This window comes from Suncus etruscus, chromosome X (assembly GCF_024139225.1).
Source record: "Suncus etruscus isolate mSunEtr1 chromosome X, mSunEtr1.pri.cur, whole genome shotgun sequence".
Taxonomy (NCBI): domain Eukaryota; kingdom Metazoa; phylum Chordata; class Mammalia; order Eulipotyphla; family Soricidae; genus Suncus; species Suncus etruscus.
Window position 1 is genome coordinate 22,552,334 of NC_064868.1, and position 72,089 is coordinate 22,624,422.

At 39.6% G+C, this 72,089-nt stretch overlaps 2 protein-coding genes and 1 non-coding gene across 3 annotated transcripts; all 3 read left to right on the top strand.

Annotated features, from left to right (window-relative positions):
• The first annotated feature begins 4,343 nt into the window (after positions 1 to 4,343).
• LOC125998771 (melanoma-associated antigen B18-like) lies at positions 4,344 to 6,008 on the top strand. The gene has a single exon (XM_049766838.1). The coding sequence runs from the start codon at positions 4,344 to 4,346 to the stop codon at positions 6,006 to 6,008; it is 1,665 nt and encodes a 554-aa protein (XP_049622795.1).
• A 16,686-nt stretch (positions 6,009 to 22,694) lies between these two features.
• On the top strand, positions 22,695 to 23,729 carry LOC125998772 (melanoma-associated antigen B4-like). The gene has a single exon (XM_049766839.1). It carries the CDS (start codon positions 22,695 to 22,697, stop codon positions 23,727 to 23,729), a length of 1,035 nt encoding a protein of 344 aa, XP_049622796.1.
• A 21,749-nt stretch (positions 23,730 to 45,478) lies between these two features.
• Positions 45,479 to 45,608, top strand: LOC125999711 (small nucleolar RNA SNORA22). Its single transcript, XR_007492190.1, has one exon. It is a non-coding gene; the product is annotated as a small nucleolar RNA SNORA22 (small nucleolar RNA).
• The last annotated feature ends 26,481 nt before the right edge of the window (positions 45,609 to 72,089 follow it).

Consider the following 72,089-nt stretch of genomic DNA (forward strand, 5'->3'; position numbering starts at 1 on the left):
TATGTGTGACAAGCAGTTTTAAATTACTGGCAATGATTTACATCTGTGTCCAATTTTCTCCTTCTGAGAGAAAGAAGCACCTGTGAATATGATAGTCTATTGCTCCATAGAATAAGTACTGGTATAAGGCATAGATGATCATAGAAAAGGAGATTCTGGGGCCAGAGTGATAGCGCAGCATATGGCATTTGCTTAGCATGTGGCTGACCCAGGACAGTCCTGTGTTTGGTCCCTGAAATCCAACCTGGTTTCCAGAACCTGCCAGGAGTGATTTCTGAGCACAGAGCCAGGAGTAATCCCTGAGTGCCACCGGGTGTTGCCCAACCCCCCTCCCCCCCAAAAAAAGAGAAAAAAAAGAAAGGAGATTCTCTTTGTTAGACATAATCTGATGAAGCAAGCCTTTGAAAGGACAAAACTTCTGGGTAAAAAGGATTCAGAGTGCTTTGGATTCTATCTAATGGAGATCCTCTATTAATGACTTGAAAATGGAGAGGACCATGTAGCTAGAAATGACACTCAGCTTCTAGGAGATAAAGGAGACTTCCTGTCTGACAGCCAGGTAGGATTATTAGTCTTGTTGAAAGAATCAGTTTGGCAAGCATTTGAAATCCTTAAAATGAATCTTTACCTTGAAAACCTTCTTTCATGAGAGCAACCCAGTCAACAAGACACTAGAAAGTTAGAACTTAGGAAGAAAACATAAATGAGTTGCACCTAGACTACTGAAATGAGATAATAAATGTTATTTTAACTCACTGAGTTTATAATACTTCATTATACATTAGAGACTAAGTGATAATACAGAAGTTAAGGCATTTACCTTACATCACAGCCTATCATTGTTAGATCCCTAGCACCACATATGATCCTCTGAACACTGCCAAAACTAAGCAATAGCACAGAGAGAGCAATAGGCCCCGAGAACTGCTGAATATGCCACAAACTACCACAACAACATACACTCTAAAATGTAGATTAAGACAACTTCTAGGACTTTGTTAGTTTCAATCCAACAGAGGCTACAAAGATAGCTCAAGGGCCAGAGTCACAATCCTTAAATGTACAAGGACCCAAGTTTGATCCTTGGCATGACATGATTCCTTGATTACTACCAGGTATAGCCCTGAAGAATCCTGAGAATCCTCAGGTATGGCTCTACTGGCCCTTAAATACTACTAGGCCTAAATAGCACCTCATCACCAGAACGTATAGCATTCATTGATCTCGTTAGATTGACTATTCCAGAGTCTGAGTTCCCTGAACACTGCTTAGGAGGCCTAAAAAGATTTTATCCCAGCCCAATAATATTTACAAATGTTTAGTATTTTTAAACCTTATAAATTATTTTCTCATATACATGTATATATATATATATATACACACATACATATGTGTGGTTTGTGTTTTCCTAGACCCAGAAATATTTTAGGACTTCTCCCATCCTTCTACTTGGGAGACATTATGGTGTGGGAAATCAAACCTAGGCCTTATTGCATGCATGATCTATGCTCCATCCCTTTGAGTCATAACTCTACCCTATTGATAATAATTCTCCATATCAAAGAATTCCATATTCTCTACACTAATATTTTAACAAGAATATATACAGTGATTTTGTTGCTCAAGGTCACCAAAGCAAGATTATGAAAGGATGATTGTATATTCAATTAAGTCAAGGTATAATTTTGTAATGATGTTAAAAGTTAAAATCATTTTGTAATGATGTTAAATGTTAAAAGTAAGCATTGGGAATCGGTATTTAACCTTTAAATAATCCTCAGAAAATGGGGTTGGGAAAATAAGCCTTTCAACTTGAGGTCAGAATTTAAGGTAAGGAAGTGGGTAATATCAAAAAGCAATAATAAATATAAATAATCAAGATCAATTTCAGTACTTGTGGTCAGAAATTCAATATTTGGGGTCAGAAATATGGTCAAGGGCACATACTTTTCATGTGCAGATCAGAGGCCTGGGTTCTCTCCCCGGTATTACCTGCTCCTTCTCAGCACCACTAGACATGGCCGTAGTAACACCTGACTCCAATGAACCCAAACAGCACTTGAGTAGTATTGCAATCAAATAATAAACATTAGTCTAAACGACTTCTTACTAAAACTACTGGAATTCATACGTGCTATGGTCAGCAATTTGTTGTCAGTGAACAACAATTTCTACAATAAAATAATAAAATTTCTAAAATAAAATAAATCTATTACAAAAATCAAGTACAAATGAACAACATAGTAAAATGCAAACTACTTATATCTTAAAAGAAAGGGAAATTTTCCCCAGGTGATCCACTGCAAGTTATAGAACACATGAGGGAAAAGCTAATCAGCACATTAAGGAAATCATTTCAAATTTTATAAGAATGTGGGGTATTACTTGACCATTTTAACAGGTAGTTCTGTTTAAAACGAAGCCTAAACGATTTTGCACCAAGAAATAACAATGAGTCAAGTTGACTTCTAGAGAGATGCTAGATAAATTCATAGCATATCCAACATAACAATAAATTAAGTGAAGATACAGCTTAAGGTAAAATAAAAACTGGGGGCTAGGGACTGGAGAGATAGCGTGGAGGTAAGGCATTTGCCTTTCATGCAGAAGGTCATTGGTTCAAATCCCGACATCCCATATGGTCCCCCGAGCCTGCCAGGAGCAAGTTCTGAGTGTGGAGCCAGGAGTAACACCTGAGTGCTGCCAGGTGTGACCCAAAACCAAAACCAAATCCAAAAACTGGGGCTAGGAACAAAAGTTTTTTTAAATGTTGCCACATTTCGAAAAATTAGTTGGAATTACCTAATAATAGGCAGAGAGAAAAACATATATGATCACATGCAAAGAAGGAAAATCTTTGTTAAAATTAGACTATATATGGATTGAGTAAGTGTCTAAGTGTTAAAATTCATCCCTTGCCTGAGTAAGACCCGGGTTCAAAATGTGGGACCTCAAAAACATCCAACAATAGTTTGTGGTAAAACCTTTTACTCAACTTAGAGTAAAATTTATCTGCTTTAAAGTGGAGAGGAAACACATATGTTGAAAGTTAAAAATATGTATATTCTGTCCAGAGCCAGACACAGAAGCATGAAACCAATTCTACTATTCAAATGTGCAATTTAAATATTATGAATAGTAAAAAAATATAATCCCCTAATTAAAACTACAGAGGTATTGGCTGTCAACTAATCAAATGTATAGAGACTTTATGAAGCTATAGCAAAACCAGTAATTAGCCACACAAAGGAATTAGAATATGAAATAGAAAATCTAGCATTTGAAAGGGTAGTAATATCCAAAATATAGCCCGAAGGAGGGTTAACAAATATACATCTGTTCTGTAGGAAGCTGATATTTTAAATCTACTCTAATAGTAGGTAAAAAAAATAGTTTCCAATAATAATATACTGTGTGAATTCATGGAAACCAGAATACGGTACAGATACGAGTTGTCCTTAATCACAAATGTATGTCTTACCTGGTGAATTTGGCCTGGGTTCAGCAGAGAGAGCTTAGTCCAGCAGCTATGGAATATTTGCATAAGACAGAGTGAGGCCTGAATGGAGAATGTACCCTAAAAGGCCCCCAAAGGTCAGTCTTGGGAGATCCACTGTTATATAGCTGCAAAGCTCAGTCCCTCCTGAATGGGGAACTTTCTAGGCCAGCTGCCTCAAGTCACAGAGAAGTCATGGGCTTGTCAGGAGTTAGAAAAGACACAGGTGTGAGCTTTGAGGGTGCTCCCTGCCTCAGAAGTCAAAGATAAATCCCTTTAGTTTCGACCTGCACAGTGTGCGGGGATGCCAGGTGAGTCTACTAGCTTGCAGTGCTCCAAAGTTCCCTGTGCCTTGTGGTAGAGCTGAGGTTCTGAGCTAGAGGGGGCTTAAAACATGCAGAGTAGTCCTGGGTTAGCATGGGGCCCCAGACCCTCGTTCCAGAGGAAGGTGAGCCCGAGGGCCCACCTTCCTCTGGCTGGCCCCACTCCCTGGCTGGCCCCACGCCCAGGGCAACTTGCATGTGGCTTCCAATGTGCAGGTTATGCCTATGTCTCCCTCGCTGCCACCTGGGGGACAGGTGGGATGGGAAATCTTGGTCTGAATGGACCTAGCTGGTGTCAAATTAATATCCTAAATTAGGATGTGGCCCCAAGTAGTGGTCTAAAGAGTCCCACTTGCCCCTTCCCTTGTGGGTTCCTTAAAGAATCCAGAGCAGACAGAAGTTTTATTTAGAGGCACAGTAGAATCTCAACTGAGGCTGTGCACCCCATCTCTTCATCTTTTAGGGCGACCTCTTCATCAAACTCATTGCTTGCCTTGTGCTTGCTATCCCTGAGCAGAGTCACCATGCCTCGTGGTCAAAAGAGTAAGATCCGCTCCCGTCTGAAGCGCAAAGCTCGCAATGACACCCAGATTCTGCAGGGTGCTCAGGGCACTGCCGCAGCCCAAGCAAAAATGCTTTCCCCGGTCGATCCTCTCAGGGAGGATGATCTCGCTCAGAATCTGTTTGCTGCTGCTTTCGAGGAGCTTCAGGGAGCTGCAACTCCCACCACTACTTCTGAAGAGGTTTCAGAAGCTAGTTCAAATGAAGACACCATGAGCCAAGATGCAGCTGAAGGAGATGAAGGCTGGGAAGGTGCCAAAGACGAGGAAGGTGAGGAAGGTGAGGAAGGCTCTGAAGGTGAGGAAGGCTCTGAAGGTGAGGAATGCTCTGAAGGTGAGGAAGGCTCTGAAGGTGAGGAAGGCTCTGAAGGTGAGGAATGCTCTGAAGGTGAGGAAGGCTCTGAAGGTGAGGAAGGCTTTGAAGGTGAGGAAGGCTCTGAAGGTGAGGAAGGCTCTGAAGGTGAGGAAGGCTTTGAAGGTGAGGAAGGCTCTGAAGGTGAGGAAGGCTCTGAAGGTGAGGAAGGCTTTGAAGGTGAGGAAGGCTCTGAAAGTGAGGAAGGCTCTGAAGGTGAGGAAGGCTCTGAAGGTGAGGAAGGCTCTGAAGGCGCAGCAGATGGAGCAAGTGCTGCAGGCGCTGAAGCTGCTGAAGGAGCTGCAGGCGCTGAAGCTGCTGAAGCTGCAGAAGGCGCTGCAGGCGCTGAAGCTGCAGAAGGCGCTGCAGGCGCTGAAGCTGCAGAAGGCGCTGCAGGCGCTGAAGCTGCAGAAGGCGCTGCAGGCGCTGAAGCTGCTGGAGGCTTTGAAGGTGCTGAAGCTGCTGGAGGTTTTGAAGGTGCTGAAGCTGCTGAAGGCTTTGCAGGTGCTGAAGAGCCACGTGCTGAAAGCCCAGAATCTTCCCAGAGTTACAAGCGAGATCCTCTGAACAGGAAAGTGGTCCAGTTGGTGCGGTTCCTGATTCAGAAATATCACAGGAAAGAGCTGATTACAAAGGCAGACATGATAAAGCATGTCATCAAAAAGTACAAGTACCACTTCAACGAGATTCTCAAAAGAGCCTCTGAGCACTTGGAGTTGGCTTTCGCGATGGATCTAAAAGAAGTGGATCCCTTCCGGCACTACTATACCCTCATCAGCAAGCTTGAGCTCACTTTCGATTGGTCGGGGAGTGAAGAAGAGAACATGCCGAAGGCCGGTCTCCTGATGATTGTCTTGGGTGTGATCTTTATGAAGGGAAATTGTGCACAAGAATCGGATATCTGGGAAGTTCTTAATATGATGGGTGTGTATGCTGACAAGAAGCACTTCATTTATGGCAACGCCAAGAAGATCATCACTGAAGATCTGGTGCATCTCAAGTACCTGAAGTACCGCCAGGTGCCCAACAGCAATCCAGCAATCTTTGAATTCCTATGGGGTCCAAGAGCCCACGCCGAAACTAGCAAGATGAAAGTCCTTGAGTTCTTGGCCAACATTCACGACACAGTCCCCAGTGCCTTCCCAATCTGGTATGAAGAGGCTTTGAGAGATGAGGAAGAGAGAGCCCGTGACAGGGCTGCAGCCAGAGCTCGTGTCACTGCTGTCTCTGGCGTGCGCTCCAGGTCTGATGCTGGCAACTTTGGCCACTCTGAATGAAGACTGGGACTGTTTTGACTTTGCATTGAAATTATCTGTTAGTTTTCTAATGGTGGAGGAGGGCCAGGGTGGGGCTAGAGAAATGTTGATCGCTGCTGTATTCTTGTTGAATATTGGTAACTTGAAATTTTACTTTTTTTTCCTTTTGTAGTTTTTAGATGTTATTTTAACAGTCTGAACCAGGCTATTCTCTTTAACATGATCAGCTAACATTCTCGGGATTGGACTACAATAAGTAGAATACAGTACTGATTGTGTTTCTGTTCCTTGTAAGAAACTTCAAGTTTTTCCTTTATTTCATTCCATTTTCTCTTTATATTCATTACATTTTAAATATTGTTACTATAACAAAAAGTTGAAGCAATGACACAATCTAATTATCAATGCTTTAATATTAAACACTAATTGATAACTGTTAAGTAGGTTTGAGTTTTATTACTTTGTAAAACATCTTTCCTGTTAAGCAGAAAACCATACTGTGATTGACATTTCCTTGAAAATGTGAAAATAATGGTTTAACTCATTTGAATCAAAATAGAGGGGTGAGTAAAATATGTGCAGCTCTTCATTGTTTAATCTATTTCAATCTGTTTTGAAATGATGGAACACACATACTTGATTTGCTTGTTAAATAAATAAAATACTTATAAACTAGTATTCATGCTGACTGACTCATTCTCTATTAATTGAGCATCTGCTCTTTTAATATCTGCAGGCCATAAATAGGAAGCCATCTTTAGAATTTTATAATAGCAAGCATATAGAGATGATATTGATTGTAGCAATAATATAGAAAAGATAGTAATTACCTTCTAAAACCTAAAGGATATGTAAAGATGAAAGAAGATAGGAAGGAAAGTTGGCAGAATTACAGGGTTCATGGCTAAAACAATAAGGTTACATATTTCCTGAAGTAAAGTAGTTTGGCATTTTAGGAAGATTAAAAACCTTCAGTGCTATATACTTTTGATTTAAACTACTTGTTGTGCTAGGTGAACTTGTACTAGTGAATATCATACATAAAAACTGATGACAGTTCTCAAAGTTGAAGCACAAAACCTTAGACTACAAACCTGTTCTTGAGTTAACTAAGTATCATAAAGGAAAAGCCTCTTGCTGGGACAAAACTGGAAGGGGTCTGCACTCAAGTGTAGCTGAACACTGGGGCCTGGGCACAGAGAATCAGCATGCTCATATTACAAACATAAGCCTGAGCATGATACCTGGGACTTCTACATGTGCTGAGAGTTATCCCGGTAGCTCTACTGTCTTTCATCCCTGACACCACAGGTAATTTCTGGTTATACTGAACACTTATGTGTAAACACCACAACTAAAGGAAAGCAACACCTAGTAAATGCCAGAGCTAAAAAAAAAGTGTGAGTTTCATGGTGAGGTAGTCATGACCCCTGGCGAACATGTGTGGGCACCACCTTGACACTAAATGAGCACTACAGTTAGAATGTGTGCAACAACAACCACAGAATGCAATCCTTAGCAAATATCACAACAGTAGATGCATATGTGACCATCCATCACTCAGCACAGCCCAATACCAAAGGGATGAGATGGGGAGGTGAAGTAGAGTTAGATTTTATGTCTTCGTGGAATGTATGGAAAAATTATTGCAGTCCCTTGATGTTAGCTATCAAGGAAATCATTGTTATTTTTCTCCTATATTTGTGGAAGAGAGGGCTAAATTCCAATGCATGTAAAATTAATTTTAGTTATGTTATCTTGAAGAAGTAAAGAAAGACACCATGTTTGGTCGTGAATAAATTAATGAAAATAAAGGCACAAAGAAAGGAAGATACTGGGCTTAGACACAAACTCTAGGACCTCTGGGTTACATCGAACTGTGGATACTTCTCTGACCACTTTAAGTACTTTATTCTCAAATGGTAGGAATGTTAGTTGGTTTTAGTCACTATGCATTGTGGGCAAACATGCTTTTATTTATCCTGGAAAATTGCATATTCTGTGATATCACCTGAGTTAAATATAAATCTTCAATAAGAAGAGGTGCTTAAAATGGTTAAAAATTATTAAATTCAATTCTCTTTACTTTGTCATATACTTCATATCTATTACATACAGTTCAACAGTGCTATATTATAGGGCTTATTGGGCATATTTTGCAGATGATGAACTCCAAATGTTCTCAAGTTTACATGGATAATATATGAAACACATGGGACTAGATCCCTGGTGCAAATTGGAGCCCACAGTTCTCTACCTTCCAACATGGGGCAGACCTTCTGTCTTTTTGTTCTCTTTTTTTCTCAACATGCCAAATTGAATCACAGACAATTGCAAAAACACTATAAATGGTCTTGATAAAAGAATGTGAATGACATTAAAACAAGCTGAGAACGGTTTGTGGACTTCATTTGCTGAGGATTCCCTTGTTCTCCCTAGATCTAGGGTTATTTAAAAGCTGACTCTGCCCAGGTGCTGGTGTTTAACAAGTATCCCAGAGGTACTCACTGTTGAATTGAACCTTCCAACTCTCTGCAGTTGTGCTTCAGAGGTCCTATCCCTTTCAGATAGAGGAGTTTAAATACTAATGAGTAGAGTCCCATTCCTCACACCACAACACATCCAGTCTCAAATGTGCTCCAAATGAGCTGATGATTAGTCTTAATTTTTAAAAGATATAATATCTCTTGAAATGTAATTGAAGTTAGACAGCAGGAGGAGTAGGAACAAATCTGACATCATCAATAACATTTTAAAGGGATATGTTATTGGAGAATGACCACTGAGCTCCTAGACACTGAAACAAACACTTAACTTTTATTTATCTCCATTGAAATAACTCTTAGTTTAATAATTATGCCTACAGATGCTAGGCTCAACTGTCCAGTTTACTTACATGATCAATAATCATTTTTTGGTCACACCCAGTGGCATTCAGGGGTTACTCCTGACTCTGCGCTCAGAAGTTGCTCCTTGCAGGCTCAGGCGACCATATGGGATGCCAGGATTGAACCAGGGTCCTTCTCATGTTGGCCACGTGCAAGGCAAATGACTTACCGCTGTGCTATCACTCCAACCCCCATGATCAATAATCAAAGCATCCAATCCTTAGCTAAAGAGGAAAAACATGGAAATCACTGAGTAGCACATATCTGCAAGGCTGAATTCCTCAAAATTCCAGTATCCTTCTATGAAAATTAAAGTGTTTCTGGACTTATAATCTTTGAAAAATAGGCCACGATAATTCACCATCCGTCTGCTGCCTTTAATACCAAAACTTTCTCCAGGAAAAAATTCTAGTTTTTTTTCCTATGCCCGATACACCTGTGAAAGTGGCTTGTGAATTCAGGCACATGGAAGGAGGTCAGGACTTAGAAGTTAAGATTTTTATTATGCCTAAACAGAAGGGGGAAGACTCTGGAATGTTCAAAATTAGTGCAAACATGTAAAGAAAATAAAACCAGAACTGTACTTCACACCCTCCATAAATGTAAACTCAGAGTGGACAAAGTTTCTTGAGATTAGGCCAGAATCCATAAAATACATTGAATGAAAACATTAGCAGAACTCTCCAGGAAATGATCGCAGAGAAATCATCAACAACATGATCACAGTGGCAAAGACAACACATAAAAATAGACAGATATGGGACTATATCAAATTAAAAAGCTTTTGCCGAGCTAAAGGAACTCTGACTCTTATAAAAATGACACCCTACTGAATAGGATAAATTATTTGCACACAATACATAAGATAAAGGGTCTATTGATCTATAAGACACAAAAGTCACCAACAGAGAATCCAATGATCTCATCCATATAAGGTGTGAGGAAATGAATGAATTTTCTCAAGGAAGACATATGGATGGCCAACAAACATATTAAAAATTGCTCATCTTCACTCAACACAAATGCAAATCAAAACAATGAGATGCCATCTCATGCTTGTAAAAATAACACATTTTAAGAATTGTACATATAGCCAATGTTGGCAAAGTTGTGGTGAGAAAAGAAACCTCATCCACTGTTGGTGGGAAATTCATCTGGTTCAATCTTATGAATAGCTATCCAAAAAGTAGAAATAAAACTACAATACAATCCAGTGATATCACTTCTTTGCATCTATCCTCAAACACCAAAACATTCATCTGAAAAAATATATGTACACCTTGGTTCATCACTGCACTTAGTGCATTATCCAAGACAAGAAGTCAATCCAAACGACCAAATAAAGATTAATGGATCAATAAGCTGTGTTACACAACAGAATACTATGCAGCTATAAGAAAGAAATCATGTAATTTGAATCAATTTGGATGATACTAGAGTGTATTATGCTGAGTGATTCAGTCAAAAAAACCCGAGGTAGATACAAAATGATCTTCTATGTATAATGTAAAGATACAGCAAGGTAGCAAAGAAAGTCCAAAGGCAACATAATGGGAGACCATCTTCACACAACTGAGTTGGGGCTGAGGAGAGGCTTTGAGGAATTTGGAGGAGGGAGATGGATACGTTGGAGATGGGTGTGGTGTTAGAATTCTGTGCATGAGAAACAATTATTAATATAGTAAATCACAGAATCTCAATTAAAAACAAAAAATTACATATACACCATAAGCTATAAACACAGTGATATTCAAACACAATTAAGATATTTTTAAAAGATGAGCACAGAAAGGTGCTACTAAATGAATATGCTGAGCCCTCCAGGGATATTTTACAAGATCACTTTAGAAAATTAAGTTTGATAGAGTATTTGAGAGCACTTTTGACATAGCATGGCTGCATAAATGAAAACCTAAAAGGCAAATCCAACTTTCTTTAAAACCTACCCAAGAGATAAAGAAGGTTGTTTTCATAACAAATTTAAATGATTGCTTTATAATTGAGCACCAATTAGGTCTTATTTATTTGGGGAGAGTAATACCCTGCAGTGCTCAGGAACTATTCTTGACTCTATACTAAAGGGCTACTCTGAGTGCTAGGGAGACCATAAATTGAACCTGAGTATTAAACCAAATAAGCTCTGTGCAAAGAAAATATATAAGATAATATATGATACTAGTATTTAACATATACAATATCAGTATTATATCTCCCTCACTCCTAGTAAATAACAATATATATGACAGACAATAACTTTGTTCATGGCGATACTACTTTTCTGTTACTACATAGCTGTACATAAGAATGATCCTGTGACCAGTCACAATGAAAGAATAAATTAACAATAGTTGTTAGTTCAATACCAGCATCATTGAAAGCCAGTATGCCACCTCCATGTTGTCTGTTTTGTTAAGCAGCAAATACAGAAATACTTATTGAGAATAACTTGACAGGAGCGTTCCAGATACCTGAATTTTCTGAGAACGAGACCTCACTTTCCCACAACATATTTTATGTGCATAAAAATAAACTTTTGTCACCATTCTTTGCAGTGTGTGTTTATTTTTGAACACCAAATCACATTCCCCAGCACTGTTTCTATTACTTTATTCGACAGAGGTGTGACATTCCCAGTGGCACCCAGGGGCACTGCAGTACCAAGGAACAAAATTAGAGCCTCTCACATATAAGAGATATGCTACGCCATTTGAGTTTCATCCATGGACCCACTTTTCTTGTTTTAGGCCACCATATAACAAAGTTTCTTACCCTCTTCCCTCAAAATTCAGCCCTCTCCTCATACATAACAAAATTTCCAGTCTGTAGGGGCCAGAGTAATAGCACAAAAGGTAGGGTATTTTGCCTTGAACTTGGCCAAACTGGGTTTGATCCCCTGCATCCCATATGGACCCCTGAGTCTGTCAGAAGTAATTTCTGACTGCAGAGTTAGGAGTATCACCTTGACAGCCAGAGAGTGTAGCACCCCAAAGCTCTCCAATCTGATTTGTCATTCTTATAGCTGATCATAGGCTATTTAATATACAAATTATAATAAAATATATTTAATTGTAGCACACATGATTAACAATATACCAATATCAAACTCTAGCAATAATATATATAGACCTATAAACCAAAAATATACTACAAAATATGACTTGGGTTAGAGGTCTTTTCAATTTGTTACAAATGTCAATAAAAGTATTAGCTGGAAAGCCTGGATAGCATGCCAGTGCCATTATTAGCATTACTGGGGATCAAAATAGAAAAATATTTTATTTCTTCATATTGAGGCAAGAAAAATAAAATGTATCTGATTTATGATAAACTTTCTATTTTGATATAGTTCATATTCACACACTTTAATTGCTCTATTTCAAATGAATAGAAGCATTGCCTTTTATGGATGCTCAGGCTTTTATACAAATTCCTAATTTGGGGGGCTAGAGAGATAGTATAGTGGATAGAGTAACTGCCAACATGCAGCCAACCCAAATTTAATCCCTGGCATTCAAAATGATCCCCTGAGCCCACCAGTAGTAGTTCCTGAATGCAGAACCAAAAGTATCCCCTAAGCAGCCACAAATGTGCACCCACACAAAAATATTTTTTCCTATGGTCACATACATTTCTTTGTTACTTCTGCCTTCCTACCTAGGTGATACGAGTTCCAACAGACATTACTTTTCCAAACTAAAGAAATTTGATTCATAAGATTTTTTATGCCAGAATTACCTTCAAATGCTTCTCTGTAAAAAATGAAGTACAGGAGCAATTGGCAAAAATATGGGAGACATTGTTTAAAATATGAAAGTAGCTTTGAGGCAATACAGAAAAATAAAAAAGTTACATATATATTATTTCTATTTTTATTTGAAATAATATTGGTCTGTAACATTATATAAGTTTAAAGAGATATTCAGGGGTTCCTCCTGGCACTGTGCTCAGATTACTCCTGACTGTGCTCAGGGGATCATATGGGATTCCAGGGACAGAAGCTGGGTCGCTTCATGCAAGGTAAGTGCCCTTTGACTGCACTATTTCTCCAGCTCCCAAATAAAGTACTTTTAATTATCTGAGTTCTTCCACACCTCATTTTTTCTCTTAACAATACAACTAATATTTATCCATAAATATTAACACAACTCCCGCAAGCACCCATACTTTACTTGGTTGAAATTAGGCCCTTCTAAGATCTATAAGAATGTGTTGGTTCAAAACTAATTCACTTTATTAACCGATTCATGAACTGGATAAAATTCCATCTTAGCAGACAATTTAATAATTTTTTAAAAAGTCATTCTTAGAAAGCAAAGAGTTAGAAGGGAGAATTACAATATAAAATCCTTTAGCTACATGTCACCAAACTGCTTATTTACTCTGAAGGGAAACAAAATTTGATACCTCAAAATATTTTGTCATATGCATTATTTTAAGCTGGTAATTTCTGAGACAGAATGCACTAAGAAAACTGTGAGCATTTTGAACTTCCTCTTTTGTAATAAGCAGTTATACTTGAAATAGAAACCCCAAACCCTTTTTAAGTATCTCTATCTTTTGGTGCCAAGAAGAGAATAATAAGCAACACTACAATTTTTTATAATAATAATTTTTATTTTGACCAAAGTGGATTACATATCTTTCACAGTAATATTTTAGGTACACATCAACATTGAATCAGGGGAATTCCCACCTCCAAAGTTGTCCTCCCTCCACACCAGTTCCCAGTATGCCTCCGATATCCTCCTCCCTTACCCCCCAGGCTGCTAGTATAAATGGTCCCCTCTGTGTCTAGCTTGTTGTAGGTTGGGTAGCGATTCTGTTGTCGTTGGCTTTGGATTTGGTGTTTAAGTCCGATCATTTTTATTACTACTTAGTGATAATACAACTGTTTGGTCTTGGTACCCTCCATTATTTCCCCCTCAATTTGAGAGGTGGAACAAGATGGTTCAAGTTATGTGGTTCTGTTTGAAGAGAAGAAAAGAAATAAAGTGGGGTAAAAATCAAACAAGTCAAAAATGGGCAAAGTCCTTCTAGAGGCTCTAAACATCAGTTTAAGAGAATAAAGGGAAAAAGAAAGAGAAACACCACAACAATACAAAAAGAAAAATCAAACAAAAATATCTAATGAGCACTAACTACAGCAATAAAGACAAGCACCACATAATAACCATGGTCCTGAAATAAAAGCAAAATAGAGCAATAATAAAAACAACAATAATAATAACAAAACCAAAAATTTATTTTGTGCTGCTTCTTTTTTTTCCTGCATAGGCACAGTAAATATTGGGGAAATTAGAAAGGGAATTCCTTTGGCCTAAGAGATACAGGGTTTCTCCACCCTTGAAGTATACTGTCATGAGAATAACTACAGACTCCTTGCATGTTCATTTTACTCTCTCGTAGCTCTCCAATTTTTTAGTCAATGGTGAAGGTCACACACTCCCCCAATTTCCCTAAGCTTTTCTCGTGTATTAGTTGAGGTCATAGCTTGGGACATTTTCAGAAGTTATTCTGGCTGCATATTTCCTATGTATAAGGAGGTCTACTGCTCCAAATTTTGGTTCACTATTTTTATTCTCATCCAGAACCTTTTAGAGAGAATGAAAGTAGTTCTATCTGCCTCTTCAACTCTGGAACTTTGTCTTTAATGACAGATCTGCTAAGGGTGAATAATTAAAAATAAAATATCCTGCCAACTCAAAACTGACTCTCCACTAAATATAGGAGAAAATAATACAACTTTACTATTTGATAAGCATTAAATCATAATGAAGTGCTCATCTGCTAAAGTTATTGCAGAGACCATGATATTTCACTACTTTATATAGCTAAGCAGAGACAACCCATCACATCCATGTTCTTCTGAAAATAATGACTAATTATTATCTGAAAATAATGACTACTAATAACTAATGATTGAAAAGTTTTTTAGCATCCCTTGTTCACATCATTCATCTGGTAGCTGGGGTGTTTAGTTTTGTTATCTAATGGTCTTTATTCAAATGAAAAGTGATCTCTCTTTGTGAGGCAATTTTTTGAAATTAGGCATAAAGAGGCAGGACTTTTTTGTAGCTAGGCATCAAGATAAATTCTTTTGGTGACTAGGCGATCAAAGAGCTACCTTCATTGGTGTTTATTTTTCAAATAGGTAGCTGTTAGTTATAGGAGAAAAAGCACTGTATCTTTAGAATTAAAAAGACTTTTTAAGCTCGTAAAAGAGTAAGTGAGTGTATATGTATGTGGCCTGTGCTCCACCATGGAAAAACTGTCTTTGACTACTAAGCTCATCGATGGTCCTGGCTATTTAAATATCTACATACATGAATGTGCATACACATAAACACACAATTTTATTTATATACATACATATTGGTAAAGTAGAGAAATAATATCCAAAGATTTTGAGGTATTTTGATTTACAGAATTATTCTGCATCATTTATTTTCTTTGGGGAGTATATCAAGTGGTACGAGGGGCTGACTCATAGTCCTTCCATCAAGAATCACTCCTTTTGGACTTGGGGACCATGAAGGGTATCAGGGATGGAACCTTAAGATTATAAGATATTTTTCTTTGCTTTTCTGTGCCTGATTTATGTTATTGAAAATGCTTTATAATATTTTACCACACCCCCAAAAATGGCAAGTATGGTGGTTGATAGATATGGTGGTTGATATAGTTTAGTGCTCATTTTCCAATATATATTTATATCAAAGCATCACATTATACTTCACCTGTTACATACATATTTACATATACACATACCTTCTTGTTATAAGTAAGTGTGCAATTACTACTTATCAAAACAAACAAAAATAGACTAGTAAGTATCAAAATAATTGTATATAAGTACAGAAATTCATCTCAGAACCAGTTGAACATTGGAACAATGATACTAACTTTGGCTCAAATAGGACTGGTAAACCTGGATAGCTAAATTGCACCCCATGTTCTCCCATGGAATTACTGAAGACATGATGGGGTTGAAATAGGAAAAATCAATCCTTCTAGAAAACAAAACGAGTTCCCCATCCTAATATGCTAGAACCCCACAGACTGCCTACTCCTTGAAACAAACCTCTAATGGACTCCAAACAGAGTGGCAAGATGAGGTGAACCCATATGTCATGTCAGGTGTCCAGGAAGTTGATGGGTTTGGTGTGAGAGGCTGTTTTCAAGGAAGCAGATGGGACCTTGGACAGCACCTACAGAAAGCAAAGGGGAAACACTGCATAAGAATTAAAGTATGCATCTGACATAAAAGAGTAACCTCAAAGAGACCCCTTCTATCCATTGGAGAAGTCCAGGTGTGGGATTGCCAGACTCATGCCCCCAAATATTTCCTACTGGTGGTTCTAAAGGAAATGAAGGTATTGGGATGAGGCTCATAAAAGGAGAACACTTGATCTTTAGGGATTACATAAAACTTAATCTTCAGGGATTCCATAAAACTCAATGCCCAAGGGGCCGAAGAGATAGCTCAGTGGTAGGGAATTTTGCCTTGCAAGTGGCTGACCCAAGACCTATGTAGGTTTGAACCCTGGCATCCAATATGATACCCGTGCCTGCCAGGAGCAATTTCTGAGCACAGAGCCAGGAGTAACCTCTGAGCGCCACAGAGGTTGACCCCCCCAAAAAACTTAAAAAAAAAACAATGAAACCTCAGTGCCCAAGACTTAGTGCAAGAAAGGGTCCACAGTGATTGCTCACGCTATAGGTTCCCGTGGGGTTCAAAGCCCACACTGAAAGCATGAAGATGAAAGAGATCACCATTTTATCACTTTATCTTAGGAGATAAATAGGGTCTGTACCCTAAACACTACTTCTGTGTACAATAATATAGTGGCAATATTGCAGAATGAATTAATTTTATAACAAAAGTGCAGAAAAATAGTATGTGAGGATAATATGATCATCTATCTCAGTATTATCAGATAACCAGAAAAGACCAGGAACACTCAAGAAAAGAGTATCTTTTCTGTCTTTTTATAGAGTGAATCTGTTAGAATTTTTGGAGATGTGAATTTAAATTTTTTAATTTATAAATAAATTACTTATTTATAAAAATAAGAAGTATTGCTTGTTTTGGAAAAGAGCGGCCAGCCTTCTAGCGGAGAACCATGGGGCTGGTGGAAACTATGAGTACATGTTTTATTGGATTTCCTGTTTTAAACTAGTCCTTTCCTTCCTACATTTTCTTTTTTTGTCCTTTGGCTTTTGGGTGATACCCAGCATGTGCTAGGTGCTACACCTGTTTCTGGGCTTGGAGGAAATTCCCAATCCTGGTCAGGGGCAAACTGTACTGAGATTGAACCTAGATAGCTTGTGTGCAAAACCTGCACTCTAGCCTGATGAAACATAGCATTCTCTCTCATATTTATTCTTTATTCCTTTTGTCCCCAGAAGAAATCATATTTAGCTTGAAATGTAAATTTATGAATGTATGAATCTTATATTTTTTATTTTAATGAGTTGTGGTATATATAAAAGAAATTCATGAATCTACAGGAAATAAAATATATTCTCTTTATGACCCATAGATAAGGCACTTTATAGGGACTTTCTCAGCGACATAAAAAGACCACAGTGAAATCTTTGGAATCATTTAATAAAGGCAAAAATTAAGTAAATTTGTCTAATTCATGGTTTTCCTTATCCTTTTATTAAAAGGGTATTTTAATTTTTGTTATTTAAAAGGCTCTTATGTTGTTTGTGTCGTGTGCACTATCCATTTTGTGCTACTGGATTAAAAATAAATTGTGATGTGAAAGTACTATTTTGTGTTCATAACAATCCTATCCTCACTGCTATTCATTAAAGATCAATATTATTAATCAGATGGATGGCAGGTGCTTCACATTTGGAGCATATACTTGAACATTCCTCCTGGGTAGGTCTAAGCAGATTCCTTTCACAGATGAATAATCTGCAAGTATTTCAAGTTCATGAGGCTGGTAAATGACCTTGCTGGTAATGGACCCCTGGCTTAGCTCCAGACATCCTCCCTCCTCCCACACACTATTCCTTCCTTTGATGCTCAACCCAGTCTGAGTTTTCCAGTCCTTTCTCTTCTCACCACTCACAAAACACATGTCTTAGGAGATAAATAGGCTCGGTACCCTAAACACTGCTTCTGTGAACAATGATATAGCAGGAACACTGCAGAATGAATTAATTTTGTAACAAAGGTGTGGAAAAATAGTATTTGAGGATAATATAATCATTTATCTGAGTGTTATCAGATAACCAGAAAAGATCAGGAACACTCAAGAAAAGAGTGTCTTTTCCTTTATAGAGTGAATCTGTTAGCTGAATTTTTGAAGATGTGAATTTGAAGTTTTTGATTTATAAATAAATTATTTAATTAAATCACCATGATACAGTTACAAAGCCGCTCATGATTTTCAGTCATACAGTGTATAACACTCTTCACTAGTGCACATTTCCTATCACCAATGCCCTAGTTTCTCTCCTCCCATCCTCCCCCTGTCCTACTCCACTGTACCATATTCTGCCTTACTGCTTGCCCTTCCTCTGCCAACCTCTATGGCATTTTCTTTTCTTTATTATGAAAGTAATTTCTTTATTTAAGAACCATGGTTATTTCAATTTGATCGCCATGAGATACAATGTTACAAAGTTGTTCTTGACTAAGTTTCTGTCATACAACGTCCAACACCCTTCAAAAGTGCACATTTCCTGCCACCAATGCACCAATGTCCCACTTTCTTCCTAATCCACCTCCTGCCTCTATCGCACTCGTTTTTTATCCTTCTCCCTCTCTCTTTTTTCTTTTCAGGTACTGTGCTTTCCAATACTGATACAGAAGGGACACTGTGAATTTCACTTTATCAGAAAGCAGCTCTTAATGCAGAGATCAGAGTTCTTTTTATCTGGCAATTCTGAATCTGAGCTTGGATGCTGCATTGTCTTCTCAACTCCACTGCCATAGGATCCAATTCCCTGCAAAGTTTGGAGTAGGAAACCTAGTTACAGAGCTGCTTGTTTCCTACATTACAAATTTCTCTAATTTTCGCTCAAGAACTATCCTGCTAAGGATCATTAAAGACTTTACTCTCGTTTGTCTACTGACATATCTCTTTGTGCAGCAGGTCTATTCTCACCGCACTGTTTTTTGCATATTCTCTTATGTTTTTCCAACATGTTTATCTTTCTAACAATGGCACTCCCACTTCAGCTGTGGCACTCATTGGGGGTCACACATCAGGCGATGATGCTCTCACACTCAGTTTTGGTACTTATTGAGGTTTACATTCCTTTGTTGCTTGCTTAGGTTTGCACTCTTAGTTAGGGCAACAAGATTCCGCTGTGTGCTTGCCAGAAAGTGAACTTCCTGGACATGAATATCACCTATCATTAAGTTGCAGAACTCCTCTGAGGTTGCACCTCAATTTTTTGATGTGTACACACATGTGGCTGTGGTCAAACTATGGAGTGGCAGAGTTGTCAAGTTCAAACAGCAGAGTTTCCTGTAGTATGTTCAGAATATATCAGAAACCAAATTTGAATTTGTGGTCATATGATAATCAGTCAAGTACACTAAGCTCCTGAGAAGCTCCTGTGGATTTGTGTGTGCTCTATTTTATTTTTTTTTAATTTTGTGAGAGGGGCCTCCTGGTGAGTCTCAGTCAACCTGTCTTGTGGTTCAACAGAAAGGCCCAAGAATATGGTCCTCTTCTGACCTGTAGTGCCAAGGAATTACCTAAGCCACCCAGCAATGCTAATTGCTGATTGTCTCCAGGACTGCACCTGACAGTGCTCCAGTGATACTGTGGTAATGGGGTCTGAATCAGGATCTGATTCATATGACACATGCAACATTATCTCTGTACTGCCTTTTTTACCTTTTCATTCTTCAATTCTTTCCTTTCTTCTTTTTTGTTTTTAATTTTCAAAAAACAAAGGACTATGCTCAGAGATAACTCCTGGACTTGCCAAGGATTAAAACAAGGAAGACCACATGCCAGCCAAGAGCCTAATCCCACAGTCTATCACTTTAGGATCTTTTTTAAATATAGAAGTTAGTCTATATGGGGGCCAGAGCAATAGCACAATTGGTAGGGTGATTTGTCTTGCATGTGGTCAACCCAGGTATGATCCCTGGCATCTCATATGGTCCCAGGACCCCACCAGGAATAATTTCTGAGTGCAGAGCCAGGAGTAACTGCTGAGTGCAGCCAGGCGTGGCAAAAACAACAAAAGTTATAATAAGACAAGTTTATTTTTAAAAGGAGTAATTAGTCTATGTGTTCCAGCAAGTAATTATATCTCGTCACTTTTCAATTTTGGAAGCATGTCCTTTATTTAAAATTCATCAACTTGTAAGCCTTTTCAAGTTTTTTTGGTTGGAGGGGGTGGTAAAGGGGGTTGCCATACCAGGCTTTGCTCAGGGATCAATCCTGGTAGGGCTTAGAGTCCCATATGAAGTAATACGTATTAATCTGGATGTGCTGTATGTAAGTTTCTTACCTGCTGTACTATGTCTCAGTCCATCTTTAGTATTTTAGGCCCAAGTATGATTTAGCAGATTTATCATAATGTTATTTTACTGCAGAACAATTATATAAATTATATAAATATATATTATATAAATATAAAACAATTTTATATTTCTTTAGAAAATATAGGCTCATACTACAAAGCTGTTTAATTAATATTGTTTACCATATGCTTATCGATATTTTATTTACATAATTTATATTTATATCAAATATTGTTTATCTAAACAGTAATTAACTGTTATTAATATTATTTAATACTTCAATATTCCATATTTAAAAAATTAAAATTTGGTATACTTTCTCTTTAACAGAGTCTGTTTTAGCATTTACACATCTCTTAATGCAATATTAGCAGTTCTCACCATTCTATTTTTATATAAACAATTTTATGATACCTCAATGACTTTGAATAAATACTATTTTAAGTTACTACCTGTCTCAGAAGTAAACTTTAATAAGTGACCAATGACCTACTCCTCTCAGGTTTATAGATACTGTCTTATGAAAGAAAAGAAACCATTTGCTAAGTCAATGCCAGAATATTTTAAACTTTAAATTGAAAATAATATTAACATTTATATATAAGAAATTCTTGAGAAACACAATATCTTCATTGACAAAAAGTATGTAAGAGGAAAGCTATGAGGCAAGATCTTCAAGGGGAACAGGTCTGCAGCTTACAGTGGAGGCAAATGACAGGATTGATTTGATGTAAGGTTTTAAGCTCTACCCGTGCTCTTCCTTTTCTCCAGAAAATTAATTTGTATTTCTTTACTAAGGGAGTCTAAACACTTGTGCCAGATCCACAGGGAAATTCAATAAGGACACTGAACTTGTGTTGGCTGAGACAGTAAAATTCCAGATACTATGCAGATTACAACCCGAAATGGTGATGGGGACAAGGACTGGCATTCATTAAAGATTCACTTTAGAGCCTTTATCAGCAATAAACTGGGCTATCGAGCAACACCACAATTAGGTACAGACAGAAATCCAACCCAGAAACAATAGAAAACGGCAGCTATGCCAGCAGAAAGTTCGCAGAAAGTGCCAGGCTAGGGAGTACCTCATATAACCATGGTATTGGAATAAACTCCAGCACAGGCCCCTCACTTAATTCAATTTGAGGCCGCATAAGCTCAAATGCCAATAGGCATTACTATCGAGATCCAGATTGATTCTGAGGTGACTCTGAAGGCTCTCTGCACTCAAAGCCAAATAGACTCAAGCGGGCAGAATATTGATACCTATAGATGTGCTGGCCAAATTTCCCAGGGAGTGACCTCATGAAGCCTTCTCCATACTAGGATAATAGCCCCTCAAAAAATAAAAGACTGGCAATAATAAGGCAGATGAGGCTATAGTTTCCTCATTATTTCCTAATAGGTCTCAGGGAGATGTAGACACTGGTGACTAGACAAGCCATCTCAAATGAGAGGAGAGGAGACAAAGGCATCTTGAGATACTTTCAGGAATTGAGGGGGTAACTCAGTGGATTGAGAAAGCACCCAAATAACTAGAGGAGAGAGGACAAAACAGAAAATGGCCTGGGTCCTGGCTTCTATATCCAGTGTAGGGATATCCAAACCTGCACTGGTTGTCAGACTGAGGCTGATAAAGGGTTTCTTTGTCTACTCTTGTTATCAAAGTTAAGAAAACATAGAGCGGGCCGGGAAGGTGGCGCTGGAGATAAGGTGTCTGCCTTGTAAGCGCTACCAAAGACCCCGGCGTCCCATATGGTCCCCCCAAGCCAGGGGCGATTTCTGAGCACATAGCCAGGAGTAACCCCTGAGCGTCAAACGGGTGTGGCCCAAAAACCAAAAAAAAAAAAAAAAAAAAAGAAAAAGAAAACATAGAGCTTTGTTGTAAAGTTGAATTCATCAATAAGCAAATGGAGTGAGTTCCAGGACTTGCATGAAAGTATTGTGATGTTCCTGTACGTTGTCAAAAATTAAGATCAGGCCCTGATTTCCACTGAGAGTTTCATACTGCACTTACACACCATCCCAGACATTCTGATTATCCCAGCAATAGCCAGGCAGGAAAGTCTATCTATGGCCCAAGACTCACTATAACTTCCTCTATAAGATTCTCAGGGAATAGGTTCACTAGGACACTTGGAGACTTGTGAGAAGCTAGAAAGTTGTCTCAGGGAGACCACTAGGTGAACTGGGGAAAAACAAGGAGGAAAGACCCTGTGCATGGTACTCACCCTGTCTCTTGCTTCTTTCAGGTGCCAGTCTCATCTACTGCCATCCCCAGCCTAGTGTCCTCTACTCCACATCATTATCATCATGCCTCGTGGTCAGAAGAGTAAGCTCCGGGCCCGAGAGAAGCGTCAGCAGGCCCGGGCTGAGATTCAGAATATCATAGGTGCAGTGGACAATGCTGCTGAGGATGACCAGCCATCATCCACCCCGGCTGCATTCAAGGACACAGATTCTAGCTGTCCTATTGTTGGTGTGTCCGAGCAGCTTGAGGAAGACAAGGGAGCCTGCTTTATTGATCTAGATATTCCAAGTGCAAGGGCTATTGTCAGTGCTAATAGGCAGGAGGAGGATCAACCAAGAACCTCCCAGGCAGCTCTCTGTATGGCGAGCAATCGCAAGGATCCCCTAATCAGGAAGACATGTATGGTGGTGCAGTTTCTGCTAGAGAAGTATAAAATGAAGGAACCTATTACCAGGAATGCATTGCTGAAGATTGTCAGCAAGAAGTACAAAGATAACTTCCCTGAAATCTTAAGGAGAGTCTCTGAGCGCATGGAGCTGGTGTTTGGCCTGGAGTTAAGAGAAATGGAGCCCAGTGGCCACTACTATACTCTTGTTAGCAAGCTTGGCTTCATGAGTGATGAAGGGCATATGAGTGGTGATGAGGGCTTGCCTAAGATGGGGCTTCTGATGACACTCTTAGGTGTGATCTTTATGAAGGGAAACCGAGCAACTGAAGAGGAGATCTGGGATTTTCTAAGTATGCTGGGGATCTATGCTGGGAGGAGGCACTTAATCTTTGGGGAGCCCCGAAAGCTTATCACCCAGGATTTTGTTCGAGAAAAGTATCTCGAATACCAGTTAGTTCCCCACAGTGATCCCCCCTTCTATGAGTTCTCTTGGGGTCCAAGAGCCCATGCTGAGACCACAAAGATGAAAGTGTTAGATATTCTGGCTAAGATCAATGATACAACCCCTGCTTCCTTCCCTGATTTATATGAGGAGGCTTTGAGAGATGAGGAAGAGAGAGCTAGAGCCAGAGCTATAAACAGGGCTGCCTCTGCAGCCAAGGCCAGTGAGCATTCCAAGGTCAAGTCCAAGAGCCCTTCCAATAAGTAGGTCATGGGCAGAAGTTTGGCTTCTGTTAACAGCATACAGTCACCTAAATACATAGAGATATGGCAATGGAGGGGAAAAACCTTCTTCTGATGTTCTTTATCCTATCGCACTAGTAAATTGATCATTGAATTTGCTCCCCTCAGTTTGCCCTCTAATGGCAATCTTTGTTTTTATTCACAATGCAAGGATGTTGTCTTTTTATCTGTTTATGGTGGAGGTTTTTAATTTGTATAACAAAGTTTAAAACTTGTGATCAAAACATTTTGTGGCAAAACAAGGCAACTGGATATTTAGAAGGGACTTTTCATCATATGGGAGGATATCACGCAAGGGGAAAGAGATCAGAAAACAGTGGCTTGAATGTGATGGATAGTTTTGGGATTGCTTTATTCATTTTGCTTTTTCTGTCATGATAAATCAAATGTACTTGTATTTACTTATTCTGTTCCAACTGTAGAAACACTTAAATCACAATAAATATGATTTTCAGTTCATTTCTCCTTTAATTCCTCTCACTGTTCTTTGGAAGTTTCCAGTCACAATGGGAATATCACAAGAAGATATTGAGTTTGCAAGTATTACACAGAGCCCCACCTTTGTGAGCAGCAAAGAAAACCTTGGCATACCTGAGAAGACATACCCTATTTCTCTATGGGCTCACAGAGGCTAAGGTGTTGGGTGAAAGGATCTTAGCTGGTGAATTGCAGCAGGGGGGCTCCAGGCATTTCCAGAGGAAAAGGTGAATTCTTTCATAAAGAAGGATGTCACTGTTCCTCTCATGCTATTTGTACCACAAAATTCCTTATTTTAGGTCTCTGGAGACCATGAATAGATAAAATCAAAAAAAAGATACTCATCCCTTCTAGGGTTTTCAGAGTGAAACCAGTCTTAGAAAGATGGGTAGACCTAAGCAGAGTTGAGGGAAGAATTCCAGCCCTTGACCAAGGGCTGTACCAAGCCTATACCAAGGACTGAGCACCAAGGCCATCCAAAAAAGCCAAAGTCTGTACTTTTCCCCCAGAAAGCATCCTTAAAGATATATGGAAAGCAGGCTGATGCTCCCCAAAACTCACATCATATTGATAAGAAATGTAAGCCTTGAGTTGAAGATTTTACCACTCCCAATGAGAGTGGAGGATACTAGAGCCTTGCAAAACCCAATATAGACCCTTATGAAGGGCAGCAGCATCCAGACAGACCAGATTAGAAATCCAAAATCACTCTACAAGGATACAAAATGTAGGACTCTCACACCAGTCTCAGACTGAGTCCTACGAAGGCTTCTGATGTCAACCTGTGGTCAGAAAAGGGAAGGTGTTGCCACTAGTCAGCATAAGGGTCATAAGTGTGCTTTATGTGGCCCCAACCTAGAAAATGACCAGCCTGTGCTACCATTTATTCTCCTATTGGGTCACAGAGGCTGCAATGACTGCAGTGACTGGAGGCTGCAATAGTGTTAAGCCTGGTAACATTCCTACTGACTTAGGTTACAGAGTTCCAATGGACAGGCTGGCTCAGAGCAAAAAAGCTTATCAGTCAAAGTATAGGTCTACAGGCTGAAAGATTTGGTGCTGAAGAATCTCATTGTCTCTCCACTATCCTTTCCCAAGGGCTTTTACACCCTGCTATACCACCCAAATGCTTGCTGCCTCCTCTCTCAAAGTCATCATGTCTCAGTGTGGAGGATAAGCAACTCAGCAACACTGGCAAATACCACCAGTCCTCAAGGCATGATAAGTCTCAGAACACTGTAGCAAGGAAGTAACAGGCTATTTTATTCAACTTAGATTGAGGTCACTCCTTAGAGCTTATGGGTTAAGTGGCACTGTTTCAAGAGTATAGACGGCACTGTCTTTTACCTTAACTGCTTTTGGCATTGCTGCTGGAGACTGGAAATTCTGATGAAGAGGGTAACAATCCAGATGAAGAGCCAGCATGCTGTTCCTAGGATGCAAGTTGTACTGACAAGTCACTCAAGGGTACTCTTTAACTATGAAGGCTGGATTGCTGGAGCAGTTCCTGCTGTACAAACAGAAAATGAAGCAATGAATCAGCAAGGATGACATGCTGGGGTTATCAGCCCAGACTGCAAATACCACACTTTACAGAGAACTCAGAAGAGCCTCTGGAAGCATCAATTTGGTATTCTCTGTAAAAGTGAAGTAAACTGTTCCAATCAATCTCTTCTATAATATTGTCACCATATAGAAACTCCTCTGCAACATGAGGGTGCATTACAGCAAGGCTCTGCAAGACAAGTCTCCTGATGAGTCTACCAGGAATGATATTAATGAAGGGCAACCACACCAAAAAAGAAGACATCTGGAAATTCCTCAGTGTGGTGCATATTCATGTTGGGAAGAAACAACACCACATCTACAGGGAGTCCAGGAAGCCCAGAGTCAAAAACTTAGTAAACATCAAGTACCTGGAGTACTGCCAGATGCCCAATATTTGTGTTGGACATTATGAATTCCTCTAGGAAACCAAAGCTTATAAAAAACCAGTAAGATTAACATTCTGGAATTTTTGGCTAATTGCTGACTATCTGAGAAAGTTCTAAAATAACTCTAAGAAAGTACAGAGTAAAAGATCAAAACATAGGGTCGGCCATTGAGACTCCAATGGCAAAGTCAGTGTTGATTTCTTAGGCATATCACACAGTTCCTTACATACCTACAGAAATCTGAGGCTTTTTATTATGCAGATAAGAAAATATGACACCACAATAGGGTAAGTCAATGCAGACTTGAAAGAATCTCAGGGACACTTGTGAAATAAGGGAATGAAATATAATGAATCGTGATCACCCTTACATTCCCTTGCTCCTTACAGCCTTGCTTTTCTCCACTTTTATTTATTAAGGTAATGATACACTTAGTTTATTCAAGAAAGTAATAGAGATTAGGTATTAACCAGGCTTTATGGAAAACAACATGAAGATCTACAAAAAAGTAGTAAAAAACTATGATATGATCCAGCAATACCAATTCTTGGTATCTATCCCCAAAACACAAAAGTGTTAATTTTAAAGGATATATGAAAATATATTTATGTTCATCACCATACTTAGTACAACATATAAAATATATGGAAACAACCCAAACATCCAATTATAGATAGATGGATCAAAAAGATGTGGTATATCTGTACAATGGAATAATATGCATCTCTAAAAAAGAACAAAATCATATAATTTGCAGCAACGTGGATGGAACTGGAAGATATCATGATACACATAGAGTTAAAGATATAGAAATGGAATAATCTTTCTCATATGTGAGACATAAAGAAAATAGCAAGGTAGCAACAAAAGTGCAAAAGCAACATAATGGTAGAATTAATCACCACAATTCAGTGGAAGTGTGCTTAATACGGAGGGATTGCATGGCTAGTGAGTATGGTATTAGAATTATGTGCATGAAAAACAAACATTAATATCAATGTAAACTATAGAATTTATTAAATTTTTTAAAGACAATTATTCTCTGAGTAGCAGGTGAGTACCTGCTCTTTAGATGGCTTTGTGTTAGTAATAGGGAACCTAAGATAAGACACTCCTTCTGCCTGTAAGATTTAAGAAGTTGGGAACTGCAATCATATGAGAAGAATGGGTAAGGTGGAAAATATTCCTGATGAGAATAGTAAAGTGTGAATGCCCTGAAAACAGGTCATTAAATTTCAAGCCAATCCCTGTGAAGAATGTCAAACTAAATTGGGAGGGGGGAGAGAGGCAGAGGCTGTGAGACTACAAGACAGAGTCAAGACACTTTGGTTGTTATCTCATTGTTAAGACAAACCTTTGTATGAATAACTGCACTGTTGTAATATCGGATTATGTAATCTGTAGAAATTTGAGGAAGAATTTTAAAGTCCTTCCATCTAACAGTATAAATATTCCCCAAAGACAACAGTAGGTAAATAGGCGAGCATTTCTCTGGTCTTTGTTGTACATCAGACTGTAATAAAGCCTTGCTTTCTTTCCTGTATACTGCTGGGAAAGCACTATATCCTGTAGAGTCAACAACACTAAAAGCAGGAGATCCAAACCACAACAATCAAATATAAAAAGGTGCAAATCAATGAAGCAGAATGGGAGGATTTTCACTGGTCGAAGAACTGCTGGCCCATAGCAATTCTAATATAAATAAATTTGTAAATCATGGTGTCTCAATAGAAATAATACAAATTTAACTGGAAAAAAGAAAGTGATTTGGTGCTCTGAAGATCTGAGAAAAGGACTATCTAAAGACTTCACTATCCATAAGACTGCCATAGCCAACAGGGTTCCTGTGTTCACTTAAAACGTGAAAGCTGGCCCTGTTTATTCTCGTTATTCCTTAGTGTAATTCCCTGCCTATATTACACCGTGAGGACAAACCTGGAGCTAGACAATTTGGTGAACTTTTTTAAATTATCTGATTCAAGACTATATATATATAACTCCAATCACACTTTGAATTATTCATTTATTTTTCTGGCCATACCCAGGAATGTTCAAGGGTTACTCCTTGTTCTGCACTCAGGAATTACCCCTGGCCATACTGGATGTCTGAGATGGAACCTGGGTTGGTCAAATGCAATGAAAGTTCCCTACCACTACACCAGCCCCTGAAATCATATTTTGAGTTACTTCAGGGAAGAAATAAAGTTTAATTTGGATGAGGATGAGGGTAGAAATCAGCTCTAAGAGGGAGGATTCACTGATGCCTTTACTCTTATTGTAGTGTATGAGAACATAGTCCACAAACTAAGTTGCTCAGTGCACATTATCTAAGGGAGTTTCTGATAAACTAGAGGGGTATTCTCTCATTGGAAACAAACACAAAACCTAGAGTGTTGGCAAGTTTCTTGTTTTGAAGTAGGAGAACTTAAATGACTGCATTGAAATGGCTTTATAATTACATTATACTGTGTATCATTTGGAACATTCTTTAGAGTGCAAGGTCAAAGAACAATGAATGAAAATAGGTGTTTAAATCTGAAGAATAACTGTAAAAAGTAAAAGGATAGGACTATGAAAAAATTCTTAGAAGCTCTATTCTACTTAGAAGTTCTGATTAAGCATAAAATTTAGAAACAATTAAACAATAATGCTATAATGGAGCCAAGTGATAGCACAGTTGGGGGAGGGCATTTGCCTTGCATGTGGCTGACTCGGGCTCAGTGTTTTGCATTCCATTATGGTCTGATGAGCCTTCCAGGAGAAACCTTTTGCTTTGTTTTGTTTTGGGGCCATACCTGGTGACGCTCAGGGGTTACTCCTGGCTATACGCTCAGAAATTGCTCCTGGCTTGAGGAACCATATGGGACACCAGGGGATCAAACTGCAGTCCATCCTAGGCTAGCTCGGGCAAGGCAGATGCCTTACTGCTTGTGCCACCACTCCGACCCCTCCAGAAGAAACTTCTGAGTGGAAAAGGCAGGAAATAATACATGAGCACCACTGAGTGTAGCCCCAAAACGATGTAAATAAATATAAAATGCTATAATGCACTATTGAAAAAAAGCTATTTATAGTTAATAGACAAAATAAAATACTATTTTGTCTCCAAATATTTTTCTCCTAACTTAGAATTATTTTAATTATATTGAAACAAATATAATAAAAGTAAATGCATTCTAAAAATATACCCACAAGAGTAATACTGAGTATAAACAATGTTTAACTCTTATATGTTAGTGATAAAATATTCATCAGCTATAGATGCTTTACATCTTCTTTAAGAGACACAGAGATATTAGACTACTGCTATGACATCTTCAGATATTTTCACATATTTTACCATCCCCAACCTGATACAAAGCTTGTGTGTTTATAATCACTTTCCCTTCACTATTTGGGAACATCTCAGACCATTAAATACAAGTTGTTTTCTGCCCAGAGGTGTAGACAGAAATACACAGCCTAAAGAATAAGAACACCAAACAAAGGATATTTCTTTTGTAGTGTGGGTTCACAGAACCCGAGGTTTTATATATGAAAGGATTCATATATGCTCTATCATTGAGTCATATGCCTTGAAACAATGCTGAAATAAAGGGGAATTAGGGGAAAATAAAAATAAGTCTACATTACCTGGAAATAAAAGTTTCCTTAGATAGTGATGCTATTCTGAACTACAGCAGCTGTCTTGCACAAGTGGAGCCCTAGTAACCATTATTGGCATCATAAAAATAAATAACTTATATATCACCAATCATATTAATTAACCTCCAGATTTGGATCTCACCATATTATCTGACTCACAATATTTTCTAGTATATAACAGTTTTTTATCCCTCTCTTTTTTTTTTTACAGGGAGTAGGGATAACATTTATAAAGTAAGGAATTCAGCAGCTGGAGAGGGGCACCAGTCCTACAGTCTGTGATGCTTCCAAAACAAGTTAGGAAATAGAGACACAAGACTCCAGACATGAACATGTAAGGCATGCAACTTATGCTCTAGCTCTCTGGCCTCTGTAATAAGAACTACTTTCTGGATCTAGAGTAGTAGTACACTAGATAGGGCATTTGTCTAGTACGTAGTCAACCTGGGTTCAATGCCTGGTATCCCATAGGGTAGGGTCCTACCCTAGAGTACCGCCAAGAGTGATTCTTGTGAGTAGAGTCAGGAATAAGCCTGAGCACTGTCAGGTGTGGCCCAAAAGTCAAAATAAACAAAACAAAAACTTAACAAAAACAAATACTACTTTATTTGGTAGGGGAGTATGGGTCACTTCACATGCTTCTCCGATTTTACCAAGAGCTGTGCTCAGGGATAATTCATGATGGTGCTCTGAGGCCAGACAGTGCCAGGAATTGGACCCTAATGTATCACATTCAGGAAAGCAACTATAAAAGTATTTTGTGTTGGGGCCGGAGCAATAGCACAGCGGTAGGGCGCTTGCCTTGCACGTGGCTGATCCAGGATGGACCTTGGTTCGATCCCAGGCATCCCATATGGTCCCCCAAGCCAGGAGCGATTTCTGAGCGCATAGCCAGGAGTAACCCCTGAACATCATAGGGTGTGGCCCAAAAACAGCAAAAAAAAAGTATTTTGTGGGCCCATACCTGGGTAATTATTTGGATGTTGGTTGCTGGCATCCGGTGGCAGTGGAGGGTGAACAAGGTTACATTATGTGGTGCTCAAAAAACCATGCAGTGCCAGGGAACAAACTCGGGATGCATGCATATCAGCATGCAATGTAGCCATTTGACAGAGGGCTGTGGCCTCTGTGTGAAGTTAACTTTTGGGTCCCAGAATTCCCCAAAGCAGACAGTGTGGGAAGAAACAAAGAAGCCTGGTATGTGTACTGTGTTCGCCACTCTTGCAGCAAGATCCTGTCATTTTGCTCTGTATCTCCATGTTATACTACTTCCGGTTCCAGGCACTATCTTTCTGGACAGTTGCTGGGGGCGGAGCGTGAACTCAGCATAAATTGATGTCCTGGAAGTGGGATACACAGAGTTCCCAGATTAAAGCCAGAGCCCACCGGAGGACCGGATGAGGTAGCATGGTTGAGACCAGCAACCAATCATATGGGGCGCCCTGCGCTGCTCACCATTAGGTGAACTTAATCCCCCAGTTCTGCCTCCTGAGTGAGAACCTGTTGGATAGGTTGGAGTCCAGACCCCCAAAGAGCCTGAGAATCCCGTGTGAAGCCGTAAAGGTAAGGACCCAATGGGGGTTGGTTAAACACTAATTGTTGCATCTCGAGGTTTTTGCAAGACCCTGAGACCCACTGCCCACCCACCAAACTTTGCCAGGTTCTCTATCCTGGGCAAGGGGCTGGCAACCAAGCTGGGGAGATATGGGGGAACGTGGTTTAGTTGACGGGGGTGAAGGGCCTCCCCCAATTTCTGGAAGTTGCCAAGAGCCAAGCTTGGGAGCATGGGAACTTGGTTGATGGGTATGAGGGGCCTCACCCCATTTCTGCCAGGAAACCTGAGGTTTCCTGAACCTGAAGTTCATTCTCTGTAGGGAAATGGACACGGGTGGTAGGGTTGGAGTGGCAGGGGTCTCTTGTTCAACTCTGGCACAGCCAGCCCTGTTGAATGATCATTGTCCTAAGGATATGGGTACAGGAGGAACCAGTGGAATGAGGATGCCACAGCAGAACAGATATGGTGCACGTACAGCCATACCCTGCTTTAGAGGGGACTGGGTAGCGTAGTTCTGGATTTATAGGGATAGATGTTACCCAGGGCAGGGTAGCCTCATCCCTGGCCATTCAGAGGACATTATACTTGTGCCCAATACCCTTGTATCACCAGGGGTGAGTGGAATAGTGGGAAAGTTCACCTCCCAGTTAGGAGCCTTTGAAGTGGTCCCAGGATTTAGACTGAATAAACAAATCAGAGTAGGGTAAAAGGATGGAAGGGTGTTAAAGATAAAAATGGGGATTAGGATGGGGAAATCGTGGCAGGGGTTGGGGTCAACCTTGAGATTAGGATAGATGGAAATTTGGAAGGAAAATGATAAGTTCGGGTAAGATAGAATGTGGGGGAAGGTGGCAGGGGTTTGAGGATACATTAAAGTTGAAGGTATTGGGGAAGGTTTATGGAGTGGGGCAGATGGGGTTTGAGAAGATAGTGGGGGTGGGTAGATTTAAGAAAGTGGAGGGTTGGGTATCACCTTAAGATGGGGTAGATGGAGTGGGGGAAGATGTTAGAGGCTGATTAAGATAGCAGGAAGGGGAGAGACAGCTGGGTTGGGGTGGATGGGGAAGCTGGTGGGGGCTGGAAGAGAAGGAACAGCTTAGGCTGGTGGGGAAGATGAGAAATTGGTGGTAGGAATTGGGGAAAGCACAGGGTTGGGAAACTTGGGGAAGGGTGGCTGAGGTTGGATGGGGGAGAATGAAAGGGGTGGGTAAGACAGGATTGGCAGGTGGGTAAGGGAGTATGGCTGGTACTGTGCGTTCAGATGGTGGGGGTAGAATATACTATAGAACCCCAGGGAATGGTGGCAGGGATGGGGGAGTTATTGGGGCTGGGCAGGTTGGGGAGGATGGCGAGGTTGAGGAGAAGGCATGGTTGGGGGACTTGAGGGAAGGGGGCAGAGGTTGGCAGGGTGGGGGTGTTGGGATCCAGAAGACAGTTGGGTTGCAGTGTGTGGAGAAAGGTGGTGGAGTTAGGTGTCACCTCAAGACTAGAGTATGTGGCTTAGTGGGGGAGATGATAGAAGTTGGAGAAGACATCAAGGTGGGGAGATAACAGAGTTGGGGTGGTTGGTAAGGTAGTGGGAACTGGGGAAACATGGTGGGGTTGAGGGTGGGAGGATAGTGTGTGAAGGTGAAGGCAAGGTTGGGGAACTTAAGGGAGAGTGAAAATGTTGTGTCAGGTTGGATGGGGAGTATGGCAGAGCTTTGATTTGGGGAGATGATGGGACTGGCAATGGGTTAATGACTATGGTGGAGGCTGGGGAGTTATATTGTGGGAAGTTGAGTAGATAGCAGGTTTGGAAGAGATGTTGGTGGGGTAAATGGAGATGGTAGGGTGGGAAAAATGGCATGGTAAGGTGTAAAAAATTTGATGGTGCATGTGAAGGAGGGTGGTAGGGGTAGGGGTAGAGAAGGTGGCAGGGCTGACTAGGATAGGTGAGGGAGGGTGGCAGGGAATGGACAGGGTTGGTTAGGTGATGGACAGTGGCAAGGAATAGTTTGGTTTGTGGTAGGTGAACAAGCGTGGTAGGGGCTTTGAAGTCAATTGGTGGCGGAAGGATGAGAAGGCTTGTTTGCAGTGGGTCAGAGAGCAGCAGATCTGAGCTACAGATTGTTGGTAGGGGTGGTTGGTGTGGGGAGATAATGGTCTTGGAGGACTTCTCAGAAGATTTTGGGCTTGGGGACATGGCAGACTGGTAAGGCAGGGTGGTGGATTTACTTGGGGTCAGTGGCAAGGTTTGTGAGTAGGTAAGGGATATCATGGCAATGAGGGACCTGGTGGCAAAGAGTGAAGCAGAAGGAGGGTTTGGGATAGTGATGGGGGTTAGGGGTTGGGGAGATGGTGGGGCTAGTTCGGGAGGGTGGCATGGACTGGGGAGAAGGCAGGGTTGGGGTGTATTGAGAGATGCTGGCAAGAGTAGGAGTCTGTTCGGTTTCAGACATTACTAAGGGTGGTGGAGGTTCAAAAATATTGAGGAGTTGTGAGGGAGGGAGGGTTTATGATATGGGTGGGATAAACTGGTATTGGGGGATGATGGCAGGGATTGGAGAGACTGCACAGTAAGGGGCAGAGGGAGGAATTCAGTGGAATTTGAGAAGATGCTAGTGTTAGGGGTAACTGTGTGGTTGGCAGTAGGGAGCATGAAAGGAGACAGCAGGGTTTGGGGTGATGGTAATGTGTGGTAGGACAGGGTGGTAGTGGGGTTTGCTGGAGGAGGGGTAATAGGTTGTTCCTATGGTTGTACTGGGGTAAGGTGGTTGGGATGGGGCTTGAATGGTATGTGGGAGGCTGGCTGGGGTATCAGTGAATGTGGCAGTAAGAGTGGGGATGGTTTAGTATGGGGGGTTGTGGGTATGGGGGTGGAGGATGGATAAGGTGACTCAGTAGGCATGTGGGAATAGAATGTGTAGGGCTAAGAGTAGGGTGTCTGTTCAGGAATGGTGGGGGTTGTTTGGTGCAGAGGGTTGGGGAGAAGAGTTGGTGGGGGTAAATATAATTAGTTTGGGAGAGTTGGGTGTGGAGAGGTTGGTGGGTGTGTGGACTCAGGGAAGAGTAGGGAATGAGGTAGCATGGCAGGTTTAGAAGTGTGAGATGGGCTGGCAGTGAGGTAGCTTGATGAGGTTCAGTCAGGGTGTGCAGGGAGTGTTCAGCTTTATGCAAGAACAGCCTGGAAGAGATGGGGAGGAGTGGCAGGATTAGCATTGTGAAGGTGAGGGAGTGGAGTTGTTAGGAGTTTGGGGCAGCAGAAAGAAGGTCCTGTGCTCCAGCCATAGCGGGATATAGCACAGGATCAGGACAGCTACTAGGTCCATAAGGAAGACATTGTGAGTTTCTAGAAGTTGTTCAACAGCCAGAACAGACAATGGACTGTCATTGATTCCTGACATCCAGAGAGTACTGAAGGACTGTCCCCTCAACATCACAGGAAGTACTCCCCCTTAAATCAGTACATTAATTTTTATTCTTAGTTTTAAGGGGCAATGGACAGATAGAGAAAGCCTCCTGTCCTTTTGGGGTCCCAGAATATGCCTGTTCAAAACCAAAATTGAGAAGACTGCAGAGATCTAAGGAGCAATGTATGCCTTACACAGGATATCTGGTCCCTGAATGCACTAAGCGGAGTGCCCCTGATCATAATTCCAGTATCAGCATGAGCTTCCTAGCCCACAAGATATGGTCCAAAAACAAACAAAAATATAAAATGGGGGGCTGGAGCAATAGGGTGTTTGCTTTGCATGGCAGTTGACCCAGGACAGACCTGGGTTCTACCTGGTGTCTTATATGGTCCCCTAAGCCAGGAGCAATTTCTGAGCACATATCCAGGAGTAAGCCCTGAGTGTCACTGGGTATGGCCCAAAATATCATAAAAAAACGAAAAGAAAAAGGTGGTGGACCATCCAACAGACAGAGAATGAAATTTGGAATGATCCCTGTTTACAGATATGTAAGGCTAGGCCGCAGCTAGCAGGCTTCAGCTCTCCCTTTCCCCTTAAGTATGTGCATTCATTTTCAGAGTGAAGAGGGCTTTGTGGAACAGTGAAGAGAAGTCTGCAAAAGGCAGGCAAATCAGGTATTATCTGAATCACAGGTGAGAATTCGGGGGGGGGGGTGGAGTCGGGCAGAGGGAGCAAGCAACACATGAAGGTGAGAACCCACAGTGCTCAGTTGGGCAGAGGCTAATCACACCTTCTGTTGTTTGTGGGTTTTGTCCACACCATGCTATGCTCTGTGGTCCCTGGGTCCCTCCACGAGGTTCTCGGGCAAGCATGTTTTTATTTGCTCTGAAGGGAACTCAGACTTCTGTATTCAAAGCATGTGCTCCAAAGAATGAGCTCTCTGATCCAAAAGGACCCCTTTGACTTCCTCCCCGGGGGGGGGGGGTCACGAATGAATGATTTCAGTGTCAAGTTTCAACATCACACTCAGCAAGAGGGATTCATACTTCAAGCTGCTCAGTGATTTTCCTGGCCCTTTCTCAGGTATTGTATCTTTCTGGTGACCATACATAGTGCCAGGGATCAACCAATCAATCCAGAGTGCACTGCATTCAATATAAGCATGTCACCCCATATTCTCTCTCTCCATCCAGCCATATTAAGTAGCTCCTTACAAATGTGTGGTATGGGTGCCCGAGCAACAGTAACATAACTGAAGCTCATTTTCCCCTGGTTTAATGAGGTGAGGAGTGGTCTACTCCATTGAGTTTGGTAAAAGATTCAAGTTACCATTCTAGATAGAAACATTCCAAGAGTTTTGGGGGTTTCAGGTAACTCTGACCAGACTGTCTTAGGAGATGGGTGACACCAACACTAGCAAAATGAATCTACTTGGAGTTTCCGGAGCCCCGGCAGAGTTCTAGATCAAAGCATATGGTAACTCATATTCCATCCCAGGGCCCTGGAGTTTCTGGCTAGGATCTATGATACATCCCCTAAAACTTTTATAGCCTAGTATGAAGAAGCCTTGAAGAAGCCAAAGCTTCAGCCAAAGAATACTACAAGTACATCAACTCCTCCAGATTGTTCACAGAGATATTTTTCCAACTAAAGTGAGTGTTTCATCATCTAGGCTAAAGATGGCATTGCCATAGGGATTATATTCTTCAAAATGTGGGGGTGGGGGGAAACAGTGAAATAGTTGTTATACTAGTGTGAAACAAAAGTAAAGCACAAGCAATGTTGGCTTCACTTGTTCCTTTTTTTCAGGTTTCTGTTACTTTTGATGAGTTCTTCATTGTGTTTACATATTCTAGCAGCCCTGGGGGTCAGGGAAGAGGATATGGGAGGTAGGACAAAAACAGAGGTGTAGGGAGGACAAACTGGTGAGGGGAATCCCCCCTGATTTTATGTAAATATGTACCTAAAATATTACTGTCAACAATATGTAAGCCACTATGATCAAAATAAAAATTATATTAAAAAAGTTGGATAAATTAAACTTAATAAATTAAACGTTGGATTTCCTGATTCTTATGTACTTCACTTGTGTGTATGTGCTCTTTGCCAGGCACAGTGCTGGTACTAGAGATGCTGTGAGGAAGAAGATTCAGCCTCTAATCAGAAACCTTGAGCCTATGAGTTAGATTCATGCAAGTAAGATGGCACAAGAGGGGAAATGAAAATAAGGATGAGAACAAGGTTCCTATGCTTGGTGAAAATTTCCTGAGTCGTAAGAAGGCAGTGTAGAAATTTATTGATTTGCAAGTCCTCAGTGGAACATAATTTTAATTGACATTATGAGGTGGTAAATGTTGGATAATTACAATAAACAAGTAGTTTGGATAGAAGAACACCTGGACAGATGAAACGGCTTTTACCTGGAATCTATTTTATGACCTTTAGCTACATCACCCAGGGAAGACCCATATTTGAAACTAATGACCCAGGAAAATTAGTAATAACTAGGTGAAATTTTTACTGATTCAATTCAGGTTGTCTACAAATACTGCATATTCTGGTGCTGAAGTGATAGTAAAGCAGGTAGGTGTTTGCCTTGCGTGCTGCTGACCCAAGTTTGCTCCCCAGTATTCTACATGGTTCCCTGAGCCCACCATGAGTGATCACTAAGTGAAGAGCCTGGCGTGTGCCTAGAGTATAACCCAGTTTGTCCCCCAAATAAAGTATCACATGTTCTCTGACATATCCTATATTTAAAAATCTGAAGAAAGTAGGGGCCGGGAAGGTGGCACTAGAGGTAAGGTGTCTGCCTTACAAGCGCTAGCCAAGGAACGGACCGCGGTTCGATCCCCCGGCATCCCATATGGTCCCCCCAAGCCAGGGGCAATTTCTGAGCACATAGCCAGGAGTAACCCCTGAGCATCAAACGGGTGTGGCCCCCCAAAAAAAAACAAAAAAAAATCTGAAGAAAGTAAATGGTGGTATCTTGGATAAAAATTATATTAATTATTATTTATTGGATAATATTTGTTAGCCATCTTGTCGTGTGGTTGATATATTTTATATACATTTCCATAGTCCTATGCTTTCGGGATAAACACACTCGCTTACCATATGAAGAATTGTAACTTTCTCTTGTTCCTTAGATGTGTTAGTATCAGAAAGCTGGGACTAGAACCCTAGTCTAAATCTAGTCTAGAAGCTGCACTATTCAACCTCCCTAGGTCAGAAATTGACTTATCTATTAATTAAACCATCTTAATTTTCTGGGGTTTTTTTGTTTGTTTGTTTGTTTTGTTTTGGGGCCACATACGGTGATGCTCAGGGATTACTCCTGGCTATGTGCTCAGAAATCGCTCCTGGCTTGGGGGTTATGGGACACCAAGGATCAAATCGAGCCATCCTGGGTCAGCCGCATGCAAGGCAACTCTACCATCGCGCTATTACTCCAGCCCCAACAAATTTTAATTTTCTAAAATGAATCTCAGACAACAAAAAGAACCTGTTACCAATGTACTAAAACCAGCACTATTGACTGGCAACATAAATATGAGAAAATTAAAATGTGGATACTATCTTAGGTTTCATTTTTTTTAGGATCCTGCAGAAAGATTGTACTAAGAACATATAGCTGTATGAGAACCATTGGTTCTTTTCATCATTCCACTGTCTTTCCCTGGGACTTCATCTGTGTATTAACCTGCCCAACCTTAAAATTTACTAATAGATTATTTTATACTAGTCATTTAATACATACACTAAACAACGAGCTTGCCTCCATCGTCAATCTCTAAAGCCCTCCCTTCTAAACTGGAGATGAGGAAATTCGATGGGATTTACTGTACAGCAGTATGATCTATGGCTGAATTTTCAGCATTTTTCTAAGAGAAGAAATGGTTTCTAGGCAAAAATTTTACTTTGAATAGCAAGGTCAAAATAAGTCACCTTTCTGTTATCTGTCGCCCTGGCCTGGGCAGAAAATCCTGATTTCTTCATTTCCTAATGCCACCTAAAAATATTTTACACCTTTATTTCCTGTCAGCTTTTGGTATTCACATGTTTGATTCTGCATCAGTAGAGGGAATACACTCTCTTCATATTCTGTCTCTAGAATTTACTACAAATGTCAATTCATAATCTGGAATTATATAGAATATGTTGATAAATTAATTGGAACCTATATTTTGAAGCACTTCTCAACTAGTACGATCTCAAATTAATTTAAGAAGTACTAGGCAAAGTTAGAATTGCCATAGGATCCATGAAGGAGGGTTTGTTTGCATAATAAGTTCTCATAAACGCTCTTTCACTAATCACCACCTATGCATATGGGTGGGAATGCAGGTGTTTGTCCTCATGCAACTTCTCATTTCACACACCAGTAAACTGCCTTCACCATTTTTCTATAGTAAGGAAGGGCTGGGGAGGAGTCATTGTTAATGAAATGTAAATGGAAGCAATATTTATTGTTCTGAGCTTATTCGTTTAAGAGAGCAATTTCCACCTCCATTATTTCTTCAATTCTTAAAAAAAAAAAAACTAAAATCCTAGCATTTAGAATGCAGGATAACCACAGGATAACAGCAGCCTTATTCCTGAAATCACCTGACAGCATAGAGTCCTAGGCAATGTATACTGAGAAATGAATTTCATTAACTGTTCAGATTCATGTTACATCTATTATATCAGCTAAAGCTATTTTATCTAATGCATGTTATGTTGCTAGGGTTATTTAACTATTCTTATTGCAAAAATAAAGTACTTAGGATATTTCGGGATACTTTAATTTTTTAGGAATAGCTCAAGCTACATAAATCCAGGCTAATCTTGCATTACAAACAAGTTTGTAAGCATGGTGCTTAAATAAAGATATTATTAAAAAAATGGTGATCTGGGGCTGGCGAGGTAGTGCTAGAGGTAAGGTGTCTGCCTTGCAAGCACTAGTCAAGGAAGGACCATGATTCGATCCCCCAGCGTCCCATATGGTCCCACAAGCCAGGGGCGATTTCTGAGCGCTTATCCAGGAATAACCCCTAAGCACCCAATGGGTGTGGCCTGAAAAACCAAAAAAAAAATGGTGATCAGGTTTCACCTGAGCAATATCACAATTAATACAGTGCTTGATTTAAGTACAGCCAGTCTGGGTTCCATCATCAGTACTCCATCTGGTTCTCCACATCCCACTAGGGTGTACAGAGCAGACCATAAAACAGAATGAAATCAAAATAATAACTTGTTATTATTCAAATAAAGAGAAATCACAGTTGACTGCTGTTTGGCTTTTATAGAAAATTCAGCAACATACTTGGTGGTAAATAAAATCCTTATACAGTAGGTATTATTTTAAGGCTAATCCTATGAATTTTATATACATACACAATAAATATTTATTACGATTTTAACATGTAGGGATTCACTATTCTGCCACATCTAGTCACTATTTGTATAAACTTTTGAATAGTTTTCTCAGACACTAAACTTTTCACTACAAAATTCAACTTTCTTTATAACTTACTTGTATCTATCTAACATTTTCATTTACTCCATGTGTGAACATTTGACAATATTTCATCCATCCTATCATTATTTCATGCCCAGATACATTTTGATCAATTCATATTTTTCTCTGTGGATATATTTTCTTGTCTCTTGTCTTAAATTTACTTGTAAACTTAACTTTATTCATATTTACCCAGCAAATGTGCCCTGGATAGTTATTATTTTTTGTGGTGCCAGAGATCGAATACCTCAAATGTGCAAGGCTTCCATTTAATTCAATACCTAGTCTTTCACATGTTTTAAAAGTACGTGTATAATCTTGCATTTTAGTCTATGACAGAGGTAAGTGTCTTAGAAACAAAAAGATCGTTTCAATTCTTGCTTTAATTTTTTTAAGAATGGTCAAAGCTACATAAATCCAGGCTAGTCTAGCATTACAAACATGTTTGTAATTATGGTGCTTAAATAAAGGTATTATTTTAAAAAAAAGTCATCGGGTTTCACCTCAGCATTCTACACTGTGCTTCCACCCAAAGACAGCAAGCTGGACTGATTCTAAACTGACTCCTTTCTGAGCAAGGATTAAATATTCAGCTTTATAAGCCAAGTGACAGAATACATTCCTACATCTCATCTACTTTGAAATCTCACAAGAGGACCGATATTCCCTTGCCTAATGTCCAATATATTGAAAATGTTTTACCATAAATATGTCCTCTTTTGTTTCTTTGTTGTTTTGTGTCAGTGGTAAGATCTATTTACAGATATTTTATCTTTTCCTGAAGTAAAGTGGTACAATCAGCATTTTATACTTAGATTTTTTGACATACAGCCAAACTGAAACATATTACAATAAAAACCTGAAAAAGAAGCTATAGAGAAAGTACATCAAGTATGGCACTTGCCTTGCATGCAGTCAACGTGAGTTCGATCTCTGTGGTTCAATGTGGTCCTCCCAAGTCCCACCAGGAATGAACTCTGAGTGCAGAGCAACAATAAGTCCTGAGTACAACTGGGAATGACAGAAAAAAAACCCTAAAAATGTGTATATACACATATATAACTGCATATATTTCTAGACTCACACAAGTATATGTAAGTAGGAGAATATAAATCTGCAGAGAAATATATAAACACTTCTTCTTCTTTGTGGAACTGTACATGGTTACTTATTTTTTTACTTAGGTCTTCAGTATTTCCCAACATTGGTTAAAAAAGAAAAGCACATAGGAACAGTTCTACTTGCCTTGCAAGTACCCAGCATCCCATTACCGATATCACACTCAGGCTGTTCCCTGAGCACAGCCAGGAATTATCCCTGAATTTAGAACCAGGGGTAAGCCTTCATCACAGTTTGGTGTGGCCTCAAACTCCAAAATCATTAAAATATTAATAAAAATAAATATTTTGTAATTGCAAAAATAATCTAATATATATTATTTACATATATCTTGTAGCCTTGTAGCCAGGGTTCTCTGGTGGAATGAAACCAGAATGACACACACACACACACACACACATACATATATATATATATATATATATATATATATATATATATATATATAGAGAGAGAGAGAGAGAGAGAGAGAGAGAGAGAGAGAGAGAGAGAGGTTATAATGAATTACCTCATTATTTTGAAGCTGACAAGTTCCAAGACTAAGTCAACAAACTAAAAGGTCCACAACAGTTGATGGCACAGATCTTGAACCCCTAGGAAATGCTGATATTTCGGTTTGATTGTAAACTCAGGAAAAAGTCAATGTCTCATCTCAAAGGCAAATGGACTGAAGAAATTCTCTCTTAATTGTAGAAAATCAGCCTTTTTATCTATTTTGGTATTCAAGTAGTCTTACATACACAACTAGAATGTTTGGAAATTATGTGGGCAACCCACGGCTAAATGAAATTGATATGAATTTTCCTATTCTATTCTGAAATAAAAACACACGTATTATTTATAGTTAGGGAAAATAATATCTATTAAGCTATGTCCATTCCAACAATTTAATTCAATCCAATAGAAAGAATGTTTTGTTTTATTTTAAAAGCAGGAATTACAGTTATTTTGGGGTTTTTTGTTTATTTGTTTGTTTATTTTGAGGAGACACACCTGGTGGCTCTCAGGGGATACTCCTGGCTCTGCACTCAAAAATCACTCTTGACAGTTTCATGGGAACCATATATTATATTGGAGATTGAATCCGGATTGACTAGATGCAAGGCAAACAAATGCCCTACCCACTGTGCATCACTCTGGCCCCAGGAATTAAGTTTTTATCTAAAATAAATACTCCCTGATGTTGGGGACTGACTTGTTTGAGGCCATTTTGCTGTTCTTTCTGCCATATTCCAGCTTTTCACCTAAAGGCTACATGCAGTCTTGCTGTAAGTTCTTGGGCCAAAGAGAAAGGAATGTGCAGCTGCAAAGTATAATTAATCTTGTAGCCCGGAGGAGAGCAACACGGCCCGGTACCATTCCCAGAAATGAGGTCTTACTCCCTCAACTACATTCCGGAGTCAACAAGGCAGTTATTATGTATATATGTTACATTGTCTGTACAAAATTATTTCTGTAAGAACATTGCCCCCACCTTATATCTGTTAAAAGTTTAGAAATGCAGCTAGAAGGTCACAAGATGTTTCCATGGATACTGCAAGAAGTATTGCCCACTTGCCTTATTTGGAATAATGAAGTAATTTTCATGCCAAAAGTGTGATTGACATCACCCTTGTACTGCCCCCTTCTCCTTCTCTATATAAGAAGGAGCTGTAGCCAAATAAAGTGGCCCTTGAGCAGTGAGACATTGCCTTGGGTCTTTATTATTAACCTCTCTCAGATTTTTACAGGTGTGGTTGTTCTTCTACCCAGCAAAATAAGAGTGCGGTTGTCTGAGAAGTCTTCCCAGCTAATTCCTGCTGGCCGGGCCCCCCTGGGGGGCTTCAGGACCCCGCATTTTGGCGCCCAACGCGGGGCTCGAAGACCACCACCACACCCCGAACGACTACGGGTCGGCGAGTCCGGAGCTGTTTCATAAATCGCAGGAATACCCCATCCGGGTAGGCGTTGAAACGAGTTAGCCTTAATCAAAAATTTAAACTGCAGTTTTTTCAGTCGTTCTGATCACCGCCCCTGATTGGCTCTTGGGGCTTCGCCCGTTGGCTTCACTTCCATGGGTGTTTCGTTGAGTACTGAACTTAAATTCATTAAATATATACAGTCTGAGTTGAAAGCCAGACATATAGAGGTTACCAAAAAAGATATTTGTAATTTTTTAATGTTTGTTCATGATGTTTGCCAGAAATCTAGTGTTCCCAGGCTCCCTCTCGCTCTGACTCTGTCTCTCAGTTTCCTTCCTCTTCTGACCCTTCATCTTCACTTCTGCCGCTGCGCCCTCTGTGCAAAATCCTAAACAGCCCTTCACTTCCCTAGCTTCAGCTCCATCCCTGTTCCACCAAAACCTTTACTCCCCTCACCACCCTCCCCTCCTTAGCCAGCAATTGCAACAATACAAAGCCTTTAATTGGAAAAGCCTCAAAGAGCCATTTCAAGCCGTAACCTCCTATGGCCCCCAAGCCCCTTACACGCTCTCCTGCTTAGAATCTAAAAGCTGAACTCTTTGTCTCTTGGGAAGTTAACTTTTTTTTCCGCTGCAAAGCCCTTACAAATAGGCAGGAATCCTGATCTCTAAGCTCTTATAGCTGGCCTCGCCTCTTTTCATACCTTAAAGATACAGCACACACTTTCCAGGTCCCAGCTTGCCAACATGGCTCTTGCTGCCCTCCGTGCCTGGAAGTCGCTCCCCAAAGCCAGCATTCCAGCAGCTCCCCCACACCGGCAACAAACTGTTGCTGCTTTCTCCCTCCCCCCCCCCTTTTTCTGACTTGAGTTCCCAACTCACCACAATTACATCCATGGTCTCTCACCTCTCTAACAAACTTGATAATGCTCTTGGCTCAAAAACCAGCGCTACCTTTCCTGTCTTTCTCCCTAATGGAGAAAGTCTTCCCCCGCCTGCTCAGCAGCCTCCACCGCGGAGAACGCTCAGTCCCTAACCATGGCAGATTCCCTCCTCTCACCGCTCCCCCTCTTAAAGCTATAGAAATGAAACTACTTGGCCAAATTGAAAATCTTAAACAAATCTTAAGCCTTCAAAAACAGGCTGCTTCTCTTAATTCACAGGTTTCTGCCTTTCAGGCGTTCCCCCCCCCCTCCTAAATCTATAGTTGTCTGTCCTCTGCCCACTGAATTCCACGGCCAGGCCCCCCCTCTTGAGAACTCAAAGAGACAAACTAATGAAAGTGAGGCTAAGTGCCATAAAACAGAAACTGCTGCAGTGCCTACAAAAAATTCTAAGGGCACAGTAAGCAGGATAATTACAAAGTATCATCTGCTAAGCCATAAAACCTTGCGATATCTACACTTTGCTGTTAAAACTTCTAAGCCTAATGTACCCTTTACTCAGTACATTTTCTCAAACCAATCCTCAGCCTCCTTCAGCCTCTTTCCTGCCAGCCTTGGAAAACAGCCAGCTCAGGCCCTGCCACTCCCACTTTAAGCCTTCCAATTCACCTTGAAATACCCAATCTTTGTTATTCAAAAGAAATCTGAAAAGTGGCATCTCTTGCATATTCTCAAATCAATTAATAAAACCATGATCCCCATGGTACTTTTGCAACCCAGACTCCCCTCTTCGGTTGCCATTCCCTCTAATTCCAATAAATTAGTAATTAATCTTAAAAGATTGCTTTTTTTTCTCTATATCATTACACCCTGCGGACTGTAAATAATTTGCCTCTAGCCTTCCTGCTGTTAACTGTGCTAGCCCCTTCCCAAATTATCAGTGAAAGACTCTGCTTCACCTTGTCAGACCTACACTTCGTCAAATATGTGTTATTAAGTTTAGTGCATTAAGTGGTGTAAAGTAATTATTAAAACATTAAAAAGCAACAGGAAAATAACAGCAATAAACTTTTTTTTTCATGCCTCTCAAAAAATTTTACACCAAGGTCATAATTCTGTCACTTTACAGATAACAAAATATTGGTAAAAGAAAAACTTCTTTGTGTTTTAAAATCCAAACGAACACAAAAGTGTTAAATTTAAGTCTTATATTTCTATTAAAAGTTTTATTTTAATTTTTAAAGTATTTACAAAATTATGTGAAAAATAATGTGGTTAGCCTTTTTAAACAATATAGTTAATTTTATGCACAGTAAACACCTAAGTATGCTTTATAGTACCCTTAGTTTTAACTTTGTGCTACAGCAATGGTTGTTCTTTATTTCTGCATTGAAAAAACTATTATTTTAAGTGCATTCAAAATATCAGCACATTATATAAATCTGTATATTTGTGTCGCAGTGAAAAAATAATATTAATGAAAACTATATTATATATAATTTTATAAGTAATATATAAAAGTAACTAAACTTTATAAGCAAATTAACTAGTATTAAACATAATTTTAGTCTTAAGTTCTAGGTGTGTAAATGTATCCAATGTCTTTAACTATATTTTATAATAATCTAAGCATTTAGTTAATTTAGTATATAATATTTTTTACAAATTATTCACATAAAGTCTTCATAGTAAAAACAGTTGTTTGTTTTTTAAAATCAGTTTTTATACCTTTAATAATCATAGTTCATGCTATTGTGTTTAATCATAAAAATTTTAACACTTTATTGCAGCTGTCTTACTATTCTACTGCAAAACCAATTTAAAGAAAACCTATTCATTTACAGCAAATGATTTCATACTTCAGAGTGAAGACTCCTTCTACAGTGCTCATTAACCATTTTACTTAATGTTTTAAACTTCAAATTAAAATTGTTTTAAAAATGTTTTGTGTTAAATCTAAACCTTAAAATTTATTTTCAGCAAAGTTCCACTCCATCTACATTAAGTACTTCTCAAAACTAAAAAAGTTTTTCTACAAAATTTTTTTTCTTCTCACAAACATGCTAGCTAAATATTTAAAAGCGCTTGTCAATTTTTTATAAATCAGTCTTAAATCAATCCTTTTGTCTGTTTATGTGTCTGTTGTGATGAATGAAAGTGGCCACAAGTGTAAAATGTTGTGTTTAGTATTGTTTTGTTTTGTCTGTTTATTTGTTATCTCTACATTTTATAATAATACAATTTTTAAAGCCTTATCCATTTTTCAAATTTCAATTAATTTTTTCAACCTGGTTCAGTCTGGTCAGTTCACAAACTGGCATCTTGCAACTAAAAATCATGTGTTAAAAATTATGTATTAAGCTAGCTTTGTCCTTCTAAAAACATGGCGGAAGGTGTGGGAGATAGCAAACCCCAGATTTCTCAATGGCCATCGAGAATAACTTTTCCCTGGAAAATTTCTGGACTTTGCCGTCACCCGGCTTTCCTGTTATGTGTAAATTCAGGCCTATATAATATGTATTTATAGCTAAAAAATAGCATCTAGCTTTAAAATAATAACTAAAAAGTTTAAAAAAAAATCATTTAGGTTCAGTTTAAAAGTTTTTAAAAAAATTGGCAATTGTTAATTATAAAAATTTTTTGAATGCTGAAGTCTAACAAAAAATTTCCGCAGCCTTCCACAGTCCTGTCTTCATCCACTTCAAAAAAGCCTGTCACCCCTCCTGCCAGCCGCCTTTCCTGCAAACCTGTTTCTAACGGACTCCACCTTTGACAATGCTGAATTAAGCACTCTGCCTAGCTGCCTTAAATGCCCACCATTGCCACCAACAACCTCCATTGTAAACAAGTCACGGTCGTGGAACTTTGCTTGCTCGAACCATATATGTGCCCGCCTGTTCAACAATCAAACATTTGCAATCAAACCATTATTGTTAACAACTCTTCCATCTTCATTGAAGCCCCCAACTCCACTTATTTTGTTTGTTCCACTAGATTTTCTCCCCATATTGTTACTAAAATGTTTCTTGCTTATCATGATTGTTATGTTTTAGCTTTGTTAATGCCTAAAATAACCATCAAACCTGTTGGTCGGTTTCCACCTCGAACCTCATCCTGCAAATGGTCAATGCCTCTGCCCAGGCACTCTCTAACACCAGCTATGAACACTGTTGGATCTGCTATTCACCGGTTTTGCCGTTTTATGAAAGCATCACAACGTTTAAATCTCCTATCTACACCAATGACTCTAAACTTCTTCTCTGAAAAGTTCAGCCTCAGCGTCATTAACTCACTGTTGGGCAAGTTGTGAGCTACGGACTCTGCCTTCTAGCCCATCCTCCTCCTCTCAAGTTATTTTAAATATTATAAATGCCTCTGCTCTAGCCCTCACAGACCCATATTATGAACACTGTTAGCTTAGCTTCTCTCCTCAACCCCTACGATACTGTTAGTTCCCTTGCTGATATAGTTCTTCAAAATCGTCGTGCTCTATATTTTGCCCTTATGTAAGAGGGGGGAGTCTGTGTAGCCCTTAAGGAACAATGTTGTATTTTCAAAGATAAACCTGGATTAGTTAGGAATAGCGTTCAACACATTGGTGACGGTATAAAAGACTTCCAAAAACATTTCGATGAAAAACAAGGTTGGTAACAGGGTTGGTTTTTCTCTTCTCCTTGGATACATACATTACTGTCCACTATTTTGGGCCCTCTTATTAGCCTCATGCTGCTCCTTTCCTTTGACCCATGGGCTTTCCGCAAACTTACTGCCCTTGTTAAAAACCAGGTAGATGAGACGGCAAAAACCTCTGTTCAAGTTCACTACCAACAGTTAACCCAACGTGACTCCTGTGAAAACTTGGCTTTTGTCACCAAGCCGCCCTTCCAGCCACTAAGTTTTCAGGAGATAGAGCGCATAGCTAACAAACGGAGCTCGCTCCGGTACTTGTGCTCTCGGCTATGGAGATACCTACGACGGGATTAGCAAGGTCCCAGTTAGGACACGGCCCTAAAAGGCTACAACACATAATTCGGATCTCTGCGCGCACCCACGGCGTCTGTAGCCACCTTTTAAATGCGGCTTTGGCCGTGTCCAACCTGGTCAAACCTTGTAGCCTAAGACACGGTTCTTCCACCCGCTCACGACTTTCCTTCTTTTATTAGAAGAGAAAGGGGGAGATGTTGGGGACTGACTTGTTTGAGGCCATTTTGCTGTTCTTTCTGCCATATTCCAGCTTTTCACCTAAAGGCTACATGCAGTCTTGCTGTAAGTTCTTGGGCCAAAGAGAAAGGGATGTGCAGCTGCAAAGTATAATTAATCTTGTAGCCCGGAGGAGAGCAACACGGCCCGGTACCATTCCCAGAAATGAGGTCTTACTCCCTCAACTACATTCCGGAGTCAACAAGGCAGTTATTATGTGTATATGTTACATTGTCTGTACAAAATTATTTCTGTAAGAACATTGCCCCCACCTTATATCTGTTAAAAGTTTAGAAATGCAGCTAGAAGGTCACAAGATGTTTCCATGGATACTGCAAGAAGTATTGCCCACTTGCCTTATTTGGAATAATGAAGTAATTTTCATGCCAAAAGTGTGATTGACATCACCCTTGTACTGCCCCCTTCTCCTTCTCTATATAAGAAGGAGCTGTAGCCAAATAAAGTGGCCCTTGAGCAGTGAGACATTGCCTTGGGTCTTTATTATTAACCTCTCTCAGATTTTTACAGGTGTGGTTGTTCTTCTACCCAGCAAAATAAGAGTGCGGTTGTCTGAGAAGTCTTCCCAGCTAATTCCTGCTGGCCGGGCCCCCCTGGGGGGCTTCAGGACCCCGCACCCTGATATGGTTGAATTTAATATTTATATATAAAGGACTATATGCAACTAATATTGGTGGCAGTAATATTACTTTCAGTATTCTATCATGTTCATGTGTAACTCATCTCATATAACTACTTAAAAATAAGTAATCAAATATTAATTCCAAGTAGTGACTAAAAGGTATCTTTAAATTTTATTTACTTATTTATTTACTGATTTGGGGGACTTACTCTTGGATCTGCACTCAAGGATAATTCTTAGTGGGGCTCAGGGAATAATTTGGGGTGCCAGAGATCATTTCTGGATTGGCTGTAGACAAGATAAGCACCTCACCAGCTGTACTCTCACTCCAGACCCCCAAAAGGTATCTTCCTAAAACACTGATTTTCATGAAAACAATGCAAGATTCACTACAGTATTTCTAAATTAAAATGTGAAGATCTTTAACACAGTAAATACAATGTAAGTAGAACTCATGACTTTCTCAGTTTTTCTCTTAATATTATTTGGTATTTTCCGAGTTGTTAGCCCCATCTTACACACTGTGATCTCAGTATTCTTCTTTCAAAAATGTTTTATCATAGAAGTTGTCCAAATAACAAAGGCATTACTTGTTTTGCTCACATTAACAGAGCTTTATATATTTTGTGACCAAATAATTTTGTATCCCTTATTTTATCTCCTTAGTGTTATTTTTCATTCTTTTTTTTAAAAAGAATCCTATTCTCTATTTTCCAAGGAGCCTTTTTTTTTTTTTTTTGGTTTTTGGGCCACACCCGTTTGACACTCTGGGGTTACTTCTGGCTAAGCGCTCAGAAATTGCCCCTGGCTTGGGGGTACCATATGGGACACCGGGGGATCGAATCGCTGTCTGTCCTATGCTAGCGCTTAAGGCAGACACCTTACCTCTAGCGCCACCTTCCCGGCCCCCCAAGGAGCCTTTTTAATCCCTTTGTGACATTTGCTTAAACCATAGTCATCTTTCCTTAATTTGTTAATTCTTATATATACAATGGAATATTATGCAGCAGTCAGGAGAGATGAAGTCATGAAATTTTTCTTATACATGGATGTACATAGAATCTATTATGCTGAGAGAAATACATCAGAGGGAGAGAGATAGATGCAGAATAGTCTCACTCATCTATGGATTTTATGAAAAATAAAAGACATTTTTGCAATAATTCTCAGAGACAAAAGAGAAGAGGATTGGAAAGTCTAGCTCACGATATGAAGCTCACCACAAAGAGTGATGAGTGCAGTTAGAGAAATAACTACATTGAGAACTATCATAACAATGTGAATGAATGAGGGAAGTAGAAGCCTATCTAGAGTACAGGCGGGGGCGGATGGGGAAGAGGGAGATTTGGGATATTGGTGATGGGAATGTCGCACTGGTCAAGGGTGGTGTTCTTTACATGACTGAAACCCAACTATAATCATATTTGTAATCAAGGTGTTTAAATAAAGGTATTAATAAAAATAAACCCTAAGTACTACAAAAATGGTTTAATACAAAGATGTTTCTGCATATTATTTTTCACTCTTTTATTCTCTGGTGCCAGTCATTGAACCCAAAAGTTCACATGCAAGGCATGTGCAACTGTGTTACCTCCCTGACTCCTCCTATTTCTTTAAATTACAAAAATATTTTTCTCTTCCCCTCTAAACTTGTTTCGCTTGCTCCATATCACCTATAACCTTACTGAAATGCCCAAAATGCTGTATACAGAATTAAAAATATGTTTATATCTTAATATTCTCTCCTGATAATTTGATTGTTTCTTAGCCTATGTACTAAAGAAAGTATAGTACTGAAACTCAATCATGAACAATTTTGTATTTGTGAAAAAAACATGGTTATTAAAAAAAAAACCTAAGTGCCTTTCCTAGAAGCAGACCAGTGGGTGGGGGGGGGGGGTATTGGGATGAAAGGGCAAGGGAGTTGGATACTGGCAAATGAATCTATGTTGAAACATGGTGTGTTTGAAACTGAAGCATGAATAATTCTAAATTTTAAAGGTGACTAAATAAAAAATAAATTTAAAAAACTAGGTATAGAGGATTAGCTTTCTCCTCAACACACACAGAGATGCTTTCTTCTCTACTACTGAAGAGAAATACATATCTTATTATGAGGCAGATACATGCCCCAAGGAAGCACTTTATTTATGAAAGATCCAGAAAGCACATCACAAATCTGTAGCATAGAGAGTTATCTTGGAATCAAGTTTCCAATATACATGCTATGCTATGCTATGAATGTCTGTGGGATTCAAGATCCCAAAGTGAACACAGAAAGATGGAAGTCCTAAAGTGTTTAAGTCAATGTCAATGACATGGTCCCATTTCTCCTTTGATTTAAGAGCTTAAGAGAGAGTATAACCAAATGTGGTAAGCATTAGCACTAGTTTTAGCTCCAGCTAGAATATATTTCAATATTATATCTAGTAGAATTATGTATATAATTAAATATGAGGCATTTACTTCTATTTTCAGTTGAATAAGGCAAGTCAACTATATAAGCAGTGAAGGAGTGCTGTTGGGTCAAAGCAACCTCAACATGTATTATATTCATATTACTGTATTAGGTAAACTGGAAATTATTTCCATTTTATTTCTTTTTTCCTTCAAATTTAATTTATGAGTGTTGCTTTTAATGGATTTAAATAAATCCAGAATATAAGATTTTACTGAATCACCACTTTGTTTATATATGCATTGCTCTGTAGTAAGTTTAAGAAAAAAATTTTGCTGCTTTGCAAAACAAATTGTGAAATTATCCATCATATTTCATGATCAGAACAGAATAATTTCACAAACATAATTGTTCCTTTAGAAATGCAAAAGAATTCAGTAATAAAACTATAGTACACAAGAAACTTAGAGCGACAGATTTTTGAATCTTATATATTATATAAAATTTCACTGTATTCTGAAATGTTAACAATTTCAGAACATTTTAAAAGAACTGCGGTTAAAACATTTTAACAAAAATTATTTATGTATTTATTTATTGGTTTTTAGGTCACACCCAGCAGCACTCAGGGGTTACTCCTGGCTCTATGCTCAGAAATCGCTCCTGGCAGGCTCAGGGGACCATATGGGATGCCGGGATTTGAACCACCATCCTTCTGCATGCAAGGCAAATGCTCTACCTCCATGCTATCTCTCCAGCCCCTTTACAAAAATTTTTAACATACACAATTTCATTTAGTTTATTCAAAATTGTAGTGAAGTTAAAATCTAAATGTGAATGGTAGATACCATTCTCAATGGATCATTTAAATTCATTGAAGGTCTGCTATTTGGGAAACACCACACTATGTCTGGAGATGCTAGGATTCCTGTCATAGTGGTTGGAAGTTAGTAAGCTGCCATCTGATCAATAGAGGTAACTTAAAGAGAAGGAGGTGGAAAGTGGGAAATTAGATGAAAGAAATGATTTGTAAATGCTTTGAGACCAGTTTTTTTGAAATGTAGGAAACTACAGTTCTTCATTACTAAGTCTCAACTTTCTTAGAGTTAAATCAAAGCCTGAAATGCAAAACCACTCTTAGCAGTTACATTTAATTATATCTTAGGTGAACAAGGGAGACTGCTTCTAGCAGGGGTCAGCAACCTTTAAGACATAAAGAGCCACTTGGAATTGTTTCCGAAGGAGGAAAAAACCTGGGAGCCGCAAAACCACTGTGACATTTAAAACAAATAATAGCACTGCAGTAAGATAATTAATGCTATATACAGGATCGTGCAGTTAGATGCTGATCTGAAGAAAAAAGAACTTTTTCACTTAACAATGTAAAACATATATTTGTGCAAATTAATAGCCAGTTAAAATATTTAAGTGATACCACTCCCCCCCTCCCCAGCTATCAGCCCTGGTGTTAGAGCCGAGGCAAAGCTTCAAAAGAGCGGCATGCTCTTTTGAGATTTTGAGGTCTGGTTGCCTAACCCTGTGAGGATGGCAAGGTAGGTATTATGGATACTTGTTGCACTGCTTAGTTAACTGTTTGTAAAGTAATTATTTTGTGTTTTCAGCTGCAAACACAGGCTTCATTATGTAATAACAAAGTAAGAAAACATAGGCTACATAAATGGAAGTCAGAGGGTGAGGCTGGCAGCCAAGAAAATCATCAAGCTTTGAAATCTAACCAAAGAACTATCTTTGCTCATTGAGATTTCAAAACTGCTACTGTCTAGTAATATTCACCCATTACATTTTTTCACATGAGTATGTATATACTTGTTATCTGATACCTGTTCCACCACTGTACCTTAGTTTTACTCAAAGTAGCTTTATCTTTTTTGTTCATAGGCAAAAAAACATGAACTTTATCATTTGCAGATGAAACATATTTAATTATTTTTTAATTGTGTTATAATAAAATCAAGCCTTTGAGAACCCTGAATGGGGGAAATATTTATATATACACTTAGGCCTATGTGGAAAAGAGTATGGAGATATCTCAGAAAGCATACACTCGAGCTTCTACATGAGGCAGTAATTTTACTTTTGAGCATCTACCCCACAGGTTCAAAACACTATCTGAAAAATACATTTGCATACTTATGTTCATTGCAGCACTATTAACAATAATAAAAATATGGAAATAACCCAAGTATCCAAGAACAGGTCAGTGGATACGGAGATTGTGGTACAGATATAGTGAAATGCTGCTCATCTTTTATAAGAGATGAAATCCTGCGAGTTGCAGCAATGTGTATAGAAGTAATGAGTATCATGCTGAATGAAGTCAATTGAGTGAGAGAGATATATAGTGACAGATCTCTGTCATAATAAAGAAATAACAAATGACTTTGAGAGTTGGTCTACAGACCTTTTCCCAGAAAGGAGGTGTATGGATACTGGCACATACAGGTGGGTGTGGTGTTTGGATATTTGGAAATGGAAACAAGCTAGTGAAAGATGTTTAGGTTACTAATACTGATGCTTAGATATAAATTCAAGGGAAAAAAACTAGAGCACAATCTGTGCCACAGAACATACAATGCCAGAGCTAAAGAGGCAAAGCATGGCTAAGGTGTATGCCAGCATGTGACTGAGCTCAGGTCAATTGCTGAAACTGCATAGTAACAAGAACATTAAGAGGTGGGGCCCTGGAGCAACCTTAGTACCACCATGGTAACACAGGTAATCCGTGGGACAATAGGTCCCAATCAGCACCATATCCTGGAACCCTGGTTGGCTAGGAATCATGGGGCGGGAGGGGAACCTGGAACACCTGAACACCACTTGGAATGTTCAGTCACACCAAAAAACTATCCCCACAGTATCAAAATTAAAGATGAAAACCATATATAGTATGATTGAAGATTAAAAATCAATAAAATAATTAAAAAATTAAAATAGTTCTTGAAATTAAGTAGATAACCTATAAAAGAAAACAGGGACATCTCAAAATAATGGGAGATAAAACAAGTCTTCTACATAAAATATGAATCAAATAGTTCACAAAATATTATTCACTGATTAATTTTTAAATTTATTGGAGAGGATAGAGCAATAGTATAATGGATAGAGTATTTGCCTTAAACATACATGACCTGGGTTCTATCCGTGGTACCCCAAATGGTCCCCAAGCCCTGCCAAGACTGATCTGAGCACAGAGCCATTAACAAACCTTGAGCACAACCAGGTATAGCTCCCCCCAAAATAAGAATAAATAAAATTGTATTTTTTTGTTTTTTGGGGGGCCACACTAGCTGATGATCAGGGGTTACTACTGGCTATGCACTCCTGGCTTAGGGGACCATATGGGATGCTGGGGGATGGAACCACAATATCTCCTAGGCGAGCGCATGCAAGGCAGACACCTTACCATTTGTGCCACTGCTCTGGCCTCAAAATTGTATTTATTTTAAATTTAAGTAATGTTGGTTTATATAGAATTATATGTATTTTAGGAATAACACATTCATCCTGTTCAAAATATATGTTATAACACTATACCCAGCACTCAAATACCAGTATCTCTACCAAAGTTCATTGGAGCACTTTTACCCTCATGACTCTATTCTATTCTCTCCTTTAATAACCACAGTTTGTGTCCATAGTCTAAGAGTTAGAATGTGGCTTTATCTGTTCCTTTGTTCTGATTATAGCCTATATTTGAGTGAGGTGATCAAGTATTTATTTCTCTTGTATGACTTATTTTGCTTTGCAAGTTTCCTTCCAGTTCTAGTCACATAATTGTAAAATGAAGAATTCGTTATTAATATAAAAATCTACAAAATATTCTGAACAAAATGAGATTAAATTAACTTATCAAAAATCATGGCACATATAGCAAATGAAGTTCTTGGAGGGAGCCAAATACATTGAATACATTATAAATGTATTGACTGAATACATTAGACAATAAATATAATAATCTGTACTAGGAAAATATCAAATTAAACCTTAAGAAAGCATAATAAATAACATTTTGGGGTTTTTTGGTTTTGGGGCCACATCTGCTGATACTCAGGGGTTACTCCTGGCTCTGCACTCAGAAATTGCTCCCGGCTCAGGGGACCATATGGAATACCGGGGGATTGAACTTCGGTCCATTCTGGGTCAGCTGTATGCAAAGCAAATGCCCTACCACTGCGCCATTGCTCCAGCCCCATAAATAACATCATTTTAAGCAGGAATCAATGGCAATGAAAATATGAGTACAGAAAATTAGCAATATCAAAATCCCATTCGTTGAAAAGACTAATACATTTTATAAATCTCTTGGAAAGTTAAAATAGAGAAGAAAATACAAATGAATAGTATAAACAATGAAAGAGAGCTAACTCTTGTTATTTCATGGAATTAAAATGATAGGTGGAACAATACTGGGCAACTGCTATTCAGGAAGACAATCCTGAACCAATTATTGCACTCCATATGGTTCTCAATCCTCACCATGAGTGATCTATGAACATAAAGCAAGGAGTAAGCTGAGATGCATCAAGGCATACCTTTGAGACAGGTCATGGGCGTGGGACTTTGCTTACTCGAACCGCATATGAGCCCCCAACTCCGCTTATTTTGTTTACTCCACTGGACTTTTCCCCCATATTGTTACTGAAATGTTTCTTGCTTATCGTGATTATTGTGTTTTAGTTTTGTTAATGCCTAGATTAACTATTAGACCTGATGATGATTTGCTTTGGGATAAGAAGATTACTATGTTTAGACATAAGTGTGAACCTATCACTGCTATTACTCTTGCTATTGTTTTAGGGTTGAGTTTTGCTGGAGCAGGAACTGTTATTACTTCTTTCTTTCTCAAAGAGGGGGAATTATGTACCACCCTTAAGGAAGAATGTTGCTTCTTTAAAGATAAATTGGGTCTGGTTAGAGACAGTGTTAAACAATTGGAATTAAGCTTGGAAGAAAGACAAAGAGAGAGAGAGCAAAGTGAATCTTGGTATCAAAATTGGTTTTCTGACTCTCCGTGATTGACCACTTTCCTTCCCACTATTTTGGGTCTAATATTGTGTTTCCTCTGCCTCATCTCCTTCAACCCATGGGCATTTAAAAAATTGACAGATTTTGTCAAAAATCAAGTGGATAATGCTAACAAAAACATATTACTGTACATTATCAACCCATCCTCAGGTACAATTGAATTTTGAGGAACTGGAGTGCATGGTTGCCACTCCGAAATGGTGGTGGATTAGGCTGCAGTGTTGCCAAAGACGGGATTAGTTTGGGTCCCTAACAGTGGAAGCCCACCTTCCCTTTTCAGGTGCCACTTAGGGTAGCTCCCCAGATAGCCTAAGACAGGCGCATCGCCAGAATTTCTGTCACTTGATATTGCGCTCCTTTTACTTATATAAGAAAGGAGGAGCCAGATCCTTTGAAATATAGCTTAGCATAAGTACAGCCATTTTACCTCGGACAGACATTTTGTTTCAGCATTGCCCTTAATCTGAATTTAAGATGTGTACCTGCCAAATGGGCAGGAGTTGACGCAGACTGCCCTGCAAGAATTTGACCACACAGGAAGGCTTGTTATATAATTAGCATGTATGTACTTGCAGGAGGTATGCTGGCAGAGCATTGTGATTTTTATGAATACACCTAGAGATTGCGTTGTTCATGTAACCACCCGTTATGAAATATCCCACTATTGTTCACTCCCTATAAAAGTCCTGCTTGTTTGAAATAAAATTGACACCTTTACCAGAATTTTTGTCTTGGTGTCCCCTTTTCTCCCACCCTTCTTTCTTTCAGGAAAAGTCCTTTCTACGATGACAAATAACTGTGAGCCACGGGCAGGCTCACCTTGAGACTATTTAGTATGTCTCAAAAGCCAAAAATAAAAATAAGCTATTAATAAAAACAATAGAGATGAGGGGAAGGATAACTAGCTCATAGTAGGAAGCTTGCCACAAAGGTGGGGAGAAGTGAATTTAGGGCAGAAAATGGACCACTATGACAATGATAGTTGGAAATGATCACTCTGAACAAGAACTTGGTAATGAAAGAAGGCAAAATGATATACATGAAATCCCTTCAATAACAATATTGCAAACCACAGTACATAAAAAGTGGGGAGAAAGAGAGAGAGGTAGAGAGACAAAGTAAAGAAAAATGCCTGTCATAGAGGGAAAACAAGGAGGAGGATGGGAGGGAAACTGGGGACAATGGTGGTGGGAAATGTTCACTGGTGAAGGGATGGGTGCTGGAACACTGTATAACTGAAACTCAATCATGTACAAGAACCGCATCTCACAGTGATTCAATTTTTAAAAATTATTAATTAAAAGAATTACTAAGAACAGCTCCACAACCACCAACTTGATACCCTATTTAAAACAGGTAAATTCCTTCAAGAATACACTATCCAGAATCTAAACAGACCTATTAATTTGAATCAGTATAACATTCCAAAACAGAAAATGAGACCAGAGTGATAGCTCACTTGATTGAGACATCTGAAGTATACTTTGCAGGAAGGAGTCCTGGATTCAGTTTTTGCCACCACATGGTCCCTTGATCACCACCAGGAGCAATCCTTGAGCATAGAACCAAAAGTAGCTCTCATAGAACTGCCAAATGTTGCTTCCAAACAAAACAAATGAAGAGAAATAACAAAAGTAATGGGCTGACTGGTTAATTTAATAGTTACTTAGAAAGAAAGAATATGAATAAGTACATGAAATAACCTTAACTTCATTACATATCAAATTAAAACAAGAATATACAATTACACAAATAAGCACATCAGAATATCCATGTCATCACATATCAAATTAAAACAAATAGATACTACTATGTATCAATCAGGAGAATAAAACATAAAATACTGAAAAGACCAAATGCTGGAAAGAAAGCTATGAAACAGAAATTCTCATTTGGTGCTGTGGAAATAAATGTGAAATGTTATAAGATCATGGGAAGAAAACTTATAAAAGTAAACTTGTCCTTATACAATCCAGCAACCAAATTCCTAGCTATTTATTCAAATGAGTTAAATTTTTTGTATACCAAAAACCTGCACATGAATGTTTGTCGCAACATTACTCATAATTGCCCAAATTTAGAAGTAATCAAGATGTCTATCAGGAGGTGAATGGATAAACAAACTGTGCATCATATAGAAAGCAGAAAATGGTTCAGCAATAAAAAGAAATGTACTAAAAAGTCATGAAAAAAACAAGGAGGAATCTTAAATGCATACTGCTAAGTGAAAGAAGCCAATCTGAAAACACTCTGGAGCAAATAGTTTCAATTACATAGCGTTCTGGAAAAGTTAAAACTATGGAGATGCATTAAAAACTCAGGAGCTTAGGGGTGAATGAATAGATTAATAAGTGGCAAAAAGAATATTTTGTGCAGCAGAACTTTGTACAATAATTTTGGATGCATATCATTATATATGTATATATTTAAATTCCTAGAATATAATACATTAATAGGGAACCCAAAAGCATACTATGGACTGTTTATTATATACACAAGCATTGGCTCATTTATTACAACAAATATACTATAATAAAGGAAGTTAAGAAATTAGGGGCCAGAGCAGTGGTACAAGCAGTAAGGCTTGCTTATGTTAGCCTAGGATGGACTCCAGTCCTCCTAGTCAGGAGCAATTTCTGAGCACCATCAGGTGTGGCCCCAAAACAAAAACAAACAAAATGATAAGAAATTAATGCTAGGACAAACTGTGTATAGAAGGGTATATAGGGATGCTCTGTGCCTTCTTCCCAATTTTTCTGAATACCTGGAAACTTCTAGACAAATAATCTATAGATAAAAAATAAATAAATCCCCCCAGAGTTATATATTTAGAATTGTTTCTATTTTTCTGGAAAATCTCTTCAGATTCCAGTTGGCCAATTATTTTTATTGATTTTATCATGTGAAACCTTCCTTTCACTTCTGGGAAAACAAAAGCAACTCTGTGACAAGAAGTTAAATTTGTTCAATTTTTTTCTATCATTGAAATACAACAAAGCAAAAGATCCCATAGGCACTAAAATCTTCTCTAAATAACCTATTTCTGTTTTCCACTAAAATCTGCTCTAAATAACCTATTTCTGTTTTCCAAGGTAATTTTAATACTGTAGCAATTTATGCACATGTGTACTTTAAAAGGGCATTTAGAGAGATACAATCAACTTGCAAAATTTGAGCACTGAGCATAACGTTCAACAGTACTATGATTGGAAACAGCTTAGCACATTAAATATATATGAGAAAAATGCTCAAAATGTCCAAAATATACAAGGAGTTAGAAAAAAAGGACATTAAACCCAAAGAAGTAGAAGCTAGGAAATAATGAAATAAATGTGATGAATAAAAAAGCAGAAGAGTTATTCTTTAAAGGTTATTCTTTAAAATCCTAATGTAACAATTGTATAAGTATTGTAAGCACAAATGAAAGAATCAGAAGGAAGTAATACTAGGTAAAATTATGCAAATCTTGAAATATGAACATATTTAGCAACTATAAGAGAACAGTAAATAAGCATTACCAGTATCTCAAGACAACAACTGATGTAGAATGAAATACTCTAAGTATGAATTGTAAGTAACAAAACTCAAAGAAAGGTTAAAATTGAAAATTACCGTTTTCAGCCATTAATGGATGAATGAATAAATATGATTATTACAAAATCACCAGAATGTAAATAAAAGGCAGATATTTCTTAATGGAAATAAATCTATTACTCCCAAGATTGTGCTGGTCAACAATTAAATACTTAAACCTTAATATAAACAAGATTGTACATTCAAAAAGTAATGCTTGTAAAGTTGTATGCATTACATTTTAGTAATAAACATCATGTATTACAATGCTAAAATTCAGGAATGGAGAAAGTATAGAGTGAAGGGTATTTTACTTGAATATGGCTAACCTGAGTTAAATCTCTGGCATCTCATGTGGTCTCCCAAGCACCTGAGTGCAAAGCCAGGAGTAACTCCCTAAGAATCACTAATTGTAGCCCAGAAACAACAACAACAATAACAACTTAAAATTGCAATATTTTAAGTGGAATAAAAATAAATAAATAGGGCAACAAAGAAATGTACAAAGTCTGAGAGTTGACAGCACTGGCAGGACAAGTTTCTGTATTAATCCCCGAGAATACATGCAGTGAGCTGTATCTCTCTGGGCCCCTAATTATTTTAGGAAAGATTAAATTATATTATAGTGTATATAATAATAAAATACATTATATCATGTATAATAAGGTATATATAATAATATATTATTATGTTATATATTAGAGAAAAATTATTAAAAAACATTGTTTTGTATGTTACACCCTAAGTTGCTTAGGTGGTTGTGCTTAGGGTATCTGAGGATGAAAGTGGGTTACTGTGTGCAAGGCCAACACCTTAGCTACAATATCAATAATTCTGGCTCCAATCGTCCTTTGCTCAGGAATATTTGTTCGCTCGCCCTCCTTCCTTCCTTCAGTCCTACTCCCATGTTTCCAACATTACCTCCACTTTTTACTGTCCTTCCCTCCTGTTTTTCCACCGTTCCCTCCTTCCTCAAATCATACTCAGTCCTTCGTCGTCTCCTCGCTCCAATTATCCTATTTTTCCTGCTTTCCTTTTTTTTTCCAGCCCTAAGGACTGACTCCATATACAGCTCAGGAAACATGTGGTGTCTGGATCGAACCCAAGCGAGCAGCATGCTAGGTGGCATTCTACCTGCAATAGCTGCAGCCATATAAGAGTCAGCGCTGACTCCTACAAGCTACATGTCTCCGTGGAAAATGTGCCCAATTCATTTTTGATGAAGCAGGGATGCAGCATCAAGAAATTGGTGATGGGCATGTTGCACTTGTGAAAGGGCAAGAATTCTCTTTAGGAATGAAAACCAACTGCAAACATGCTGGTAATCATGGTGCTTAAATGAAGATTTATGGAAGGAAGGGAGGGAGGAGAAAGGAAAGGAAGGGAGGGAGGGACGGAGGGAGAATGGGAGGGAGAGAGGGAGGGAGGGAGGAAGGAAGGAAGGGAGGGAGGGAGGGAGGGAGGGAGGGAGGGAGGGAGGGAGGAAGGAAGGAAGGGAGGGAGGGAGGGAGGAAGGGAGAGAGGGAGGGAGGGAGGAAGGGAGAGAGGGAGGAACGGAAGGATGGAGGGATGGAAGGAGAAGGGAGAGAGGGAGGGAGGAGGAAGGAAGGGAGAGAGGGACGAAGGGGGATGGAGGAAGGGAGAGAGGGAGGGAGGAAGGTAGGAAGGAAGGAAAAGAAGGAAGGACGGAGGGAGGGAGGGAGAAGGGAGAGAGGGAGGGAGGGAGGAGGAAGGAAGGAAGGAAGGAAGGGAGGGAGGGAGGAACGGAAGGATGGAGGGATGGAAGGAGAAGGGAGAGAAGGAGGGAGGAGGAAGAAAGGGAGAGAGGGACGGAGGGGGATGGAGGGAGGGAGAGAGGGGGGGAGGAAGGTAGGAAGGAAGGAAGGAAAGGAAGGAAGGACAGAGGGAGGGAGGGAGAAGGGAGAGAGGGAGGGAGGGAGGAGGAAGAAAGGAAGGGAGGAAGGGAGGGAGGGGGAGGGAGGGAGAGGGGGAGGGAGAAAGGAAAGGATGGAAAAAAGGAAGGAAGGAAGGGAAGGAGGGACGGAGAGACGGAGGGAGAGTGGGAGGAAGGAAGGAAGGAAGAAAGGAAGGAAGGAAGGAAGGAAGGAAGGAAGGAAGGAAGGAAGGAAGGAAGGAAGGAAGGAAGGAAGGAAGGAAGGAAGGAAGAAGGAAGGAGGGACAGAGGGAGAGAGGGAAAAGGGAGAGAGGGAAAAGGGAGAGAGGGAGGAAGGAGGAAGGAAGGAAGGAAGGAAGGAAGGAAGGAAGGAAGGAAGGAAGGAAGGAAGGAAGGAAGGAAGGAAGGAAGGAAGGAAGGAAGGAAGAGAAAACACTTGGAATTTTGTTTTGTTTGGGGGGCCAAACCCACTAGTGCTCAGGCTTTACTCCTGGCTATGCACTCAGAAATCTCTCCTGAGGTCATGCCTGGAGGGTCAGATGGGATGCTGGGTTTCGAACCTGGGTTGGCCACTTGCAAAGCAAATGCCCTACTCACCCAAGAGTGCGGACTTTGGAAGTCAGACAGGTTTGTTTAATGTATGAAACCTCGAAAAACCGAGTTGGCTTATCCTGAGAAACCGCTGCTTAATAAAAATTCCATGTGCCTCAGAAAAATTGTCCATCAAAACCTCTAGCTCCTGCACTCTAAGCCAACCCAGAGAGAACCTGGCAACACCCGGGAATGCAAGAAGAGGCCTGGGGGGTGGGGCGACGGCTACCCCACAACCAGATGTAAACACCTCATTTCTCTGGCAATGCCCCGCAAGGTCAGGCCAAGGTTCCAAGCAGCTGCCTTGGAGGCCAGAGCACTAGTGTTCCGGTGGTCAAGGCCAAGGTAGGGTGTGGCCCCAATTTGAAATGTCAGGAAGATAACCAAAACCACTAACAGCTGGTGATAGTCTAGGACCACAGATCTATTTCCAGGAGCCCCATATGGTCCTCCAAGCCAGGAGCAATTTCTGAGCGCATAGCCAGGAGTAACCCCTGAGCATCACTGGAGTGGAACAAGAAACAAACAAACAGAAACAAAAAACACTACCAGCCCCTCAGCACTGGACCTGGGGGCTTCCTCAGAGCCCATCGTTGCTGTCCAGCTCAGGCAGGCCTTCAGGACAGAATGGCAGTAGCCCAGGGCGACTTTCTTACATTGGTTCGATCCCAAGCATCCCAAATGTTCCACCTAGCAAGGAGAGATTACTTGTGGGGTGGGGGAGAGGGAATTGGGCCACACCCTGTAACTATCAGGAGTTACTTCTGGCTATGCACTCAGAAATAGCTACTGATTTGAGGGAGCATATTGGACACCAAGGAAGGAACCAAAGTCTGTCCTAAGTTAGAGCATGCAAGGCAGACGCCACACAGCTTGCACCACCGTCAGGAGTGATTGTCAGCAGTAACCTCTGAGCATCATAGGGTGTGACAAGGAAGGAAGGAAGGAAGGAAGGAAGGAAGGAAGGAAGGAAGGAAGGAAGGAAGGAAGGAAGGAAGGAAGGAAGGAAGGAAGGAAGGAAGGAAGGAAGGAAGGAAGGAAGGAAGGAAGGAAGGAAGGAAGGAAAATAATGGGGATTGAATAGGGGTCTGGGTTGCTCTGTGTGCCCACAGACAGCGAGGGTCTAGCAGGGGAAAACCTGGGGTGTTCTATCATGGTCAACCAGACCCTTTGCAATGTAAGCAGGGGAGTTTCAAAAGTGGGAACTCAGTGGGCGCTGCTGGAGTCTGGGGATTCCTTCCCCCCTAACATGGTTGTGGTGCTGCTGTCACTCCTGAAACAACCGCCATGAGGAAGGGGAGAGCTGTGACAAGCACTTTCGGGGGCACTTGCTGAATAATTCAGAGTCAGACCAGGGATAGGAGGCAGCAACGGACTCGGGGACACAGTGCCTACCCACAGCCCAGAACAAACCTCTCTGCCCATGCCAACCCACTGCAGCCATGAGGGTTTCCTTGGAGTCTTAACTTGATAGTTCTGTGGCTCTGAAGGGTCTCTGCGCTCTGGGCCACAGACTCAGAAGGACAGAATATTGACTTCTAGGGCAATGGTGGTTAAATTTCCCAAGAAGTGACCCCCAGGAGCCCTCACTGTGCTAGGGAAATAGCCCTTCAAAATTTTAGAAGACTGAGGTAACATAGCTAGTTTCCTTGCCACCTACTAATGGGTCGAGTGGGAGATGTGGAAACTAGTGTGACTAGTGTGACAGCCTTGCTTAAGAGAGGAGTCCTAGATATCCTGAGATCAATGAGGAATTTGGAGGCAACTAAAAGATTAGGGAGCCACCCAGACAATAGTGAGGGAAAAGAGAATATAGCCTGGCTTCTTCTCTACAGCTGGAGGGGTAGTAAGGTGGGTGTTCAAACTAGCAAAGAACTGTCAGGCTGAGGCTACCAATAGAAGGGTTTGGGGCCCAAGCAATAGCACAGTCAGGAGGGTGCTCACCTGACATAGAGCTGACCCAGGTTCAGCCAACCCAGGTTCGATCCCTGGCATCCCATGTGGAACCTGTAGTCCACTAGGAGGATTTCCTGAGCACAGGAAGCATCCCCTGAGCACTGCCAGGTGCGGCCCAAAAGACAAAATAAATAGCTGTTTTGTTTAGTTGTAGTGTTTTTTTTCAGATTATTAATATATTTCTTTAAGCACCATGATTACAAATATGTTTGTATCAGGTCTATCCTAAAAAATCTATCCCCTTTAGCAGTGCAACCTTCCCACCACCAATACCTTCCACCGCACTCCTCTCTCAGGCCTTACCTGTCTCAGAGGCAGGCATTCTATTTCTATCATTGAATACCACTGTCATGAAAACTATTGGTATAGTTTTCGTCTAACTGCACTCACCACCTTTTGTCCTAAGCTTCATATTATATGCTATATCAAACCTCATCTTGATTGTCTCTGTGTATTACAATACTCTCTTTTATTTTTCTTAAATCCCACAGATGAGTGAAACTATTGTGTGTCTATCTCCCCCTGACTCATTTCACTCAGCATTATTGTTTCCATGTCCATTCATGTATAGGAAAATGTCATGACTTAATTTTTCCTGACAGAGTATTCCATTGTGTATATGTTCTGGTCTCTTTAACCATTAATTTAGGCCTGGTTTGGGGATTTTGGGTTGTCTTCCGAATTTGCCTGTAGTTTTGTTTTTTTTTTTAAACAAATATTGGCAAACCTAGGGTAAGTCAGAGTCTTGCTTGAAAACTGAGTTCTCAGAGACAGAGAGTACAATAGGTACATTCTTGTATTGCATTCATCCAAAGTTTAATGGTTGTATCCCTGGCACCTTGTAGAATCTCAACTCTTTCCAAGAGAGATGCCTGAGCACATTGCCAGGATGAAACACTAAGCACCACTCCTCCTCCTAGCACACACACAAACACACACAGAACAAGACCACCAAATTCAGCTTTAAGAAAATCGAATGAGTTACAGGACTCACATAGACGGAAAGTGATATTCCTCCATAGCCAACAAAATAAACTTATTGTCCTGATCGTTCACTGAGAGCCACACACTCCAAGTCCTCTCCATCTTCAGGCATTCCGTTTATTCCAAAAATAGCCAGGCTGGAATGTCTGTCTATGGCCCAAGATTCTTTATAACTTTCTATATAGGATTATCAGAAAATAGATTCAGCAGGACATTCTTAGCCTCAGAAGCCAGAGGGTGCTCTCAAGGAGACCTCAGAGGTAGCCTGGGAAACCCATGAGGAAAGACGATGAGCATGGTGTTCACCCTGTCTCCTGCTTCTTTCAGGTGCCAGCCTCATCTGCTGTCATCTCCAGCCTTGTACCCTCTACTGCACATCGTGTCCTCATGGCTCATGGCCAGAAGAGTAGGCCCAGGGCTCAGAATAAAAATCAGAATGTCCATGGGAAGATTCAGAATATCATAGGTGCGGCAGCCAAAGCTGCTGAGGGTGACCAGTCGTCAACCACCCTGGCCATATCCAAGAGGATTTGCCCCAGATGCTCAGGTGGAGTGCGCCAGCGGCATGACAAAGCAAAGGGGGATGGCTTTTCTGATAACGGTGCTCCAAATGCACGAGCACTTGTCCATAGCCCACAGAAGAAAGAAGAAAGTCCAAGTACCACCCAGGAAGAACTGAGAGCCCTCCCAAGAAGTCTCTTACCAGAAAGATGAGTATGGTGGTACAGTATGTGCTGGAGACTTTTGCAAAGAAGGAGCCCATTTCTCAGGCTGCAATGCTAAAGATAGTCACCAAGAAATACAAGGACAAGTTTCCTGAAATCCTAAGAAGAGCCTCTGAATGCATAGAGCTGGTATTTGGCCTGGAATTAAAAGAAATGAAGCCCGAGGATCAGTACTACACTCTTGACCGTAAACTAGGCTTTCACAAGAAATTGAGTGGTTTCAGAGGCCTGGACGAGGGCTTGCTGAAAATGGGGCTTCTAATGACTCTCTTGGGCGTGATCTCCATGAAGGGAAACCAAGCAACTGAGGAAGAGATGTGGGATTTTCTAAGTGTGTTGCAGATCTATGCTGGGAGAAGGCACATAATCTTTGGGGAGCCCAGAAAGCTTATCACCGAGAACTTTGTGCAAAAAAAGTACCTGGAGTACCATTTTGTTCTGCATAGTGATCCCATAGTCTATGAGTTCTCTTGGGGACCAAAAGCCCATGCTGAAACCACCAAGATGAAAGTATTGGAAGTTCTGGCCAAGATCAATGAGACAACACCTGCTTCCTTCCCTGAATTGTATGAGGAGGCATTAAGAGATGAGGATGAACAGGCAAGAGCCAAAGCTATGGGCAGGGCTACCTCTGGGGCCAAGGCGGCCTCTATGGCCAAGGCTGGTGGGAAGTACAGGATGAAATCCAAAAGCTCTCCCAAATATTAGCTCCTGGGTAGACCTTTTGCTTTTTTTAGTTAGAAGCATACAGTCACTCAAATAAAGTGAAGAAGAGTGTGATATGAGAGTAAATGTTTCTTTCTGCTGTTATACTGGTATCTTGCTAGTCAAATTGGTTTTCAAGACTCTTTCCTATAAATGGAAGATTTGTTGGCATAGCATGCAAGGCTAATATCCTAGTGTATACTTTTGGTTTTGTTTGCTTGTTTAAGAAGTCTATTGTGACGAAAATAAAAGTGAAATATGACATTACAAAAAAAACCCTTATATATGGCAATGAGAAGATATGGAGCCAGTGGTTGTTTCCATGACAATATGCTTCAAGAGTGGAGAAACCCTGAATCTCTTAGGCCATCACTCCCCAATACTTACTGTGCCTATACAAAAAAGTGGGGTAACACCAAACCCTGCCACTGCAGCACTTTTTCTGGGTTTGTTTTATTTTTGTTTGTTTTTTGATATTATTTTCCTTCTCTTTTTTTCTTCCACTTCTTTCTTTTCCACTTTTGTGGATATTATTCGGTGATTTTTTTTCTTTTTTAGTAGTTGATAACAAATTTTTTCTCCTCTTTTTCTTAACCTTTTTATCTCCAACAGAATAGCATAACTTGAATCATTCAGCCTCATAAATTGAGGGGAGAAAAGAATGATACCAGGACCAGTCATATGAACATGTAGTGTAAATAAAAAATGACCAGACTGGAACACCAAACAGAATAGATACTTAACCTATAACAAGCTGTAAGGTTGCACTAGGATTCTGGGGGTGTAAAGGAGGGAGATGTGGGAGACATGCTGGGAACAGGAGTGGAGGGAGGACAACATTTGTGGTGGGAATGCCCTTCATTCATTGCACTATGTATCGTAAATAATTCTGTGTAATGAGCTTCAGTCACAATAAAAAAATAAAATAAGGGGCCGGAGAGATAGCATGGAGGTAAGGCGTTTGCCTTTCATGCAGGAGGTCATCGGTTCGAATCCCGGCGCCCCATATGGTCCCCTGTGCCTGCCAGGAGCAATTTCTGAGCCTGGAGCCAGAAATAACCCCTGAGCACTGCCGGGTGTGACCCAAAAACCACAAAATAAAATAAAATAAAATAAAAAGAATTTAGAAGATAAAGACATGATACTACAGGCAGTTTGAATGAAAAAATGTCAGTACACGACTCGAAAACTACAACCTAAATACACAAGTCATAGAGTAGTAATAAGTATGAAAATATAATACAAGTAATAATATGATTGAAGAGAAAGTCACATGGAGGAGGCACCAAGACTGTTAAAGTCCAGAGACTCTGTGGATGACAACCTGGTATGCTAGTTAGGATGAGGACTATTTACTAAAAATGATTTTCATGGCACAGAGATAATGAACTCAAATAAACTATCAGGCAACAATGCAATTAGGCACCTGGTAGCAATGCATTCAAGACACAATTATACAATGATACCTATCTGAGGGAAGAATTGCCAGGAAAGAGAAGTCCTTCTATAACCAAGGGTTAGTGGACAAACAGATGCTTTAGTATTAGCATAGAATTATAAATACTATTAATGTTTAATTTTATAAGATATAAAAAGGTAAATTTTGAAAGAAAACACTTTGAACTAAAATATATTTTCTAAGCCATTTTGACATATTTCAGAGAAATGTCAAGGTACAATATCTGGTCATATGATATTTCCTTAAGAAAATTAACTACGCTGAGAACTATCATAACAATGTCTGTGAATGAGGGATATAGAAAGCCTGTCTCGAATACACGCAGGGTACCGGGAGAAAAGAGATTATGTCACTGGTGATGGGAAGGTTGCATGGTCAAGTGGGGTTTTCTTGCTATGATTGAAACCCAACTACAATTATATTTGTAATCACGGTATTTAAATTAATTATAATATAAAACTTTAAAAAACATTTTAAAGGAATGTTATAACTTATTTTAATGACACTTTTTCCATAGGGTTGCACTCATTTATTGTCCACAGTTAATTTTTCTATAAACTATTGCCAAAAGTGTTTGCAGGTTGTTAGTTTTTTTCTTTTATAGCATGAGCTGATATTTTATGTGATATTGGTTTGTATTCCCACAACATGTGATGTGCAGTTTTTCATGTGTTCGTGGTACCTTTATTATAGCAGCACCAAAATTATTTTGCTATCATTTAAATTTAGTTTGCTTTAGATATTTATGCCATACCCAACAGTGCTCAGAGCTTACTCCCGTTATGTGCTCACAAAAAGCTCTATGGAATCGAGCACTTGCCATCATGTACAAGGTAAGCTCCTTACTCACTGAACTATCCCTCTTGGACCCAAATTTTACGAAAGAATATATTATAATGTATATAATAAAATACATTATGTTATGTATAATAATGTATATAATTATATATTATTATATATTAGAAAAAAATGATTAACAAAACATTGTTTTGTGTGCCACACCCTATGTTGCTAATGTGCCACTCCTGGTGGTGCTTAGGGTATCTGAGGATGAAAGTGGGTTAGCTGTGTGCAGTGCCAACACCCTAGCTACAATATCGATAATTCTGACTCCAATCATCCTTTGCTTAGGAATATTTGCCCACTTGTCCTTTTTCCTTCCTTCAGTCCTACCCCCTTGTTTCCAACCGTCCCTCCCTTTTTCCTATCCTTCCCTCCTTTTTTCCTCCCACACCTCCTTCCTCAAATCATACTCAGTCTTCCCTCCTCCCCTCTCTCCATCCCTCCCATTTTCCCTGCTTTCCTTTTTTCCAGCCCTAAGGGCTGACACCTGTTACAGCTCAGGAAACATATGTGGTGTCTGGATCAAGCCCAAGCCGGCAGCGTGCAAGGTGGTATTCTACCTGCTGTAGCTGCACCCATAAATGAGAGTCAGTGCTGACTACTAGAAGCTCCATGTCTCCTTAGGAAATGTGCCCAATTCATTTTTGATGAAGCAGCAGGGATGTAGCATCAAAACATTGGTGGTAGGAATGTTGCACTGATGAAGGGAGTATTCTGTTTATGACTAAAACCCTAAAATGAGGCTTGTGGTGACTTTTTAGGCATGATTTTCATGAAGGGAAACCGAGCATTGCGAAGGACTTTCCATCAAATAAGAATTCACCTCACTGTATTTGGAATCAGAAAACAGTGACATAAATGTGATATAATGTTAATTCTTAAATTGTTCCTACGGCATTTTTCTCACATGATAAAAAGTCTGAATTGTATTTACATGTTCTATTCCAACTATAGTAGGAGACAAATCTGAAAAATTCGACTTTAGCTCATTAACTCCTTTATTCCTCTAACATGATTCAGCACCTGCCTTTCGGAAGCATCATGCTAGTAGTTATGGGGATGATATCACAAGAGTACACTGATTCTTCAAGCACTACACAGAGCACTATGTTTTTGAGGAGCCAAGGAAACCAAGTTTCTCCTATGGGGTCACAGATCCTGAGGTTTTGGGTGTAAAGTGTTTAGATGGTGAATCTCAGTAAGGGGCTGCAGGCATTTCCAGAGGAAAGGGTGAATTCTTTCATGGAGAAGGATGTCATTTCCTCTCTCACATTATATGTACATATGTTACTTTAGATCTCTGGAGATGTAAAACAGATTAAATCACAAGAAGATACTCGTCTCTCCTAGTGTTTTCAGAGCTTGAAACCGACTTAGAAAGATGGGTAGATCTAAGCAGATTTGAGGGAAGAATTCTTGTCCTATACCAAGGACTGAGTGTGGCCATTATCCTACAAATAAGCACCAAGCAAACTATGCTCTTTTCCTCCATAAAGCATCCTTAAAGATACAGTGCAAGCAGGCTAAACCTTCCCAACACTCACATCATGTCTATATGAAATGCAAGCCTTGATTTGAAGGTTTTACCATTCCCAATGACAGTGAAGGATACTGGAGCCTTGTAAACCCCACTAAGGACCCTTACAGAGAACTGTGGGTACAAACAGACCAGATTTAAAATGCTCTGACTTATAAATCATTCCAAAGTCATTTGCAGAGGGGTGAAAAGCTTAGGATACTCTCAATAATCTTTTATTGGGTTCCAGGGAATATTTTGATTTCAAAATCTGGTCAGCTGATGAAAGGGGTTATATACTATATCAACATTAAGTAAAAGAGTCAGGGTATCCAATGAACTTCCTGCACTATGCATTTTCTACTATGTACGTATATATAAGTCCCCTGAAACGGAACTATATCTTCAAAATATGCCAAGTTGTAGCTCTAAATTATGCTTTAATAGTAGGCACATATTCTCTACAAGTGAAAAAGATATACACTTTCCCCAAATACAGGGATACTTGACACACATAAGATGGATTAGAAAAGAAAGAAAAGGATCTCTCTGCCACTGTACACTGTATTTCATAAAAACTATTTACAAAAGCAGTAGAAATTCTGTCATCATTATGCAAGAAGAAACAACAGGCAGAAATGTACAGATACCTACTAACTGATATTTTGTTACATTCAGAATAGTCAGAAAAACTAGAGTGACATAAGTTTCTTTTAGGAGAGAATATACAATGTAAGTTATATAATAATATTTATTCTGAAATGTCCTGCTGCTCGGAAAGTGCTATACTATTTATGCAAAACACTACGTTTGGTTTTTAAAAAATGTTAAAATTTTAAAGTACCTTCATATAACAGTATAAATACGCACACAAACAAAGTGGCAGGGAGGAAGATAGAGAATTTCTATGGCCTTTATTACCATAAGATCGCAATGAATCCTTTCCTATATTAAAAATAGAAATTTGGCTTCCTCATGTACTAGGTTTTGCTGACGTCATTATCCGTAAAAACTACCATATCACCTAGGGTCCCCTCATTAATCTCATCAAAATTGTCCCCCATAGGCCTCGTTTACTCACATTATTCCTAGTGTACTCCTGATAATTTTATACTTTGGGGACAGACCTGAATTTAAAAAATTGATTATGGACCATTCTATTGAAATCTTCTTAATTATCTGATTCAAGACAATATGTCCAAAGGCAATCACATTTTTGGTTTACTTCAGGGAAGTTACAAGTTCAATCTGGTAGTGCTGATTTGTGCGGGATCATGGTACAGGGATATAACTCATCCATTACCAGTTGTGGAGTGCACATCTTTTCAAGGGAGTTTCTGAGAAACCAGAGGGTGCTCCCTCAATGGTAACATAAACAGAAACTAT

What these genes read in the sequence shown, in the direction of transcription:
- LOC125998771 (XM_049766838.1), top strand. Translation starts at nt 4,344, where the DNA reads ATGCCTCGTGGTCAAAAGAGTAAGATCCGCTCCCGTCTGAAGCGCAAA.
- LOC125998772 (XM_049766839.1), top strand. Translation starts at nt 22,695, where the DNA reads ATGCCTCGTGGTCAGAAGAGTAAGCTCCGGGCCCGAGAGAAGCGTCAG.